Source organism: Candoia aspera, chromosome 18, assembly GCF_035149785.1.
Source record: "Candoia aspera isolate rCanAsp1 chromosome 18, rCanAsp1.hap2, whole genome shotgun sequence".
In the NCBI taxonomy this organism is placed as follows: Eukaryota; Metazoa; Chordata; class Lepidosauria; order Squamata; family Boidae; genus Candoia; species Candoia aspera.
In genome coordinates, this window is record NC_086170.1 from 4,868,316 (window position 1) to 4,920,499 (window position 52,184).

The 52,184-nt window shown below is 48.5% G+C and overlaps 5 protein-coding genes across 6 annotated transcripts in view; 3 read left to right on the plus strand and 2 right to left on the minus strand.

Moving 5' to 3' along the window:
- The window catches only part of CDC42 (cell division cycle 42), an 18,019-nt gene extending 16,523 nt beyond the window's left edge, over positions 1–1,496 (minus strand). For both annotated transcript variants that reach the window (XM_063317608.1, XM_063317609.1), the window contains exon 1: positions 1,418–1,496. The gene's annotated coding sequence lies outside the window, so the exon portion shown is untranslated. The remainder of the gene's footprint in view (positions 1–1,417) is intronic.
- Positions 1,497–5,921: 4,425 nt separating this feature from the next.
- On the minus strand, positions 5,922–10,980 carry C18H1orf50 (chromosome 18 C1orf50 homolog). The gene is made up of 4 exons (XM_063317495.1): positions 10,802–10,980; positions 10,019–10,105; positions 8,514–8,645; positions 5,922–6,191 (listed from the first exon to the last, which is right to left on the minus strand). The coding sequence occupies exons 1-4, from the start codon at positions 10,961–10,963 to the stop codon at positions 6,006–6,008; spliced, it is 567 nt and encodes a 188-aa protein (XP_063173565.1). The 5' UTR covers positions 10,964–10,980; the 3' UTR covers positions 5,922–6,005.
- Positions 10,981–12,603: 1,623 nt separating this feature from the next.
- Positions 12,604–28,723, plus strand: P3H1 (prolyl 3-hydroxylase 1). The gene is made up of 15 exons (XM_063317435.1): positions 12,604–13,059; positions 14,423–14,575; positions 16,287–16,476; positions 17,030–17,161; positions 18,834–18,977; positions 19,801–19,886; positions 20,204–20,256; positions 21,536–21,657; positions 22,577–22,704; positions 24,328–24,423; positions 24,698–24,848; positions 25,175–25,292; positions 26,364–26,439; positions 26,773–26,913; positions 27,659–28,723. Exons 1-15 carry the CDS (start codon positions 12,619–12,621, stop codon positions 27,794–27,796), a joined length of 2,169 nt encoding a protein of 722 aa, XP_063173505.1. The 5' UTR covers positions 12,604–12,618; the 3' UTR covers positions 27,797–28,723.
- A 4,322-nt stretch (positions 28,724–33,045) lies between these two features.
- Positions 33,046–38,309, plus strand: CLDN19 (claudin 19). The gene is made up of 5 exons (XM_063317354.1): positions 33,046–33,276; positions 34,801–34,965; positions 36,427–36,511; positions 37,519–37,665; positions 38,037–38,309. The coding sequence occupies exons 1-5, from the start codon at positions 33,054–33,056 to the stop codon at positions 38,074–38,076; spliced, it is 660 nt and encodes a 219-aa protein (XP_063173424.1). The 5' UTR covers positions 33,046–33,053; the 3' UTR covers positions 38,077–38,309.
- Positions 38,310–46,689: 8,380 nt separating this feature from the next.
- On the plus strand, positions 46,690–50,924 carry LOC134507177 (claudin-16-like). The gene is made up of 5 exons (XM_063317670.1): positions 46,690–46,803; positions 47,755–47,857; positions 48,694–48,858; positions 49,328–49,522; positions 50,827–50,924. The coding sequence occupies exons 1-5, from the start codon at positions 46,690–46,692 to the stop codon at positions 50,922–50,924; spliced, it is 675 nt and encodes a 224-aa protein (XP_063173740.1).
- The last annotated feature ends 1,260 nt before the right edge of the window (positions 50,925–52,184 follow it).

Consider the following 52,184-nt stretch of genomic DNA (forward strand, 5'->3'; position numbering starts at 1 on the left):
CTATGGGCTCCCCTGAATCTCTTTCTAATTTAAAGGCAGTAATTTCTAATTCTTTATCCCAGAACAAGAAAATAAATGAGTAATTGTAAAAAACCTGACCGGACTGGTAAGACGGACAAAAGTCTTCCCTAAATGCAACGTGGCTTATAGTGCTATTTAAACCAGAGACGTTCCAACCAGCTTTTATACTTCCTGTATAATATTTCCTCTGTGTAATTTATAACGCCTGTACTTCTGATCTTGGGAAACATCATCTAAGGCATATCAAGATGACATATTATAATGCTGCAGCTTTAACCTGTGAAATACAGCAACAGTAACACACCCATCCTTGAGACAGTGGGGTTCAAAAGCGGCAGAAGCCTCTGGAAGACTCCCAGAAGCAGCTCTGAGTGGGGAAGGGGAGCGAAGCGTTCCACCGGCCACTCAGGACGAAAGGGCAGCTGTGAAACCCTTCCGGCCAGGGATCTCCCGCCAATGGACGTCGTCTGGGCACGACACGCGCGCTCGCCCGGGCGGTCTCCGGCCGAAACCGCTTGCAGCTCAGCCCCGTGGCTAACGCCTCAGACGGCAGGGCAAGACGGCCCTGAACCGGATTCCCGGCACTCCGCACAGGTCGAAGCCCGTCGCCGTCGGGCCCCAAGCCTCGGGGGGACCCGGAGCCCCGCGGAGGGGCCGCCCGCGCCTGCCATCCGCCGCTGTGCCGCGGAGCCCCGACCGGCCCCGCCAGGCGGAAGGAGGCGGCGGGGGCGCCCGGGGAAGCCCCCTCTCTGCCCAGCGGCCCCGTCCACCGCGAGGAACCCTGGGAAGGCGGCCGGGAGGACCCCTCCCCTCCCCTCCCCCAGCGCCGGAAGAGGCCGCTCCCTCCCGCGGCCCGGCTCTCTATGGTCGCCGCCGGCCCTTCCGGCCCTCTCCGCTTCCTCCCCCCGCCCGAGAGACCCCCGCCTGCAGGGGTCGCCTCGCCCCGCGGCCTTCCCGGCAGAAACCCACCGCCCCCTCCCTCCCGCGCCGAACCGGACTCCGACTCCCATCCTCCCCAGCCCGCCCGGCGGCGGCTGCTTGGAGCCTGCCGCCCCCCCCGCGCGCCTCCGGCCAGGCGGCACCCGGCTCCCGGCTCCCGGCCTCCCCGCCCGCACCTGCGCTGGGTCCCCCCGGGCCGGGCCGGGCCGGGCCAGCCGGGGCGAGCCGAGCCGAGCCGAGCCGGCGCCCCCTCCCCCTTCCGGTGGCCCGCCCCTCCCCCTCAGGAAACGGCCCGCCTGCCCTCCCCCACAAAGGCTGAGGCGGCGGAGGGGGCCGCCCGGCCGCGGACCCGCGGCGCCCCCGACGCACCCGGAGAGGCCGCCCGGCTCGCCTTCGCCCTCCGCCGCGGAGCAGGCCGAGAGTCTCCCCGCCGCTGCCGCTGCCGCTGCCGCCTTACCTCACAGCGCGGCTCCGCCGGGCGTTGGCAGCTCGCTGCGGGGTCTCCTCGCCTGGGCAGCAAGGGCGGGCGGGCGTGACGTCACCGCGTCCCTGCAGAGGCGGGGCCTGAGCCAGCGCGGGGTGGGGCGGCGGCCGCTCGGAGGAACAGCCCGCTCGGAGGCTCCTCCCGCCCCGGGCGTCCCTCCCCCCGCCGCCCGCTCGGAGGCTCTGCGGCGGGTAGACTATGCGCGGCGCGGGGGCTCCATTGGCCGGTTGGCGCTTCCTCCCCGAGTCTGTGGCTTATGGACGCACATTCACTGTCTGCATCTAGCGTGTGTGTGTGTGTGTGTTTGTACATAGACAGATGGGTACTGTACACACACACACATAAGATGCAGACAGTGGATGTGTTTGTAAATGTGTATATACATACATGTGTGGGTAAATTCACACGCATGACACACTGAGCCACCAACTGCCACGTTTTTAACTGCGTTGTACAAATCCTAACACGCGATTATCGGCCTGTACTACCTGGGAGCTCAGATACACACCATACATTTTGCTTTTAAGCAGACAGACACACACACACACACTGTGCGCGTGTATAAATTCGTTCAATCGTGTCCGATTCTCGGAGACTGCCTGGATAGGTCCCTGCAGTTTTCCTGACAGTTTTTCAGAAGTGGCTTGCCATTGCCTGCATCTGAGGGCTGAGTGTGTGCGGCTGGCCCAAAGTCACCCAGCTGGCTTTGTGCCTATGGTGGGACTAGAACTCACAGCCTCCCAGTTTCTAGCCTCGTGCCTTAACCACACCACCAAACTGGCTCTAAAATATATATATTATATATATAGTGCATGTGTATATATATGTAAAAATTAGATGCAGACAGTGGTGTGGGTACATATATATACACTGTACACTCACATACACACCCACCCACATGTGCATCCATGCCTGTGTGTGTGTAGATACACAGTATGCACACACACACAGCTGCACATGGAGTGTATATACATATTTCAGTACCTATGGCGGACAGATGGCCTTGAAGTTCCACATAAAAAGGCGGGATCAGTATATACGGTGAGCCACAAAATGGGAGTGCCTGGTATTTACTTTTAAATTTAATGGAATGGAGGCAGACTCCACGGCACATATGTACATGTGTGGGTAAATTCACACGCATGACACACTGAGCCACCAACTGCCACATTTTTAACTGCGTTCTGCAAATCCTAACATGCGATTATCGGCCTGTACTACCTGGGAGCTCAGATACACACCATACATTTTGCTTTTAAGACGACAGATTTAATCTCTCTCAAGGCAGGGTCATTGACAGGCAGCATACAAGTTTTTTTTTTTTATTATTATTATTATTATTATTATTATTATTATTATTATTATTATTATTATTATATCTGGCACCAAAACAGCTTCCTCCTGTTTCCTTTCCTGGAGGACTGGAAGGAAAAAACAGAAGCCATCAACTTCAAAACTCCACAGATTTCCTATTACCAAGCAAGTTGACCCTGCTGCAAACGAATTTCCTAACAAATCCACATTTGCAGACATTGAGGCGGAGTGATCCAGGACACAGACCCGTGCACAGGTCTTGCACACCTTCGTGACTGCTAATACCCATTTTTAAAGGATCCATCAGAATCCTGTCTCTCTCTGCAAACATTTCATCGTCATTGCAAAACTATTTATTAAATTTATATGCCCTCCAACTCCCAGTGAATCTTGCTGGTTGTTATGAGCCCAGCTGGCCAAATATGCTAGTCCGGTGGCAGATCACCACCTCTGTCCACTTCATCCAAGCCGCTTTAAAATGGTCCTGTCAAATAGCAGTACCAATCAACCCCTTGCAGATGGAAATGAAGGGGTGAAACGTTTCCATTCAAGAGACACGGGGGGTTCCCTGGGAGATCACAATTTATTTAAAAATTATTTGAAATTCGTGCAACTTCACATTAAAGAGGTAAGTTCCATTTTTTATTTTTAGTTTAAGAACACGTAACGCATACAGACAGGCCTACCCATGAAACAAATATAGTAATTTTGTAACTTCTGGACTCTATTTTCCCCGAGGCCTAAGAATATTTCAAGGGTTCCTCCGGGGTGAGACAGTTGAGAAAGGCTGGCTCAGAGAGTCTTCCAGCAATCTGAGTGACCAACCAGGGCTACACCCCAGAGGAGAACCAGAAGAAAACACCCAATTTGATGTAGCTTCAAGTTCATTAAAATCACAGTCATCAAATACAATAGATACAATCATTCCTTTAATTTAAAAGCATCCACCCCTTTCTTTCGTCATCTTGAAGGCACCATTCAGCAGGAATTTTGGAGATCTTGAGGGCCAGATCCAAGTTCCTCGGCCAGGCAGGGGGGCAATATAGATTTACAGTAATGTCAGAAGCTTTCTTGGGGGACCCTGGGCTGAAACAGTCTAGAAATGTCTATAAATCCCTATTATTTCCTTAAGCATTGGAGGCCTGGACCTGGCTGTGAAAATGGCTGAGAAACACACACCGCAGGGGCCCTTGGCCTGAAAAGTCACTCCCGTATTTCTAAATTCTGTAATATTGACAGCCCTTCCTAAAACTTTTCAGGGTAAAGTTGCTGCCATTGTTCTTCCTGGAGCTGAACTATTGCAAAAGGCGTGAATTTCAACTCCCTGAATTTTCAACTACCGCTGGCCAGGGAATTCCAGAAGCCAGCAATCCTGGTTTAAACTCCATTTTGCTTGCTCTAAGAGCCACAGGATAGGGCAGAAAGGGGGAAGCCATGATGTGTTGATCAGCAGTAGCTGCAGGGTGGCATAAATGCCCATCCTGGCAACTTTCTGGCTTTTTAAAAAATGAAATACAGCTCTAATCTTTTATACGTTTGATACCTCTGGCACATCAGATTTTTATTTATTTACTAGGCTTATCGGCCACTCAGACAGCTCCAAGCAGCGTACATCCCAACATCTGTAAACAGATTAAAACATAAACATGTTCCCAAAAGGGCTTTGTATATTTTTCAGCATTCTTTCCATCAGCTGCGGACAGGAAATGTCTGACCCTCCATGTTATGAACTGCAATTTCTAGAAGCTCCATGAGGCAGTCCAGGGCCTGCTAATGTTCTTTATGATAAGGGGTCGAATCCAGCCTGTTTTCCATACACCAAAGTTTCACCAACGTTAACAGAATTTAAGAACAAAAGTGGGGGGGTCCTACTGGATCAGGCCAAAGACTATCCAAGGCCAACCACAAGGGGGTGAAACTGTATCATTCTCCATTTATTTTATTTAATTGATTTGTATGGCCACTCATCTCACCTAAGTGACTCACCTAAGATTGGTATGTTGGGCTTTGCTACCCCAAATTAAAGGACATGACATATACAGACTGGTAGCCCTCAATTAGGTCTGTCCCCATGCATTTCTCCAGCCCTCTTTTCAAACCATCCCAGTTCATCTCGTGGCCATGAATTCCAGCGGCTCAGCATGTATAACTTTTTGGGGGGGTCTGTCCTAGCCCGTTCTCATAACCCCCCAAATCGTTTTATTTGATTGGCTGTATTTTCCCAGCCTGTTAGCCTTTTTAAATTAGGCATCCAAAGCTGACCCAGTGCTGAACAGAGACTTATAAAAGGGCATTACAATTGGGGGATTTATTTTCAGTTCCAACGGGGCCCACGCTCACCTGTCTAGCTGTGCTGTCCTGTGAAATGCGACCAGGAGGAGGCCAGACTGAATTCAAGGGAAGGCCAAATTATGCTTACATTCAACTTCAGCATAAACTCCAATCCAAGGCATTATCCTACCATCGTCAAAAATGTGCAAACTGCCAGGAACAAGGTCTGTTGCCCGACACCTCGGACATTAGACATAGCCCGCGTTAACCATTCTTAATAAATCAGTCATACAGGAAGAGAATTTTGTCTTCTTAAATGCAATTCCTAGATAAATCTTGGGGGAGATGGGCGGTAATTAAATTTGAATAATAAATAAAATCCTCTTCCTGTGATTAAAGAAATAATGTTAGGTTTCTTTCAGACCAACCTAGCTCACAGGATAATTGGGAATGGGGAAAGGAACAATGTCTTCATTCTATCAATAAATAATCTTCTTGGGTGGGAAGGCGAGACATAAATATAATTAATAGTGCGTTGGACTATGGAGTCCCATCGAGTTCAGTAATGTTTACTGTGGTGGATTCTTGCACTGGGAGGGGGGTTGGACTAGATGATCTCGAAGGCCTCTCCCACCTCTTACCTTCTATGATGAAAAGTAAGGGGATTCTCAGCTTGGAAAGAGGAGAGGGGATCTTAATTCAGACTGCTTCTTGCAGGAGGTGACACGCGTTGAAGCTAAATTGTTTTCTCTGGCTGCCGTCCAGTCACTAAATGCCTAAAACCGAGTGGATGAAAAATTGGAATCGGCCTGCTCCAAAACAAGCTAAACAGAAAGAGGAGCTTCGATACGTATATCCCAGATGTGTTTGTTCCCAATCACTCCTTCATCGCTCGAAGGGCAACTAGGAGAGAACGGCTGGCAAGCAGGAGACTGAAACGCCCCTCAAATCCATGGGCACCCGTGGCCAAGCGCCATCACATTGTAAGGCCGCGAAAACTGGGTTCGCTGCAGGGGGGCAGGACGGCTTGCTGGTCCAGCAGCTTCTCCAGGACGTTGAGCTCGGCGTCGCGCTTCTCCGCCTCGTCTGAAGGGGTCCAGGAGAGGTCGTGCTGCAGCTTGTAGGCAGCCAGAAATTCGCTGGGGCAGCTGGCCCCCCACTCCTATGGGAAAGGAGAAAGGAGTGGGTTATCAAGGTCCCCAAAATCAACAATTCCTTTCTGGACAGCCCCATCACTCACCACACTCCAGTGGTGAATTTGGGTGGTACAGTGTTTTGGAAATTATTTAGTAAAATAACGGCTAGGAAATGGGACTAAAATTACATCTAGAGAAGACTTCAGGGGTTGGACTAGAAGACCTCCAAGGTCCCTTCCAACCCTGTGATTCTACGAAGACCAAAGTAGTGACAACAGGCAGAACAACCAGTCTTAGACTTGACAATGAAGACATTGAAGTGGTGTGGAGCTTCTGCTTTTTAGGATCAACCATCAAGGAACCAGCAGTCAAGAAATACCAGCACTTGGTAGAGCAGCCGTGAGGGCCATGGAGAAGATATTCAGATGTTGGGATGTGTCTCTACCTACAAAGGTCAGAGTTGAGCATGCCCTGGTCCTCCCTGTGACCCTCCATGGAAGCGAAAGTTGGACGTTGAAGGAGCAGGAGAGGAATAGCATTGGCACCTTTGAACTTGGGTGTTGGAGAAGACTCCTGAGAAGACCATGGACAGCCAAGAAAACAAACCAAAGGAACATTGGACAAATCAGCCCAGAGGTCTCACTCGAGGCCCAAATGACCAGGTCAGATTGTCCTACTTTGGACGCATGATGCGAAGACCTGGAGAAGGCTCTGATGCTGGGAAAGGTGGAAGGAAAGAGAAGAGGAGGAGGACCACCAGCAGAAGGTGGAGGGACTCAGTTACGGTGGTAATGGGGGTACCATTGGAAGACCTGAAGGACCAGGTGAGCCACCAATCGTCATGGAGAAAATCTATCTATGTGGTCGCTAGGAGTTGACACCAACTTGATGGCACATACTCAATCAACTTATCCTTCCAAAGCTTTCTCCTCGCCAGACCTACTGAGTAAGCCCTATTACTCACACAAACGATCTTCAGAAACTAAAGGAACGGAATTCTCCAGCTGCAAAAATTAGCTTCTATTCGTGAGAAGAGGCCAAGCAATCGTCATTCACCAACCAACCGGGAACCAATTTTCCTGGACAAAGCAGAGCCCATTCTTTTTCCCCACAAAATCCACAGAAGATGGGGCTCCCATAGATCGGTTGGCAGGTCACTTTCCCCAATAACTGAAAATTCAAATAACCAAGTTCCTAGTCCTCATGCCATGCCTACAGGGACAAAGTAGAGAGACAGCTGTTGCCATTATCCTGTATTCCCTTTTCTGAGAATAAGTTCCATTGAGATGGAATAGGGCATGCTTCAAAATAAACTTGCTCTTAGCTCTGTTTTTTTCTGAAAAGGACTTGGGTATGCTGCACCTTGTTTGCTCGTAAGTATCCCAACTGCTTCTCAGTTTATTCCAGGGATCAGTAAACACAGTCTAAATCTTACTGCCACCAACCCAATGTTATAAACTGGTGAGTATTTATATCAATGCTATTTATTTATTTAAGAAATGTATAAGGCCACCCAATGCTACGACTCTGCGGGGCACGCAATAAAAACAAGCCTATAATATAATGAAAAAACGCCCAAATGTAAGAAAAACAACTATTAAGAGGCAATTAATCACAGAAGACATGCCATCCACTCTAACTCGAGGCCTGGGAAAGAGAGACAAGAGATTTTTTATTTTTTTCTGGTAATATAATACTCCATCTCTCATTTATTCAGAAGACTTAGAAACTATTAAACCTTTAATGCACACTTACAATCACATGAATGGCTAATATAAAAATAGTTTCTGTACAAGGTACAGAATTCTGTTTATAGGTTGATCGTTTTGTTGACCTAAGAGGCCCTTTTTTTTCTATATACTAATTGTCCCTTTTTCCTTTCCCTTCCCATTTTTTCATTGTGACTATTTAGTTCCTGTTCTCCCAAATTTATTTAGTTTTTTGTCCTCCTTTTCTTATATGGAAGGGTCCAATTAACCTCAACTTGCATTCTCCTAAGGCAGGGTTTTTCACCCTTGGCAACTTTAAGATGTGTGGACTTCAACTCCCAGAATTCCCCAGACAGCATGGCTGGCTGAGGAATTCTGGGAGTTGAAGTCCACGCATGCTGGCTGGGGAATTCTGGGAGTTGAAGTCCACACATCTTAAAGTTGCCAGGGTTGAGAAACACCCTCCTAAGGCAAGTAAATCAGTCTTATTTTCTGACCCGCAAAATAAAAGTACAATGAATTTTATAGTTCAAAATTCAATTTTAGTGCTGCACAGCATTTTTGTTCATTGGGAAAAAAGAAAGGATATTTTCTTTTCGCCCAGGGTTTATCGCGCCGCCTTTCTCCAGCTTGCAATACCTTTGGGGAAAGCATTGAGAAATACTGTTGGCCGTTTTCTCTCCTGTACAGGTAGTAGATATTCCCAGGCTTTTTCACAAAGTTGCAGGCGACGTGGTGGAGATCAGCGTCTCTCTTAGCATCCTCCAGTACCTACAATGCAGAAAACAAGCTTATGCGTGGCGCATAAAAATGGGCAGAGCTGCAGCCACCCTGTCACAGTTCCTCTCTTGATCCTATAGATTCCCCTAGATAATCTCCAGAAATAAGCCAAACCAAATCAAACCTTTATCCTGTCACAGTCTAAGACCAGCACACATAAAAAAATATGGCTATACTAAAGCTGCTTTAAGGTTAAGACAAGCGCAGAGTGCGCTAGAAGCGTAAACGCTAAAGGTGAATAATGTACAGATAGTCCTCGCTTAACAACCATAATTGGGACGGGAATTTAGGTTGCTAAGCAATGTGGTCCTTAAGTGAATCCAGACCCCATTTTACCACCATTTTTGCAGTGCCATCAAGCAAATCACGTGGCCATTAAGCGAACCACGTGGCCATTAAGCGAATCACGCAGATCCCTATTGATTTTGCTTATCAGAAGCTGTCTGGGAGGGTCGAAAATGGCGATCCTGTGACCACAGGGACACTGCGACAGTCGTAAGTGCGAGGAACAATCCTAAGTTCGTTCCTAGCGCCATTGTAACTCCGGTACAGTTGTTAAGCAAGGACTACCTATAAAACAAAACAGCTAAAAACAACTCAGAACGTAAAATTGCCGAAATCAGCGCTAAATCTAGGCGAGGGGGTAACTAAGAAACACTAAGAGCTATCTAATTTGCAAATTAGAGATGAACATGCAGAGGTTAAAAAATAGAGTTAAAAGGAGGGGGGGATTAGAATAGCTGTTTCACATTCAACTACTTAAAATGCTGATGAGCCTGGGCACAGACACGCTTGTTGAATACCAACAGGGTGATCCAGCACGGATACATCATGCCATCCCAGGCCCTACATAGGCGCAACCCTGAAGTTGGCAGAGAAGGGCAAGTGAAATCACCAAGCATTCAGCAACCAATAAAGCTCCCGCCATTTTTAGACGGGAGAAAACCTTGTTCTAACCATGGCCACCAACCATTACAAAGTTATTGTTATTGGGTTAAGCGCTGTGCGTTGTGCCTTCCTGGAACAATGTTTGAAACAAATCGTGGCTTAGCCCAGCACGTGAAGCTGGCTATTTCAGCAAGCCATGGCTTAATATAACATGGGTGACTCTATAAATGGAATGAATGAATGAATGGCACGTGGGAGATTGTACCCCATCTGTTCTCCTAAGCATCGTTGGTCCTTCTCTTAAAATGAAATTGCCCCGACAGCACGTGGAATTTAAAGATTAGAGCAGTGCTGTTCAACCTCTGGTTGGGGGAATTCTGGGAGTTGAAGTCCGCACGGCTTATAGTTGCCGACATTGAGAAACGCTGGGTTAGAGAGACCTCAATAATACTGAGGGGAGTTGTTCCCACTGTTACCTTTCTGGCTTGTTCTTGCAAATATCGGATTTGGTCCGCAATGACGGTTAACCGGTTGCAGGCATTCGCTCGGACGAACTCATCCGCCTGGGGAAAGAACGGACGGCCTCTGAAACGGGAATGTTAAGCCCGCACAATTGTTTCTGCGACCATCTTGCAAGCTTCGATAAAGATGCGAAGTTTCCAAAACGCTTCTATGATTCAGTCACAACTAAATGACAGGGTTGGAAGGATCCTGAGAGGTCATCAAGTCCCCCCGCGCACACTGCAGGATTTACTACAGGCGGTCCTCACTTAACGACGGTCCAAAGTTACGACGGCCTCGGAAAAAGTGCTTTACGACCTGTACTTACCCTTATGACCGTCGCAAAATGTCACACGCCCCCGACAGTCACGTGATCGCAATTTGGGCACTTGGGAGCCAGCCAAGTTGCAGTGGCCTGTGGTCACATGATCGCAGTTTGTGACCTCTTTTGCTGGTTTCTGGCAAAAAAAGTCCATTGGGGAAGCTGGATTCGCTTGGCAATTAATGCCTGGGGGAACAGCCAGGTCAAAAAGAATTTCATAAAGGAGAGGTGGGGCCTGTCCTATATAATATAGTAGGATAACTACATAATAATAGTAATAATGAGCCGTTTCTGTTCATTACCCCCAAATAATAGACTCCTGCCGTTGGAATTCCCCTATCCTGAGACGCTACGTCTCCCCTGGGCTGACTCTGGACATACCCGGCGGCTGAGACCTCTCGGAACTCTGCACGCGCCCAGAGGCTCCCTCGCTCACCTTCTCCACTTGCTCGGCCAAAGCCACCAGATCTGACGGCTGCGCCTTTCGAGCGGCGGGGGCCAGGCGGAGACCCTCAGACACGCCCCGTCCGACCAGGGCCGAGTTCTCCGGCGGCGGAACCGGAGCGGCGGCGAACTCTCCGTCTTCTCTGTCCGCCATTCCGGGCCGGCATAGGCCCCGCCCACTAAGCCTCCTATTGGACGCCGGCGCTCCGCGTCTCAATTAGAGGCGTAGCTGTAGAGGCGGGACGGGATGGGCGGAGCCAGCTTTTAATTGGACGGATAAGCAAGGCAGACCTGCGTTCAGAAAGGAGGCGGAGCCTGAGGGGCATCCGCCAATCGGAAGCCGTCTCGTGAGAAAAAGGCGGGTCCAGAGGGCATGCTTCATTCCGAGCGTAGAGATAGTAAACGTGTAGAGGAAGACGAAGTATAGAGACAGTAAACAGTAGAAACAGGGAGATATTGCAACGGAAACCATCCCTTTCTATTAAATGTAATACTTCTTGTATGCAACAGGGAGATATTGCAACGGAAACCATCCCTTTCTATTAAATGTAATACTTCTTGTATGCATGGTGAGTCTAAGAATTTTATTTTCCTCGATTTAAAAGAATATCAATAAAAAGAATAAAAACGAAAAATGTTTTAAAAACCAGATAGGAAAATAAAGAGATACAGACAGCTACCCCTGTTGAACTTTTGCGTTTTGCATAATTTTTATTAAATGCAATACTTTTGCGGGAACCTTCCCTGTTGAAATCCCATCCATTGCAAGAATGGACGCTGACCATTCTACGCCGCAATGTGTCGCTTCACCTCGAAGACCCTCAAACACTCGGGGGTTGGATTGGATGACCTCGACATGCCCTATCCAGCCCTTTGGGGACAGGACTCTTGGCCGTGGCCGCAACCGTTTCCTTCTGGCTATCGCTGAGCTACAATTCCCTTCCCTCTGCGGCCGAGGGCAGCGTTTCTCCACCTCAGCCACTTTAACGTGCATGGATGCAACTCCCAGAATTCCCCAGCCAGCAAGGGGGGAGAAGAGGGAGGAAGGGAAAAGGGAGGAAGGAGGGAAGGGGAGGAAGGAAGGAATAATGTTCAATGACCAGCAATTCCTGTTTGTGCCCCATAGAGAATGTGTGTCACTGTTTTGGCCCCAAAAAGTTTTAAGGCTGCAAAGACTAATTGTCCTCCGCCTGTATAAAAAAAAGCGTTTCATAGCATTTGAGGACCTAAGGGCTGGTTGCACCGCAGAATTCAAATGAGCATTCCCAGTACCTTTCGAGCGGAAAATCACTCCAAGGTATTTAAATGCATTAAGTTTATATTCCTCCTCCTAATAAGAATGATTTGATTAGTACCATTTAGGAAGGGGAGGAAGAGAAATGGGCGGGGGAAGAGAAGAGGGAGGAAGGGAAAAGGAAAATCTCTCTTGGGGTTCCCTCTTGGGGGAGATGGGCGGTAACAAAATTTGAATGAATAAATAAATAGGTAGATAAAAATGGAAAGAAGGAAGGAAGGAGGAAAAATGAGGGAGGGGGAGGAAGTGGTGGGGAGGAAGAGGGAGAGAGGGAGGGGGAAGGAAGAGGAGAGAAGGACAGAAGAAAAGGGAAAGAGAAGGAAGAGGGAGGAAAGAGAGAGAGAGAGAAAAGCGGTGGCACGCAAGGCTGGCTGGGGAATTCTGGGAGTTAAATCTCAGTCCTAAAGCGGCTGAGCCGGAGAGTGTCGAGCGCCACGTGGTGCTCGGCGGTGGGGGGGCGGGGGCGTGGCCTCCCCGCCCGGGCATTGTGCGCCCTCCGCGAGCCGCCCGGTGGGATGGAGCGCCCGCTGCTCCCGCTGCTGCTGCTGCTCCCGCTGCTGCGCTCCAGCCCGGACAGCCCCGACGGGGCGCGCTGGGCTGGGCGGCCCGCGCCGGCCGACGAGCTGCAGGCGGCCGGGGCGGAGGCGTACGCCCGCGGGGACTGGGCCGCCGTCATCCTGCAGATGGAGCGGGCGCTGCGGGCGCGGGCGGCGCACCGGGAGCGCCTGGCCGACTGCCGCCTGCGCTGCGCCGCCAACCACTCCGCCGCCGAGCCCGCGCGGGAGCCGCGCCGCCCGCTGGCCGACCTCCGCTTCTTCCGGCGGCTGCTGCGCCGCGCCGCCTGCCTCCGCCGCTGCCTGCCCGACGGGCCGTCCCGCTACCAGCTGGGCGAGGAGGCCGAGCTGGAGTTCCGCAAGCGCAGCCCCTACAACTACCTGCAAGTGGCTTACTTCAAGGTGCGCGGGGGCAGCGCCGTGGAGGGCGCCTGGGGCTTCTTTTTCCTCTCCCCTCCCCTCCCTCTTTCCTCGGTTAGCGCGCCCCTGCGGCTCAAGGCGGCAGGAAGGCAGGGAGGGGGCAACTCTGGGGGCGTCGGAGCTGCTTGGCCCCGATCCCGGCCCGGCGGCCGCAGCCCGCCTCTCCCTCCCCGTCCCCGGCGGGGCCGGTCTCGGGGGAGGGGCCTTGCCACGTCGGCCGAGGGTCCGCGCGCTCTCCGCTCGCAGGACCGCGCGGGGCAGGCGGCCGCCTCCCGCCGCTCCGCCGGGTCTCGGCGCCGCCCGCTCCGGAAACGTCGGGGGCGGCCGGGCATCGGCCGGCTCCTCTCGTGCTCTTTTATTTTTTATTGTAAAATTCGCAGCTGGGACGGAATGAGTTGGGGTTTCCCTGATGGGGTTTTTTGCTGGTTGGCTTTCCCACCCTCTGGGCCTTGTCTGTTTCGTGGGTCGGGAATGCAACACACACGCACAAATTGTTTGCAAGTGCAAAGTGGAATGTTGCAGGGCAAATTTCATGCTTGCCACCACTGTCCTTCTTTCCTTTCTCTTTCCTCCCTCTTCACTTTCTTTCCCTTTCCTTCTCCCCTCTTCCTTCCCTGCATCTTCTCCTCCCCTCCCTCCCCACCACTTTCTCTTTCCTTCCTTCCTTCCTTCCTTCCTCTGCCCTTCCTCCCTTCTTCTCCCCTTCCCACCACTTCCCCTTTCCTTCCTCCCTGCTTTCCTTCCTTCCTCTCTCCCTCCCCACTTTTTTCTTCCTCCCTCCCTTCCTCTCCCTACCACTTTTTCTTCCCTCCCTCCCTCCCTCCCTCCCTCCCTCCCTCCCTCCCTTCTTCTCCCCTTCCCACCACTTCCCCTTTCCTTCCTCCCTGCTTTCCTTCCTTCCTCTCTCCCTCCCCACTTTTTCCTTCCTCCCTCCCTCCCTCCCTCCCTCCCTCTCCCTACCACTTTTTCTTCCCTCCCTCCCTCCCTCCCTCCCTTCCCTTCCCTTCTCCTCTGGTTAAAATCCCATTTAAATGGGCAGGAGGGGGGGACCTAAAATGAAGAATTCAGGAAGCATCAGCGCTGTTCCATAATAGGATAGGAAACCACCCGGAAGGGAGGAGCCAGTCTGGGGAATGGGAAAAAGTTTCCAGGAGGAGGGAAATCACTTCCAGGTTGCTGCCAAGAGAAGGGAGCTGAGGTCTGTCAAGTTTTAAGGAGCCTGCCCTGATGTGTGGGAATCATGGGGCTGTCGTGCATTTAAATCATTTGCTGTTGCCAAATAAAGTGGCGATCTTTGAAAGGTGCCAGGGCCAGCTTCCCCTTCTGAATTTCTGTTCTTGCTCAGATCAACAAGCTCAGCAAGGCTGTGGCAGCCGCATACACCTTCTTCTCGGCCAATCCGGACCACGTGGAGATGAAGCAAAACCTGGGTTATTACCAGATGATGGCTGGTGTCAAAGACTCTGATTTCGTCGATCTGGAGGCAAAGCCCCACCTGGTGAGGATGCGCCCGGCTCCCCTCTGCCCCATTTCAACTGACCCCTGGGTATTGTGATCAGACGCACCATGTTTTCCTTTTTTAAAAATTCATAAAATACAAAAACCAGAGAACAAGAATGCACAGAATTATAAAAGAAGGGGGAAAAAAGAAAGCTTAAAAAAAAGAAACACATTCATGGACATGCACACCTATATAGTTGTACAGTAAAGATGTCAATAAACGGAAGCCGCAATTCGATAGGGTCATCCATAGCTCATCTCTATTGATCGCTGAAGAGTGAGTATCTGTCGGTCTTTCTGATGCTTTGGGTTGTAAGTAAAATAGGGAAATCCACTTTCTTGGATAGAGAAAAGCTTCAAAAGAATGTAAAATAGTGAATTTCAAAGCGGAGCTGATGCACATAATAACTTTCTCCAATGGAACAATTGTTGGATGCTATAGAAATATATGTTTAAATAAAGCATTAATTTCGTGGCATCTCCCACAACATAGCCATTTACTTTGGTTTCTCTTTAAATCGGTATTTCTCAAACTTGGCAACTTGAAGATGGGTGGGCTTCAACTCCCAGAATTCCCCAGCCAGCATGGGAGTTGAAGTCCACCCATCTTCAAGTTGCCAAGTTTGAGACACACCGACTTAGATTGTATAACAGTTTTTCCTTTTACAAACTTTAAGACCCAGAATTCTCCAGCCAGGGTGGTCCTTGCAGAGAATTCTCGGAATTGGGAGTTTGTAAAATAGAGCCAGTTTAGTCTAATGGTGAAAATGCAGGGCTAGAAATCCAGAGTCCGTGAGTTTAGCCATGAAAGCCAGCTGGGTGATTTTGGGCCAGTCCCTCTCTCTTAGCTGAGCCTACCTCACAGGGATGTTGTGGTAGGGGAAAAAGGAGATAGTACCGTTGTCTATGCCACCTGGAGCTATACAAAAATAAAGGTGTGATATAAACTGCAAGGAAGGAAGTTCAAGTGAGACAGCGGGAGGGACTTCCTGACTGTATGAGCTGTTAACCTGCGGAACAGACTGCCAGTTGACCTGTGAGTCGTCCTTCGCTGAACGTTGTCCTCATTAGCTTGAAGGTTGCACAGGTAGTCCTTGCTTAATGGCCACAATTTGGTTGCTAAGCGAAGCACTCATTGAGTGAATCTGACCCAATTTTATGACCTTTTTTGCGGTGGGCGTTAAGTGAATCACCACGGGCGTTAAGCAAACCACATGGTTGTTAAGCAAATCACGCAGTTCCCCACTGAGTTTTGCTTGCCAGAAGCTGCCTGGGAAGGTCGAAAATGCCAATCACATGACCATGGGACGCTGGTTGGCAAGCGCCCAAATTGTGATCATGTGACCACAGGGATGCTGCGACAGTCATGAGTCGTTTTTTCCAGCACCGTCATAAGTCCGAACCGTCACTAAACGAATGGTTGTTAAGCAAGGACTACCTGTATTGCTTGTCACTGCAATGTGCCAGGGAGAGCATCCATATAGAATCATAGAGTCCTAGGATGGGAAGGGACCTTCAAGGTCATCTAGCTGTCCCATTTTTCATCGCGCTCCCTATTTCAAGTTTAGATCCCATCTGGCCATGATGGTTTGATATCTCCAAATGCCATAATAAAATTAATGGCTGGAGATGCCAAGGTTGCCCAAGTTGGCTTTCTGGATTTTAAACTATCCGCAAGCTGGGTGTGTCCTCTGTGTCCCCCTCTGCAGCAAGATTTCCACCAGGGTGTGAGTTACTACACGGAGGAGAACCCTCAGGCGGCCATTTTGTACCTGGAGAAGGCGCTGGAAAAATACTGGGCGGCCGACGCGGAGTGCCGGGCCCTCTGCGAAGAGCCGTACAATTACGAAGGTTACAACTACTTGGAATACAATGCTGATTTCTACCAAGCCTTTATCGGTGAGCTCATAACCCTCAGCACAGTCCTAGCCTGCAATGGGATTCTGATTGTCAGATATCCTGCCCCTGGATATGGAGGTTCTCTTGAGTTCACCCCAGTAAGGAGAGCCCCTGAGAAGCCTTTGCTTGTCCTCCTACGCTACTGTGGCTTAAAGAGAAGATGCTTTTCGAATGAGAAATGAAATGGGGCCTTTTTATGGAGAAGATTGTGCCTATGAGAGGTGTTTGCTGCTGGGGAATTCTGGGAGTTGAAGTCCACTTGTGCTGGCTGGGGAATTCTGGGAGTTGAAGTCCACTTGTGCTGGCTGGGGAATTCTGGGAGTTGAAGTCCACTTGTGCTGGCTGGGGAATTCTGGGAGTTGAAGTCCACTTGTGCTGGCTGGGGAATTCTGGGAGTTGAAGTCCATTTGTGCTGGCTAGGGAATTCTGGGAGTTGAAGTCCCCACCCCTTAAAGTTGGGAAACGCTGCTCTGCGCTAGAGTGATGCCTGAGAACTCGATCAAAGTGGCTTCCTGTGAATAATCCCCTTTTTCTACCGTCTTTCTTGGGGCAGATCATTACACCCAAGTGCTGAGCTGCAGGCAAGGCTGTGTGAATGAGGTTGCACTGGAGGCCGGCCAGGAGAAACCCATTGAGGATTTCCTCCCGTCTCACTTCAACTACCTTCAGTTTGCATATTACAACAGTACGTGGGGTTGGGGAGGGAGAGGCCCCATTAATTGCACACCCATTTGGCTCACAGGCGAAGTGGGGACTCCCGGGGGAGGTGGCTGCCTTTAAACTGAGTTTTGTGGCATGTTGGTTTCCGGCTGCCGCCAGCTTTGTTGAAAGAACGTATCTCTGGAGCTACTGGAGAACCGGGAGTGACGATAGGTAGTCCTCGCCTTAATGACCACATCGCTTAGTGATGGGAGATCTGGTCCCAATTGTGGCTGTAAGTCGAGGACTCCCTAGTTGTTGAGCAGGGGCTGGGGATGATGGGGTTGCAGACCCCCAGCATCTCCTGGTGCAAAGCAGTTGTTTGTCAGATGCAGCCTGACGTCAAGTGGGCCCCCTGATCCACCCACCAGAGAATGTCCACCATTTCCTCAGTGGGAGAATGTCCATCGCCACCCATTAAACAAGCATTGCTGGTTAATCAAACCAATAACATTCATGCTTGGTCCAGCTTTCAGCTTAGAGGGGTGGGGGAAGCCTTGTCTATGGACTAAGGTGGTTTAATACGCTTGGCAAAACCAGCCCTCTGGCTTAGCCCATAAAGCATAAGCAAATCATCCCTCCGTTAAATTAAAATTTGGAGTTCTACGGTGTCTATCCTGGCTTTCTGCTCCGAGGGGATGATTTGGGAGTAGAAACACTGATTTTGAATATGGCGGTGAAATTGAAAGGCAGTTGAGATCACTCTCAAAACTCAGCTTGATTTTCCTATCGCCTGTTTTAAGGAGCCTGTAAGGCAAAGTTTACCAACCTTGGTCACTTTAAGATGTGTGGACTACAACTCCCAGAATTCCGGGAGTTGAGGTCCCCACATCTTAAAGTGGCCAAGGTTGAAAAACACTGCTATAAGGATTCTTTTTAAAGTGACTTCCAAGCACTTATATATTTACCACTTTTATAATCTTGGCTTTCAAGGCAGCATAACCAGGGGAAGGGTCTCTTGTTTTCCATCAGACCCAAATGGTTTTTGCACCATGTTACTTGCACCAATGTCCACTAGGTGGCGCCCTTCCCTTCCTATTCCCAAATAATTAATAGTAATATTTAGACACCTCCCTGATTCTTTTTCTTTAGATTACAATACTAGCAAAAATGATCTAAAATCTCCATGTCTCTGTGTGGGCTTTTATTTTCTTAAGCAGGGAAAGAATTAGAGAAACATTCGAAGGAGAGGCAGGGGGGTAAGCTAGTCTTGTAAGTAGAACCTCCATGTTCAGGAGCTGTGGACCCCTGAGTATTCCCAGACGCTGGAAATAAATCTCCCCAGGATGGAATTCCTCCACCTTCTCTTCCATCATCCGGATGGAATTGCTGCCCATCTTTGGATCTGCTTGAGTCGCGTTGAATCTTTACATTCTTAATGCAGTGTTTCTCAACTGTGGCCATTGCAAGATGTGTGGACTTCAACTCCCAGAATGCCCCAGCCAGCCTTGCTGGCTGGGGCATTCTGGGAGTTGAAGTCCACAATCTTAAAGTGGCCAAAGTTGAGAAACACTGCATTAATGGATTGATTAATCAGGTTGGATTCTTGCTGGGCGGGAAGCGGAAGGAGAGAGATGAAAATTGGGGCATTATTTTGATGATGATTACTTTTGATTTTGCTCCAGTCTTCCTCCAATGTGCTCTTTCTACCCATATAGGTGGCAACTACGAAAAGGCAATTGAGTGCGCCAAAACCTATCTACTCTTTTTCCCAAACGACGAGGTGATGAAGCAGAACATGGCCTATTACACCGCCGTGCTCGGGGAGCACCTGGCCAAGCTCATTGGCCCCAGAGAGGCAAGTTTCCCCCCCGCCCCCCAGTCTTTGGGGGTCTCTTAGCAGGAGGGAAGGGAACACCCTACATTTAACAGAGCTGGCCACGTGCATCCTCCAGGTCTCCGCTGATATTGAGCTATGCAGTTTCTTTTTGTGGAATCCTGGATTGGAACAGTGGGAAGGGGTCTGGGAGATCATCTAGTCCAGCCCCCTGTCTGTGGCAGGAATCCAAATCGAAGGGTAGGATGCTAGAATGGTAAAGTTGGAGGGGGACCTTGGAGGTCATCTAGGCAACCCCCCCCCCGCCCCCGCCCAGGGCAGGAATCCAAATTAAAGCATTAGGATGCTTGAATGGTAATATCATAGGGAACCTTGGAGATCATCTAGTCCAGCCCCCTGCTCAGTGCAGGAATCCAAATTTGCTTTTCTCAAAACAGAAGTGGGCCCAATCCCTGTGCCCAGATGAGCAATGGCCAGAGTAACCCAAATCGACCTCTCTCATTCTTTTTAGCTTGTTATTTAAAAAAAAAATACAGATTGACCAATATTGTAACAAGCTTAATTCTGTTCCCTCGCAACGTTACCGCCTTTGTAACGCACAGCTGTAGTTTACATCACTGAGTTCTGAATATACCCAGCGACATGACAGTTGGGACGATGAGGACTAGAGACTTGCGAGGCCTAGCTTGAGTCAAAGGATTTCAGGTTGTTCCATGCTATTCCAAAGCTCAGCCCGGCTTCTGCGTGATATTCTGGATGTTACCTCCAGCAGGTTGGCTGGCTAGGAGAAGAATCAATCTGATTTGATTTCTCTTAATTTTAAGCATCTTTTTTTCTGCTGTAGAAAGTCCAGATTTATCACCGGCGCAGTCTGCTGGAGAAGGGGTTGCTCTTTTTTGCATATGACGTCTTTGGAATCCCTTTCATCGATCCGGTGAGCAGAATCTGTATTTTCCAAGGAATAGCGGACAGCTCAGACAGGTTCTAAGGGGTTTTCTGTGTGTTGTGTGTGTTTGTGTATTTGTGTTGTTTCCACTGGGGCCTATACAGAGCAGTGCTCCGGCCTGAGAACCTTAAAAAGCAATTTTTGACAGTGACTGAAGATCACCAAGGGTGAAATGCAAAAGGAAGGGGAGAATTTTGAGCAAACGCAAGGTTCAGATTTAGGCCATGCTTATCACTTTGTGTGTGCATTTTGGCAAAATGGATTTATTTATTGCTTTGGGGGGCTTTTGATTATTCACTGCCCAGGACACGTGGACCCCGGAGGAAGTGATTCCAAGGAGGCTTCAGGAAAAGCAAAAGTAAGGGACGCTTTGCTGCTTTCTTTTTTTGCTTCTCTTCTTTTTCCTCCACCTTCTGGCCGGCTTTGGGAGCAACCGGGATGGGGGGGCCTTCCCATGGTTAGGTCCTCCAGTTGCCTTGTGCGTCGCTGCGACCGTGAGGCTGAATCGCAGGGAATGCCTTAAGGGTGTCTTTCTACCCGTCCCCGGAATCCATCAAGCGCCCGTTTTATCAGCGGACCCGTTGGCTGGCACTGCGGGTTGCCGCTCTTCTGGGCGGTGGGTGCTCCAAAACCCGCTTGAGCATTCTCACAAAATGGGGAGCTTGCCCTGTACCCCACCTGTCTAACGTCTCCTATCAAAGCGCTCTCTCCGTTTATTTTAATCTTTTTCAGGGCCCCCCATTTTGCTTTGAGTAGATTTGGCTTTGAGACATTTCCAAAGAAACGGGACAACGTCCTGTGCTGGTTCGGGCTTTGTAGGGGACAATCGCCACCCAGAAGCCTCCCAGTAACCAGGCATCAGAAATGTGATGTAGTTGTAAATGTGGCAGGCCCTTAACTGCGCCTGCCACTGCATTCTGGGCCAGCTGAAGCTTCTGAGTGGTCTTCAAGGGCAGCCCTATGTACAGCACCTTGCAGTGGTCTATGCACCAGATGATCAAGGTCCATCAGAAGGCCTCTGAGTCCAGAAACAGATGGTGCATGAGACAAATGCTGGTGTAGATTCTGTCTAGGGAAGTGCAACCCTACAGGTGGTCCTTGACTTACGACCGCAATTGGGAGAGGAACGTCTGTCACTAAGCAATGTGGCCATTAAGCGAGTCTTGCCTAATTTTACGACCATTTTTGCTGCAGTCGTTAAGCGAATCACCATGGTCACTAAGCAAATCTGGCTCCCCCCTTTGACTTTGCTTGTCGGAAGCCCCCTTGGAAGGTCGCAAGTGGCGATCACGTGAGCCCAGGACGCTGCAACCGTGGTAAATTAATGCCAGTTGCCAAGTGCCCGAATTTTGATCATGCGGCCATGGGGACACCGACAGTTGTAAGTGTGAGGACTGGTCGTAAGTCACTTTTTCAGCATTGTCATAACTTTGAACGGTCATTAAACGGATTGTCATAAGTTGAGGACTCCCTGTTTTTGGAGCTAAAGTTGGACAGTATCCATCGGCAGGATTAACGACAGCAATAACCCAGCACAAAATGACGAGTTTTGCTGAACGAGCCTCTTGGGGAAGATGTTCGCGCCTTGCAGAAAAATCCCTGGCTTTGTTGCGATCCTGCGCTCTGTCTCTCTGCAGGGTGGAACGCGAGACGGCGGCTCGGATCTCGGAGGAGATTGGCAATCTCATGAAGGAGATCGAGACCCTGGTGGAGGAGAAGACAAAGGAGTCCTCCGACATGAACAAATTTGTACGGGAAGGCGAGTGTCCGATCTTCTGGATTTGGGGGTGTTTCCTGCCCCGGGAGACCAGAAATGCGCCAAGACAGGTGGTCGTGTGAATCCGGGAAGGGGTTTAGAGCTGATCTTGGGGAAGCTACGAACGAGGCATTAAGGAAAGGGAATACCCGGTTCAGAGACTGAAGGAAGCATCTCAAAGAAACTCAGAACAACCCCGCTTTGATTTTTTTGAGTATGAGATGGGGACAGAGAAACTTGGACAGGGTTTCAAGTTTCTGTTGTTATACCCTAGTACAATAAAGTAGGATTCTTGGATTTGCTGCAGGGCTGTTTCTTGACCTGGCCTTCCTCTATATGTAGGTATGTGGGAATGACCTTGGGAGACAGGGGGAAGAGATGCTGCCTCAGGAAGGGTCAGATAAAAGGGGTGGGAGCCCGCAGCTGCATAATGGGCGGAGAAAGAGGCTCAGGAGGGACCCTCCCTAGTTCCTTGGGCTGGAAAGGAGGTGGGAAGGGGGGAGATTTGTCCTTTCGGACTTGCAATCGTCTGTTAACGTAGCTTTACGATAAAGTAGAATTAGCTCATCGGTTCATGTTTGATCTACCTGGGAAGGCTGACACCCAGGGAAGGGTCAGATAAGGGAGGGCAAAGCCCTCAGCTGCATAATGGGTGGAGAAAGAGGCTCAGGAGGGACCCTCCCTGGTTTCTCCGGCTGGAAAGGAGACAGTGGGAGATTGGTCCTTTCAGCCTTGCAAGATTCCATCAATGTAGCCTTACAATAAAGTAGAATTAGCTCGTCTGGTCATGTTTCCTGTCTGGCCTACCTCACAAGGCTGACACTATGGGACAGAATCCTTAATGCCGGGACTCCAGGCCTTTGTTCCTCAACCAGGTGAACAGTGTCTCCAAATCCTTGATTTCTTTCCCGCAAACTTGCAGGGGGTCCTTTGGTATATGATGGGCTCAGCGTCACCATGAACTCCAAGCTGCTGAACGGGTCCCAGCGCGTGGTGGTGGACGGGGTCCTTTCTGAAGAGGAGTGCCAGGCGTTGCAGAGGCTCACCAACGTGAGTAACCCACGCTGGTCTTCGTAACACATGGTGCTGAGCCCTGCTTTGTTGGGGAAACCGAGTTGGGTTTCTTGAGCGAGCAAGCCAGATGCTGGGCGGAGAATTTGCCCAGCGAGCAGGCCCAGATGCTAATATGGCTGAAACTGTGGTTTAAGATTGGTTTGTTCGAAACAATGTCATGGGAACAAATACATGGGCCCAGATACAACAAATGGCAATTTGTTCTACAGGTAGTCTTCGCTTAACGACCACAATTGTGACTGGAATTTCAGCTGCTAAGTGAAGCGGTCATTAAACGAGTCTGACCTGATTTTGTGACCTTTTTTTGCAGCAGTCGTTCGGCAAATCACTGTGGGCGTTAAGTGCACCATGTGGTTGTTAAGCAAATCATGTGGTTCCCCGTTGATTTTGCTTGCCAGAAGCTGGCCAGGAAGGTCGAAAATGACCTTTGGGGCACTGTGACGGTCATAAATGCGAACCAGTTGCCAAGTGCCCAAATCATGATCACATGACTGCAGGGACGCTGTGATGGTTGTAAGTGTGAGGACCGGTCATAAGTCGGCTTTTTCAGCACTGTCATAAGTCTGAACCATCACTAAATGAATGGTTCTTAAGTGAGGACTACCTGTAACCAGTAGATGACAGCTGCTGCGTGTGTAAAGAGCCAAAATCCACTCCTTCGCATTATTATCTTTTGCATAAGCCTCCCAAACGCAACTAAGCAAAAATTTTGGGGTTTTCCCTCCATCACAGCTAAAGGGACTTTCTTCTCCTAACAATGCAAAGAAACTGGAAGGAACTTTATATATTTTATATATGCTTATTTTATATTTGTTTACATACATATTTAAAAATATATATAGGCAGACCTCAGAGATATTGCCGGTTCAGTTCCAGACCACCTCGATAAAAGGAATATTGCAATCAAGCGAGGCACACGAATGTTTTGGGCTTCCCAGTGCATATAAAAGTGTATGTTTGCACTATACTATAATCTATTAAGTGCGCAACAGCATTTTGTCTTTAAAAAAACAAGGTGCACACCTTAATTAAAAAATACTTTATTGCTAAACAATGCTAATCTGTTGGAAAATTGGGGCTGATAGACTTGCTTGATGCAGGGTTGCCATGCACCTTCCATTTGTAAAAAAAAAATGCAATATCTGCAAAGCGCAATAAAATGAGTATGGCTGTACAGATAGTCCTCGACTTACGACCGTTCGTTTAGCGACCGTTCAAAGTTAAAATGGCACTGAAAAGAGTGACCTACGACTGTCGCAGAGTCCCTGTGGTCATGTGATTAAAATTCAGGCATGTACTTACAACTGTTGCCACATCCCGGGGTCAAATGATTGCCATTTGCGACCTTCCCAGCCAACGTCCGACAAGCAAAGTCAATGGGGGAACATGGATTTGCTTAAGGAGCATGGTGATTTGCTTAACGACCGTGGCAAAAAAGGTTGTAAAATCGGGTATGACTCACTTAGCGCCCACCTCTCTTAGCAACAGAGGTTCCGGTTCCCATTGTGGTCGTAAGTTGAGGACTACCTGTATATCAATTTGGTGGGGGGGTGATTTTATTTATTTATTTATATGCTTACAGGCATCTTTTTCTTGCAGGCAGCTGCTTCCGCTGGGGACGGTTATCGGGGCAAAACCTCGCCCCATACGCCCAGTGAGACCTTTTACGGTGTGACCGTCTATAAAGCCCTCAAGGTAATCCTTCCAGAGAGCAAAGAGATGAGTTCCCTTGTGAGCTGGATTCAGGTTCCTCTTAAACCATGAGGACTAGAATCCCTTCGTTTTAAAACCCAAGTCCAAAGCCGAGGCTCTGGAGAGGCAAATTCTTTTGCGATTTCTCCAAAGGCGGATTTCTGAAGGGATTTCTAAAACCCGGCGGGGCTACCGCCTCCAAGCGGTGGGAGGTCCCGCTCTCAAATCTGGGGAAGGGGAACGATTCCCCACTCTTCCATGTCTGTCTTGCCCACAGCTGGGGCAGGAAGGCAGAGTCCCCGTGCAGAGCGCATACCTCTATTACAACGCCACGGAGAAAGTCCGCCGGATGATGGAGTCCTACTTTCGCCTTGAGGTGCCTCTGCATTTCTCCTATTCCCACCTGGTGTGCCGGACAGCCGTAGAAGGTAAGCGGGTGGGCGACGGGGGAAAGGCCCTCAATTCATCCCCGAAAGGCCCCAAGACAGGCAGGCCAAGGCTGAGAAAGTGGGGGGCAGAGTCTCCCTCCCCCCGGACCTTTTCCTCGCTCAGCTTTGGCAGAGCATCCGTTTCAGGCTTGCCATGAGGACTAGCAACTTGCTGCGTTTTAGCTTTTGCTTCTCAACCCAGGAGGGGATTAATCCAGCCTTCCCCCAGCCCGGTGGGGTGGATTCCTAACTCCCAGGATGCCCATAAGGAAACCAAATTGGGGGGGGAGGGCAGATCGAAAGGGTCCTTTCTCTCTCTGCCCTAGATAAGCAGGAGGACCGGACCGATCCCAGCCACCCGGTGCATGTGGACAACTGCATCCTCAACGCTGAGGCCATGGTGTGCGTCAAGGAGCCCCCTGCGTACACCTTTCGGGACTACAGGTAAGGATCGAGTTTTGTGGGGTATGCGGATGGCGTCAGAAGGTCCCATCCTGCATTCGGGCACAGAGGTGGCCTGGAGGAGGGAAGAGGCGACGGTTGGCAAACCATGGTTTAAGGCCAGGAAGAGGATGGGAAGGGAAAAACAGTCAGTTTTCAGGATTTTATCAGTAATATAGTCTTTTTCAACCTTGGCAGCTTTTGGATATGTGGGCTTCAATTCCCAGAATTCCAGCTTTCAGAATTCTGGGAGTTGAAGGCCACATGTCCTGGCTGGGGAATTCTGGGAGTTGAAATCCATATGTGCTAGCTGGGAACACTGGGAGTTGAAATCCACACATGCTGGCTGGGGAATTCTGGGCGTTGAAGTCCACACATCCCGAAGTTGCCAAGGTTGATCAACAGAGCAGAGTTCCAGTATTTCCCATGCGGTCTGTTTCCTGACCTGGCCTACCTCGAAGGGCTGTCAAATCCAGAGAGGAGGAGGAGAGAAGAGGCTACTGTAAATAAAAAAGACTACTCCAATGCACTTTACATGGGGCTGCCCTTGAGGACCACTCAGAAGCAACAGCTGGTCCAGAACGCAGGGCGCCAGCAGAGATGGGCACGCCACACTATGCCCATACGAGCTGCAGTGGTTACCAGTGAGCTTCCAGGTGCAATTAAAATTAAATTTAAATTTAAATCAATTAATATTTTATTATGGTTATGGACCAGAATTACAAATAAAATACAAATCTGTACAAATATAAATAAAAATGCATTAAAATGAAATAAAATTTAAATGCATTTGGCTGGGTTACAATCCACCTGATCTGCCCCGTTTTGCATTAAACATTGAGGACTAGCATCTTTTAAATTACTTTACATTGTTGTTATGGAACATTTTCACCACCTCAATTAAGCAGCCTGAAAGAGCTTCTACTTTGTCAAAAACTGATTTCCCCCAGAAAAGACTGGAAGCTTCCCCTTTCAGGATCCGGCAGATTGAGCCAAGGAAAAGCCAGATCCCAGGAATTTTTTGCTTGTTGGGGTTTGATCTCCCAGCAGTAAAAGCTGCTTATTGCTTTCTAGTGCCATCCTCTATTTAAACGGCGATTTTGAAGGAGGAGCATTTTATTTTACCGAGCTGGATGCCACAACAGTGACAGTAAGTGACTTCTTTCTAGCATACTCTACATTTGCTCCATTTCCGGTTGCGGGGTGCTGCCGATAACCTCCAGCCTTTTCGCTCTTTGCCCGTGCTCTTGTGTGCAAGCCTTCACAACCCTGCGAGGTGGGCCGGTGTTGTTGGGCACCGATGAGGGCTTGGCCACAGTATCACGAGCATCAAATTAGCGCAGCATGGCTTGCATGCAGACATCTAGCCTATCAGGGAGCAAGCGTCGAGACGGCCGTGTTCCCTGATGGACCAGGTGGCGACCATGAGGATTATCTACTAAGCAGCTTTGGGGGTTTCCCCCTCCCCGAATTTGGTCTTCAGGCTGAAGTGCAACCCCAGTGTGGCCGGACGGTGGGTTTCTCTGCTGGATCAGAAAATCCTCACGGCGTGAAAGCCGTAACGAAGGGCCAGCGCTGCGCCATTGCCTTGTGGTTTACTCTGGACCCCCGCCACAGCGAACGGGTGAGTTCCTTGGTTACTGCACCCCCGGGGTGGTCAAAAAAATCAAGATGGTGGCCACAGTGGTACAGTGGAAGTGCTGCCCAGTTTTTAAAACTAATTCAACAGGAAGCTTTATTCATCCCCCCGCCCCCCAGGAGATGGGAAGGGGCTTTGTTAAGAGTTTCTCATAAACAGCCACTCGGTCCAGCTCAGGAAGAAGAAAATTCACAGTGTTGAAAGAGATATTTTTTAAATCCCTAATTCATGCATTCACGTGTAGGGAAGGGTGTGTGCGCTCCTTGCTTCCTTGACCGAGCTTAACAGTGGGCTATATTGGAGCGTCACAAGTAGCTAGTCCTCAATGTCCCTGCACCTCAAAAACTTGTCCAAGGGTAACACAGTATAATGCCCTGCTCAGTTTTGCAACTTGGCCCTAGTTTTAGATGCATAAAGGAATTTAGAAGTGATCTAAATCGGGGAAGGTGCAAAAGATTTGTTAAGGGGAGATTTTGAGAAAAGATTGCCCAGTCTTGAGATGGAGGGCGCTGGGGAAAAAAACTTAAACTCGGCCTTGGTTTTATTTCGTAAAGGACGGGGTGGAGAAAAGTCAAGCTTTCCAAATTCTCTTGTCCCTTCTTGCAATAAACTGCATTTCTGGAGTCCCTTCCATGCCTGTTTCTTGGCCTGGCCTACCTCGAAGGGCTGTCAAGATGGATGCCATAATTAAAATGGGTGCTCCCTTCTCTTTCTCTCCCGTTTTCTGCAGGAGAGAATCCAGGCCGATGACCTGGTTCGGATGCTGTTCAAAACGGAAGAAACGGAATTGCCCCCCGAGATGGGGCCGAGCCCAGAACAGCCCGAACCCCCTGCAAAAGATGCGGCTGGAGACAAAGATGAACTATAGCCCTGAACATCTGGCCCGCACAGCTGGTGCAAACAGCAGGGATTTGGGTGCACCGAAAAACGGGGTGCAGATTTTGGGTCAGGAGCCAGGGAGCAGACTGGTTATAAACTGCCCAGAATATAATGTTGCCCCCCAAATGCAGGAGATATCGGGGTACAGGTAGTCCTCACTTAACGACCACAATACTGGGAAGCTGTTATTAAGTGGTGCAGTTGTTAAGCGAGTCACCTCGTGACCGGGCCCGATTTTACGACCATTTTTACAATGGTCATTAAGCAACTCCAGCTTCCCCAATGGACTTTTTTGCCAGAAATCGGCAAGAAAGGTTGCAAATTGTGTTCACGTGGCCACAGGCCGCTTCAACGGGTCGTAAATGCGAGCCGGCTGCCAAGTGCCTGAATTGCAATCACATGATTGTAGGGGTGGCGTGACAGTTTGCGACAGTCCTGTCAGTGCAGGTCATAAAGCACTTTTTCCGAGGCTGTTGTGACTTTGGACTGTCATTAAATGAACGGTTGTTAAGTGATGACTACCTGTACAGCCTTTCCCCATGCCTTGAATGATCATGCTCTCAAAAGGTGGACCGCACATGATCTCAGTCCTGTTGTTGTTACTGCTGCCTTATGGGTGGAACAGCAAAGTGGGCAGAAAATGCCAACTTTTACTTCTGGACGCCACGAGTTCGAATCCCAGTCAGCCAAATGGCTTATTTGGGAAGCCATGGGTTCGCTCACTGTCTCTTGGCCTCCCTTGCAGGGCTGTTGTGCCAACAAAGGTGGAATGCCACCCACATTCACTGCCAGCAAGATCCGGGGGGAGGGCCTGATTCAAACATACCAAATCAATTGGAGGGGAGACCACTGGGTGACTCCCGGGCGGTGCATCAAGAAGACTTTTGCTAAATAAAACCACACACCGGCATAAAGACTCAAAATCAGCCACAAACCTTTTTTCCTGGAGCCAGCATGAGAAAAGAAGGCTGAAGAGGGAAGGGAGATTCAATTAGAGAAAGACAGGCAAGGTATATTTAAGGCGGGCCTTTTTGTCCCATGGATGAAGCCGGCGGAGGATTGGAATGCCCGAGAAAATGACAGAGGGGCCTAGAAGACAGACACGCAAAGAGGGGAGGAAAAGCGAGCTGATTGTGCTTGCTTTTTTTAATTTGCTTTTTTTTTTTTTAATGGGATACTCTGAGGATTTTCTTTTGAAGGAGGGAGACGCAGCCAGCAAAGGAAATGAAAAGGGGGATGCGGCTGAAACGCAGACGCTGATCAAGGCAGGGAGGAGAACGGAGGAGATCTAAGTTTAAAGACCGAATCGCCCGCCCAGGTGGATCCTGTCCAGATCAGGCTGGAAAAGCATCTGGGAAGGAACATCCCAATCTGGGCAGTACTCCAGCTCCCATCGTTCCCCACCCAAGCAGGGATTGGAGATGAGAGTCCGATTTCCAAACTTGGAAATTTTCCTCTGAACAGGGCCTTGGAAGCAAGTTGGGTAGAGCTGGGTCTCCTCTGGAGTACAGGTAGTCCTCGCTTAACAACCATTTGTTTAGTGATGGTTCTGACTTACAACGGTGCTGGAAAAACCAACTTATGACCAGTCGTGATGTGACCATTGCAGCGTCCCCGCAGTCACATGATCACGATTTGAGCACTTTGCAACCGGTTCACATTTACGATCGTCGCAGCATCCTCTGGTCACATGATTGCCATTTTTGACCTTCCCAGCCAGCTTCTGACAAGCAAAACTAACAGGAACTGTGTGATTCACTTAACGACTGCCGCAAAAGTTGTAAAATGTCAGGTTTGCTTAATAACTGCTTAGCTTAGCAACCAAAATTCAGGTCCAATTGTGGTCGTTAAGTGAGGACTACTGTAAAAGTGAGCAGCCTGCAACTTGCTGCCTGTCCTTGGACTACCTCTCTTATCATCCCTGCCCCTTGCCCATCCTGCCTGCAAGCTGGCATTTAGCAAGCCAAATGCCCAGATCTGCCCTCTCATTTTTCAACTGGAGTCTCTCTACATCAGTGTTTCTCAACCTCAGCAGCTTTAAGATGGGAGGACTTCAACTCCCAGAATTCCCCTGGCTGGGGAATTCTGGGAATTGAAGTCCACCCACCTTAAAGTTGGGGAGGTTGAGAAACACTGCATCTTCATTTGGGGCAGGACATGGTGCATCAACCCAGCCAATGGCCAGGAAGCCAAGTTTCATAGCTCAGTGTGCCTATGGTGGCTTGTCCACAAACCAGGGTTGGCGAACCTAGCTAGCCTGTTTGCCCCAGCCGGCTCTGAGCTGGAGGAGAAAAGAGCTTAATGCACCAGGTTCTCAAAATGCAAGTTTTGGAATGACAAATCCATTCATCGCCGGGCAGGACTGTCCTCCTTGAGCTAGAAATATTTAACTGTTCTCATTAGCAATCTGCTCACGCTCAGCCCACTCGATTTTGCCTTAATTTGCTTGCAAACAGGTCAGCTGTTTCTCAGTTTCTGCCAGCTTCGGGTGGAGCTCTCCCCCTCTCTGTGGAGGTGACAGGTCCCAGAATTCCAAAGGACACTTGGGCAGGGGATTCTGGGACCTGCAGTCCCTTTATTCCTGGCCATTGCCCCACCAAAAGGGCCATAAGCTACTCAAAAGCACTTCCCATTGTCGCCTCAGGGGAGTTATACAGGTAGTCCTTGCTTAGTGACCACAATTGGGTCCAGAGTTTTGGTTGCTAAGCAAAGCAGTCATTAAGCAAATCTGACCTGATACGGTGACCTCCTTTGCAGCAGTTAAGCAAATCACTGCAGGCCGTGTGGTCGTTAAGCGAATCACGTTCCCTGTTTGTTTTGCTTGCCAGAAGCTGCCGGGAAGGTTGAAAATGGCAATCACGTGACCGTGGGATGCTGCGACGGTCATAAATGCAAAACGGCTGCCGAGCACCCAGATTGTGATCATGTGGCCACAGGGTCACTGCAAAGGTTGTAAATGTAAGAATTGTTTTTTTCAGCACTGTCATAAGTCCAAACTGTCACTAAACAAATGGTTGTTAAGCAAGGACTACCTGTAAAGCAGCTTGGGATGCCTACTAGATCAGTCTTCCACAGCCCCCTCTGGATTACTGCAATGCATCGTTGCTGGGACTGCCCTTGGAGACTGTCAATTTCTGCCCTCAAGGTCCCCCATGGCCAACTTCATACATCAGATGGAGCCATCAATGCCCTTTGCTTGAGTTCAGCATTGCTCTCCTCCTCCTCTCTGGATCTGGCAGCCCTTTGAGGTAGGCCAGGTCAGGAAACACTGTTACTGGTAGCCCCAAGCCCATATATAAAAGGTGTTTCTAAACTTCTTTTTTTCCATACGCTGACAGAATAATTCAGTCCAAGTTTGGAAGGGGCTGTTACCTAGGCTAAATGAAAATTAAATCGTCCAACCTTAGTTTAGACTCAATGGGCGCACCCGATTACGGCTGGGGTGTCTTAAGAAGCAGTAACGCCCGGCCAACCTCATTCCCTGCATTGTGTGCCAACAGACGTGGGGAACCAAAGAATTCTTCTCCCAGGCTGGCTTTGAGTATAGGCGAGGCTGATGGGACTTGTAGTCCAACAAATCTGGAGGTTGCAGTTGAACTTTGTGGCTGGAAAGCCGCACTAAGGCTTGGCTTTTCCAAACCCTTCCATTGGGGGGGGGGGCTGTTAATGTAACTCATCTTCTCACCCAGCAACCCCAGAGGCTGATGGGACTTGTAGTCCAGCAAATCTGGAGGTCGCAGTAGAACTTCGTAGCTGGAAAGCCGCACTAAGGCTTGGCTTTTCCAAACCCTTCCACTTTGGGGGGGGCAACAAAACTCAACTTCTTCCCTAGCAACCCCAGAGAGCGAATTTCCAAACTCCAGAAGCGGGGATGGACTAGGTGCGATCTGAATTCTGCCCAGTAGCCCCCAAACCGGGCACCGACGCCTGGTTTTCTTGGAGAAGCCAAAGGCATCCTTTAAAAACAATTCCCCCGAATGTCAAACTCACACACGGGCCTGCGGGACGTGCCAGCCCCGCCTGTGTCAATGCCTTTTTTGTTGACAAACGCAGCCCACTCAGATTCCAGGGAAAATGCCAAGCGGCCCCCACAGACCTGGCCACAAAGCCTGCCTTGGATGCGAAGCAAAGGTTAAGCTGATTAGCATGCAGCTCAGGTTCGCCTTCCCAGCAAAGGGCAGAAGCTGAAAAATTCGAGGGGTGTGTGTGCGCACGCACACGAGTGTTCCGGCAGGTCAGACCTTCAAAGTGCCTTTGTGCACCAGCTCTCCGTGCCAAATGCAACTGAACGCTTCACTCTGGCATTGTGTTGGAGATGATCTTTAGCACCGGATTCTGGGCTTGATTCCCACTGCGTTGAAGCCCTAACGTGGTTTGCTTTGTGGTCTGACAAACCCAGGTTTGGGGGGCTGGGGATCATGGCTGACAGCGACTGGGAGGGAGAGCTAAGAGGAATATGCTCGACTCTGATCCTTGGCGCTTTAGACGCCCCGGGCAGAATCAAGGGCACTTGGTAGACCCCGCCAATTCCTGGAAAGACGTGGATAGTGTAATGCAGAAAATCTCAGAATTCAAATTTGAAAGGAACCCCCAACTTTTCTTGCAGGAAAAAAATAACAAGGAACAAAGCGGTGCTCACAGCAGCGAGAAATTGGGAGAATGTGCGGGAATGACAAAAGGAATGGTTTATATACCCAATAAAAGTCTCAGTATATATGCACAATAGAAGTTTTAAGGTTCCTAGGCATATAAACATCACGCAGCCTGGCCAAAGAATCACGCTGGGCTTCGAGGGGGGCCTACGTGTCGACCAATGTTGTAAATTAGCAAGGTAGAAAAAGGGGGGGGCTCAGAAACTCAATAGTGTCAGAAAGGTTTTCACCACCCCCACCCCCGTCCGGATGAGGGCAGAAGGTGAAGCTCGGCCAGCTGATCGGGAAAAGGGGGTTCCTGAGCGCATCCATAGGCGCTCCTAAGCTGTACGAGTGGCCCCCGCCTTCGGGGGCACCCAGCTGTAGATCTCCCGGTGGTCTCCCGCCCTGGCTCATCTGGCGAGGCTCCAAGCCCCGTTCTCCGCTCCAGCCTGGCCTGGCTCGCCGCAGCCCGCCCCGACGGGGGCCGGAGAGGCGGCTCGGCTCGGCTCCTCCCGCGGCCAGGGAGGCGAGGCGAGCGCGCCCGGCCCGCGGCGCCGTCCAGCTGGCTCACCCGCTGCCTGCCGCCTGCCCGCGTCTGGGCGCCGCGGATCGATGGCCAGCGCGGGGCTGCAGCTGACCGGCTACTTCTTGGCGCTGGCCGGCTGGGTGGGCGCCATCTGCGCCGCGGCGCTGCCGCAGTGGAAGCACAGCTCCTACGCCGGGGACGCGATCATCACGGCCGTCGGGCTCTACGAGGGCCTCTGGATGAGCTGCGCCGCGCAGAGCACCGGGCAGGTCCAGTGCAAGTTGCACGAGTCGCTGCTGTCGCTGGACGGTGCGTCGGGAGCCTCTCCGGGCGGTGGGGCGCTCTGCACGCGCCCGGGCCCCCTCTCGCCCTTCCCTAACCACGCGCCCCCCTCCCAGCCGCGCGCCCTGCACCCGCGCCCGCGGTGGGGCGCTCTGCACGCGCTCGGGGGCCCTCTCGCCCTTCCCTAACCACGCGCCCCCCTCCCGGCCGCGCGCCCTGCACCCGCGCCCGCGGTGGGGCGCTCTGCACGCGCCCGGGCCCCCTCTCGCCCTTCCCTAACCACGCGCCCCTCTCCCGGCGGTTCCGCAGCCGCTGGGTGTTTCTAGGTGGGGGGTTCGGATTTTTGGCGTTGCGATGGTTTTAACGCTGGGATCGGGTCTCCTCCGAGTTAATTGGTTTTTGCAAGTATTTGGTTGTTTTAGTCGTGCTCGGTTGGACGATTAACATCCTGGCCCGGGGAGTGGCGAGGAGAAGGAATGCCACGGATCGGTCAAGGGAGGAGTGAACCCGCAAGCTTTTGCCAAAATAAATTTGGTGGTCTTCAAGGCGGTTGAAGGTCTTCCTCCTGGTTTTGCTGCGGGAGAAAAAGTGATCTGGCTGGTTAGCTGCCCGTTTGAATTGCTGGAATAGATATGGGGACTTTTCAAAGAACCCCAAACGTGGGTATGGGGGGACATTAACAAAACACCCCAAAGATCATCAGGATAATCGTTGACAAATTGGAGAGGGAGGGGGTGTTTTATATTTTGTGGAAATGAATGGAACACAAGCTTTCTCCATGAGCCCTTCCAGATCGGTCAGCTTACACCTCCCATCATCCCCAGCCACCTTGGGAGCTGGAATCCAACACACCTGGATGGATTGTCCCCATCGGAAAGGTTGAAATGTACAGAAGAATGTAGGAGCTCAGCTCTGGAATTATGATCTGCGGCATTCCTCTTAAAATTCCTGGCAGGGAATGCCACAGTACAGAATAAGATGGATTCATTAAAGCTGTGAAACGGCGAGCCAATAATTTGAACAGTCCCAATTTTTAATAATGAAAAAAAAATCTGGCCATTAAATAAAGCAGAGGAAGTATTTATCTGTCCAGCTAGGAGACAGCCCACAGCTGTCTTTGGCTTACTTCAAAAAGCTAAAACAGGGTCAGATCTGGTTACTTGGATGGGATGGGAGACCACTAGGTAATCAGACTGGGAGGTTTTTTTTAAAAAACATTGAAAAAAGCACTAGCAAGCCACTTTTGTATCAATGCCAAGAAACCCCCATAGGCACCTTAACCAGGTTAAGCTTCAGAGAGATTTTGTCTTTTTGTTAAGCTGATCAACAGTCTATTTTAAAAAAATGTTTTTATCTTGAGATAGGAACAAGGACTAGCTAAAAGTAGGGATTTGTGGCTGGTTCAAAATCTGCCGGAGCGTGCCAGTTTAAATATTTGGGGGGTGGGGGAGAAAGGCCTGTATGTTCTGGAGGGTGCGTCCCCGGGGTCTAGATGCCGCTTGACCGCCCCGCGAGGTCTCGCGTGTGACCTGCTGTTGCCTTGCCTTGCAGTCCACATCCAGACCTCCCGGGCCCTCATGGTGATCTCCGTCCTGCTGGGCTTCGTTGGGACGATTGTCAGCGTGATCGGCATGAAGTGTACCAAAGTGGGGGATGAGAATCCGGTGGCCAAAAGCTGGATCGCGGTTTTGGGGGGCGTCATTTTCCTCCTGGCTGGTAAGAAAGCCTTTGAAAGCACTTTTTAAAAAAAAAACTAACCTGAAAGTTACTTGCAGGGGGAAGGGAAGGGGAGGGAAGGGGAGGGGAGGGGAGGGGAGGAGAGGAGAGGAAGAAATTAAAAGAGGAGGGAGAGGGAGAAGGAAAGGAAAAGAAAAGAAAAAGGGATGGGAAAAGAGAAAAAAGAAGGAAGGAGAGAGGGGGAAGGGAAGGGAAAGTAGAAAAAGGAAGGAAAGGAAGAAAAAGAGAAAGGAAATGGGAAGGAAAAGACATTCTCCTTTCTTATTTATTTCACACTTTCTAACATTTTATATTCTCAGGGTGGTTGTTCACAATTTAAAAATTGTCCTAAAAGTTTCAGATGAAGTAGCATTTAATTTCACTCATCGGTTTTCCCTGCTCTTCTTTTAACTCTGCAATCATCATCCTTCTTAAGAGAGAGTCTGTTCATCTCGCAATGTCCATGTTTTTACCCGATGCTGGTCAAGGGCCAAAACAGAGATATTCTCGAGTTCTTTCAGGGTGGGTGGCCACATTCTGGTCAGGGGTGTGTGAGAAGCAGGGGTCGAAATTCCTCTTGTGGGAGGGTTTGCGGGAACCCTGGGGCGGGGGGGGGGGAGGAGCAGGTTTTTCATCCAGGAGGGCAGCAGGCGGGGGGGGGGGGGGGGGGAGCTGCGTGGCCGGTGCGATTCTTTCTTTTCACTGCTGCACTGGGGTCTCCTCCTTATCTCTGGAAGGCTACAGTGTGATTTTAGGATGGGAAGTCCTGGCTTTGAAGGGCAGCAGAAGAAATCCTGAAGAAGGGAGGGAGGGAGGGAGGGAAGGAAGAAAAAGAAAGGAGGGAGGGAGGAAAAGGAAGCGAGGGGAGAAAAGGAAAGATTGGGAGGGAGGGAGGGAAAGAAAATAAAAGGACGGAGGGGGGAGGGAGGAAAGGCAAGGAAAGGGATAGAAAAAAGGGAGGGAGGGAGGAAAAGAGAGGGAGGGAGGAAAGGAAGGAAGGAAGGAAGAAAAAGGGAGGGAGGGAAAGAGAAAGAGAGAGAGAGAAAGAAAAAGAGGAAGGAGGGGAAAGGAAAGGAAAGGGGACAGGGGAGGGAGGGAGGAAGGAAGAAAAAGGGAGGAAAGGAAAAGGAAAAGGAAGGCCACAAAGAGAAGCCCACTGGCAAATGGATGGATTGAGCCCAACTGGTGTTCTATGGAGTGGGGGTTTGCTTCCCCCCCCCCCCCCAGGACAAGGGGAAGCGCATCCCATTGAAACCATCTTCCTTAGCAGGCTTTCACTTTGCCATCAAATTGGGCTGTTGGGAAACGGTGGGAGGAAAGACCTTTCGTGGCACTGCTATTGTTCAGTTGACCATCTTACCCCCCAGATAAGGGGAGGCCTCCCCTACAAACTCATAACTTGGCTTCTGATTTTATTTTCTAGTCAGAACGGGATAATTTCCCCCCGTTTCTCTATCGCAGGGCTGTGCACAGCGACAGCTGTTTCATGGTACGCATCGCGAGTGACATACGAATTTTTCAATCCCAGCACCCCTATGAATGCCAAGTGAGTATGGGTTGCATCGAGGGAATCCGTCCGGGTTGGATTTTCTGCAGCTCCTAGTTTGGGAATTCCCCCCACCTTTTAAAAAATTATCACCAAGAAAAACTTACTTCCCCATCTCAAAAAACAGGTTTTCTGCAAGGTTGCTAGTGTAACACATCTGAAGAATGGCAGGTTGATGAAAGCTGATCTGAAAGGTTCAGCCAAAATACAGTATAGGTAGATTTAGATAATAGAGTTTTGGTTAGCTGAGTAGAGCTTCCATCTTCAAGAGCACGTTATCTCTGAAGGCAAGAGAATGGGAAGCAAGTAAAACAGCGGCCTCAAAAATGGCACGAGAGAGCATTGGGTTAGACCTGCATGGATGCCACAGAATTGCCCTTTGAAGACACAGAGAAGACTGGGTAGCCATCTGTTCAAAAAGCGGTAGTAATTTTGCACCAAGCTGGGGTCAGACTAGATGAACTCTGCAACCCTTCCGACTGTATGACTCTCATAGCCTGCTTATTACCAGAAGGCAAAACAGGGACAGCCATGAGAATGGAAGCAAGCACGAAATTTAAAAAGACAAAAACAAACACCCACCATTCTTTTCAAGCATTTAACTTACCCGCTGCAAGGCTTTTCAAAAATACTTTGAAAAGGCTTCTTTCACATGACTGCCAAGAAAGTTACATGGATGTGTATCCCCCTGGAGTCCCACAGAGGTAACTTTAAGATCAACTGGTCATTAACTGGCCTTGAACGATCTCACAGTTTAAAGCAGAATCAGGTTTGGCTTGATGGGAGACCACCAGGAGATCCCAGGAAGGTAAACTGAAAAAACATCCCAGAATTTAATGGGCCTATGATCCCCCCTCCAACTTCATTTCATTTCTGCTGAAGACCAGTGGATAGTCAGGTTTCTCAGAAGCCAAAAGAGCCATCAAATTCACAGTAAATTAATAACCAGCCTTGCTGTGATCATTGTTAGATATCATCCTGTTCTTAAGGAAGTTGGTTTCTTCTAGGTATGAATTTGGACCAGCTATGTTCGTTGGATGGTCAGCGGCTAGTTTGCTGCTGCTGGGTGGCAGCTTCCTGTCCTGTTCCTGCCCCAAACCGGAAGAGAGGGGTCAGCAATATTATCGCCAGTCACAGCCATCGACCACGAGAGAGTATGTCTAGGCTCCATTGCGTAGATCTCTTCTTTTTGACACAGTGGGACCTTCCTAAAGGCGGCTGGTCATGTCAAAGTATGCCCATTCTCAACGCTCTGTCTCGAGCAGGGGGGTCAGACTAGATGTCCTCTGGGGATCCTTCAAATTCCGCAATTCTCAGGGTTGCTTTTGGTACCGGGGGGTGGGGGGCTTCCCAATTCACACCTTTTCCCCAGCTTTGCAAAAAAAACAAACAAACTGCAGGGTGGGTGTCCCCAGAATAAATTTGGTCCCCCCCACCCCCCCAGCTTTATCTGCATGTCTAGTTTGGCGGCTAACAGCCCTCTTATTCTTTCTATTTTTCTGTCTTTCCCCCCTTGCTTTTTCAGGCCCACTGTAAAAAAATCAATACGCAATCAATGTGTGTAACACCTTCCGATGTCCAGTGCTGGGAAGCCCAAACAGGCTGTAGTAAGGACCTTTAAAAAAACAGTTTCCCAAGATTCAGGCTGTCTCTTTCGGGGAAAGTGAAAAGGAAGAAAAGACAAAGGCCATTTTTGTAGAATAAGCAGCTTTTTCGCTTTTCCCTTGGTCCTGCCTTTATGCCTTTGATGAGATGGTTTTCGACTTCCAAAAAAAAATAAATTCTTGTATTCGGTTGATTTGTACTAAAAGGTGTCTTCTTAAAATGTTTTTATTGCCAACTCTTGAAAGTTCACTGTGTCTTTTCTGGACTACCATTATACTGTGGAACTAAGCCAGTACTGATTACCCTGACCTGCAGCGACTCTCCATAACAGGGGCTGTTCTAAGGAGCAGCTCTTAAGTCAGAAATTTGCCTTATAATAATTCAGACACTTGGTCCATCTAACCTAGTATTGCCAACACTGACTGGCAGCCGCTCTCAGGATTTCAGATGAGAGTCCCAGCTGAGCCCAGAAGTGCCAGGAATTGATCCTGGAGCTTTCTGACTTTCCCGTAAGACATGGGAATGTAGGAAACTTCCTGAGATGAGCTGGGTCCCTCTGCCCCAATATTGCCAGCACGGACTGGCAGCCACTCTCAGGATTTCAGATGAGAGTCCCAGCTGAGCCCAGAAGTGCCAGGAATTGATCCTGGAGCTTTCTGACTTTCCCGTAAGACATGGGAATGTAGGAAACTTCCTGAGATGAGCTGCGTCCCTCTGCCCCAATATTGCCAGCACGGACTGGCAGCCGCTCTCAGGATTTCAGATGAGAGTCCCAGCTGAGCCCAGAAGTGCCAGGAATTGATCCTGGAGCTTTCTGACTTTCCCGTAAGACGTGGGAATGTAGGAAACTTCCTGAGATGAGCTGTGTCCCTCTGCCCCAATATTGCCAGCACGGACTGGCAGTGACTCTCCAAAGTTTCAGCTAAAAGTCTTCCATAGCCCAACCAAGAAGTGTCAAGAATTGAACTGGGGACTCGATATGCAAAACGGGTTTTCCCACCAACTTGCAACGGCTTCTAATATTTTGGGAAGCTGCTTGGTAACAGTTCAGAAGCTTGGTCTAGCTAAGCCAGGGTTGCAGACACTGGCGGGCAGCCTCTTGGCAAGATCTGAGGCAAAAGGCTTTCCAGCCCTACCTGAAAAGGATGCTGACTGGGGAATTCTGGGCGTTGAGGTCCACACATATCTGAAAGTTCCCATGGTTGAGAAACACTGCTCTGGTGATTAAAAGACTAAATCTGGGGCTCTCTATGTGCGAAGCTACTACAGCTACTCCAACCAGGTTCCTTTTTGTCACACACATACTGTGAAGGTCTGTCTAACAGCCTGGGAAAGTGAGAAAGAGACTCCAAGCAATTCCAACTGAATTATGCTAGGTATAAGTCGATCTGGAGAACTGCTTTGACGGTTCTCCAGATTGACTTATACCTAGCATAATTCAGATGGAATTGCTCAGTCTTTCTCACATTTGCCCCCTCCCCAGGCAAGGGAACCTTTTCCCTAATGCTTGAAATTGACCTCAGCGGAAGCCATTGGCTGAAGATAAAGCCAATCAAACAGGCAATTAGAGCATCTTTTTCTACAATTTTCCAGTTTTTATTCTTGCTTCGGGGCCTTAGGGGTATTGAAAAGTAAATGCCCTGTTTCATGCTTTCAGCTTCTTCTGAGGCTGAAAGGAGGCAATGCTTAGCTGAGATGGGCTGAGGTGGGAAAACTAGGTGGGACCAGACCTGAGTTAATATTGGATGGGGCACCACTTGGAAATCCTGGAGTGGGAGACTAGCCTGGGAAGTTGAAAACAGCATCCAGAAGGGAGACTAGCAAAACACTGCACTCCATGATGTCACCAGGAGTCCGAGGTGACTCAGAGATTTCTTTCAAGGCTTAAAAACTGAAAATCATTCTCAAATGATGAAGAACCAGGCTGCCCATTCTCAGGGATGGAAGAGTGGCTGGTTTTTGTTGGCACAGTTCAAGAGGACTTAGGAGACCTTGAAGATGCTGAACCCACAGCTTGCATAAGTAAAGATAAAGGTAAAGGTTTCGCATGACATTAAGTCCAGCCGTGTCCGACTCTAGGGGGCAGTGCTCATCTCCATTTCAAAGCCGAAGAGCCGGCGTTTGTCCGAAGACACTTCCGTGGCTGTGTGGCCAGCATGACTAAACGGAACGCCGTTACCGCATAGCCCAGTTAAAAGTTTGCAAATCAAAAAAAGTGGGCAGAAGTGCGAGAAGACGTTCTAGACAATCAGGGACCCAAGTCTTGATCCATTATGAGCCAAGAAGTGTGATGGTTACATAGCCTGCTTTCAGTGATGCCATCAAAAGAGGGGGTCAGGCCCATCTCACCTGGAGTATGGGATGTATTATGACCCACGGAATGAAATCTCCCCCTCTCTCCACCCCTAAGACTTCTTAAAATAAATGAAGAGTTTTTTATTAGCATCTGAAATGGCGCAGAGGTACCAAACTTAGAGATTGGAAAGGGAGTATAAACAATCAAGCAGCAATCAAAGTGGACAATGCCAGCCTGGGGCACGTAACATTGCCTCTGATTTCCATCCCACCCTGCGTGCACATAAAGCTGGTGTCGAAGTTGGAACTGACCCTGGGATTGTGTATCAGGGGTGGTCAAAGAAGTCAAGATGGCTGTCGCAAGGATGCTCATTCTGGCAGCCATCTTGACTTTTTTGACCACACCTGCACACAGTCCTGAAGCAACCACGCTGCTGTTGGGCTCTTCAAACTTGGTGGCTCAACCCAACCTCCTTTTTAAAAACTTTTGGGAGACGGGGAGGGAGCTGGGCTATGCAGGAAACGCTCATTAATCTAATCTGTCTGCACAATTTGATGCCACGAAAAAACAGCTGGAGTGGGAAGGGCTGCAAAGTTCCCCTGTGGTTTTCAGCCTCCAGTTGGGGCTTTATTTAGCTAATTGGGACTTTTTCTCTAAAAGAACAATTTTCTGCAAGAAAAACACTGCAGAGCATTATTGTAGACACACATCTGTTGTACACCATATGCAACTGCTCTGAGATTTTTAATGGGAAGATGTATTGAAATATTTTCCATCAGCAAATGAATAACATCTGAAAATCCCTTCTGTCCTCTTGCAGGATATTTCTGAAGTGTTAGGAGCCAATCAGCCCTTCTTTCTGTGAGAATCCGGCTGCCACACCCTGAGCGTCAACACAAAGTGTCCGCACTTTGCTGGCAATTGGGATTATTTTTTTAAAATTGTCTGCATGTGTGGAAACTGCCTCGTAGACTTTTTTTCCCAAACAAACTTCTCAAAGGCCCTCTAGCGTGATGCAGCGGCAAACGAGGCCGATACCATTGAGGTGTTTTGAAAAAGGCAGCATTCCCCATTGCATAATCCATTTCTTTTTCTTACTGTTTGGGGAACCATATGAAATGTCCTCCTAGAAAGCTGTTGTTTTTTTTCCAGAATTGACACTGAATCACCAGCAAACTAACTGTTTTCTCTTCCTGGCCTGGAAATTAGATTGTCAATGTTGCAATTGCTTGTAAGAATATTCAACAACATTCCCATTTCAGAAGTGTGAGGGAAAGGCCTGGTGGTTGCCGGTGATTAAACTAAGATTCTGCAAGCCAGTTGAGATATTTGCAGCCAGAAAAGAAATCAAGTTTTAGGACCTTATTTGTAGGGATTCAAGATCAAGATTTTTAAAAGTAAAAGGAAAGAACATAAAGTTGGTTTATTGGAGCAAGGTTAAAATAGATAGGTTGTTATCTCTGGTAACCCTTAATGGACTTTTGCTGAATGACAAGGCTTTAATGAATTTACAGATAAAATAGGAGACGGGATATGTAGATAAGAGATGGGATTTGGGAGGAAGAGATCATTTGTTGTATTTTAAGAAAAGGTGATAAATTACTAAATTATTCATACTTGTGACGAAGGGGGGAGTCAATTCTTTATATATTTCTGTTCTTTTTTCTTAACTATATTTGTATTTCCGTTTCCTTTTCTCTTCCTCTTTTTTCTTTTCTGCATTTTCTCTGTTCTCTTTTTATTCTTTCCTTTTGGTATTGGTTCTTATCTTTTTAATTGCAATGTTTAATACAATTATTATTTTAAAAAAAGAGGCGTTCGCAGCCGGCAACACATTTGCTCTTCAAAATTCTCCATTTCCCCCCCCGCGCAGACATCTTTTCCAACAGTTTTACTGGAAGAAGGATGGATTGAACCACCACTGGGCTGGCATCTCGTGCCAAGTTTCTGAAGATGTCAAACTCCACCTTGGACGTCTTGGCGCTTTCTGACCCATAACCATTTTAATTGCGAAGAAGCCCATCACATGTTAAACCCCACAGCAGGACCAACATAAGAAGAAAAACTTAACCCAAATTTGGATCCTTTAAATCATGGGAGCGGGGAGTGTTAAATGCCGCCTTCTGGGATGCCAGCTGATTTTTCAGCCTGTTTTCCTGGCCTTAACCCCAAAATAATAAAATACTGGATTTGTTTACCCCAATTTTTGGCATTCCCTCCAGACAGCCTTTCGATTCCCTTTCACAAATAGGAGCAGCTCCTTGGTTCATTCATCGTCAAGGTAAATTTCTACTGTTTTTCAGCAAGAATGGGAGACAGAGAGGGCCTCGTTCTGCAGAATGCAGATTTTTGCACACATGCACACATTTTTTTTTTCCAGCCAGCAATTGAGACAGAGGGAGAGATGGGTGCAAAGGTGACGCACACTAGCTGTAGAAACATAAAAAAGCTGGGTTTTGGAAAAAGTTGGGGAAGCTTCCTAGAGGGTTTTGAGCTGTTCACCAGTGGAACTGACCACCATGAGAATATCTTCATTTATCGGAATATTTCCAGTTAAAGTCCAATGCAACTGCATGGCTCCAGTTTAAGAAAGAAAGACACCAAATTCAGGGCATTCTGAAAATAAGGTTCTAATTAAAACCACAAATATTTTTCTTAGGTAGGACACAAATGAAAGGTACCGTAATTTATTAAGATGATGTACTATAATAAATTAGGATTCATTAAGTTAGGGTACGTTTTGGCTGGCGGTAGCAAGAATCAGTCTGGCACAGTGTTGGAAAAGAGGAATTGTGCCATTAATACAGGATTGGGAGATTAGAACTGAAGAATACGCAGCTGTGGAAAAATTCACAACAAAAGTCTAAGCAAATTCAAGCAGGAATTATGTACAGATTGCGTATATATAACACATATATACTTAGCTAGCAAGGCAAGCTAAGACACTTCGAATGTGGTTTTTTAAGAAAAAGAGAAACTGTTTCAATAATAATAATAATAAAACTGATCCAAACAGAAATGAGTAATGCTCTCCAAACTACAGTATAAAAATATTCAAGTAACAATTTAGTGGCTCAGGAAAAATAAAAGGGAGGAAGGGGGGAAGAAAGGGAAGGGGCTACCAGAATGCCCTTTTTATTTTTATTTATTGATGGTTTTGGCTTTTTAATTTTTTTTTCAAAATCCCTTAAGCATCTATATGTTTCCTCTCCTTTCCTTTCCCTTTCCTCCCTTCCTGCCTCCTTCCTCCCTTCCTTCCTCCCTTCCTTCCTTCCTTCTTTCTTTCTTTCTTTCTTTCTTTCTTTCTTTCTTTCTTTCTTTCTTTCTTTCTTCCTCTTTCCTTCCTTCCTTCCTTCCTTCCTTCCTTCCTTCTTTTTTGCTGGCATGTTTTACCTAGCCATTAAAAAAAGAAATGTTTTAAAAAGCCACCCAAAATTTCAATTGTTTTTTTTTAGATTACATCCCTTTCAACCAGGAATAATATTTGAGAGACGACCTCATTGCATTCATGCGGTTGGAGATACATTGAAATTAATGCTTTATTTAAAGACATTGTTCCATTTTGGTAAGAAGCAATGACATGCATTAACTCGACTGAGAGATTTAATATTTTCAGTTCTGGACAAAGAAAAGGGATGCATAGGCAAAAGACTTAATGTTTAGCATCGGAAGCACAAAAATATGGTTCCAAACTATTCTGTGGTTTGCAGAATTGATTAATCGATTAATTGAATTGATTTGCAGATCAGCTATGAATCACTGTAATATATTGATGTCTTTAAATATACATCTTGTAAGCTTTTATATTTTTTTCAGCTTTTTTCCACTTCTTTTATAACTTTGTGGTGCTTTTCCTCTTTGTTTTTTGCCCTTGGTTAATCTTTTCAAAAATCTCTTCTAAAAAAAGAAAAGAAAAGTAAGCTTTGAAGCTGCTGACTATATCGCGATAGTGATTTAAGTACGAGGGGCAGCCCCATCCATGCTCAAATAAATAAATAAATATACTCTTAACCGGAGAGTGGGTTAGACTAAATGACCTCTAAGACCTCATCCAGCTTTTTAAATTGATTGTCCTGCAATATTGGCTTGAAGTTTGGGCTTCAACTGTCCTTTAAACACCAACATTTGCATGCCATAAAAATATCTACAAAATTGCAGTTTGTCTTCCCTTGTGAAGTATGACCATGATGGCCTTTTCCTTCATTTGCTATGCCAATCCCATCTGTTCGGATTCAAAAATAATTTTTGCAACATGCTTTAACAACCTCATCCGGTAGATCAACCTTAGATCCCTGCCTGGGAAATGAAATATACCAAACGATGTGGTTGCTATGAAATTTGGTTCAACTGGGGCTAGCCTACAAGCTGCTTTCATCCCTGGCCAGGCGGTGTGGATGATGGGAATTGGAGTCCATCTTAAAAATCGTGCAGCTTACCCTTGGCTCTACCAGTGACAGCTGCGATTAGTCCAGCAGCCAATCCACAGGTCTATGTTATCTAAAAACCAAAATTTGCAAATTCATTATAGCAAAAGTGTCATTTTTATGCTCCAGATTGTAGGATTTTTTTTTTTTTTGCAACTATAAAACCCATGGTGGGGGCAGCCAGGTAGCTTTATCCACTCGTCATCCTTCACAACTAGATGGAGATTTTTCTTCTTCTATTCTCTTTTCAACATTTTCTTAGATTTTCTTAAATTTTAATTTAATTTAAAGTTTGAATGTTCCTAAATTTCCAACCTTTCTTAGATGGAAACCTGACTTTTGCCCCTTGATATGACTTGCTCAATTTCTGTTGGCACATTTTTATTGTTTTAAGCTTTATAGTGGAGCAATGGAACCCAACTCTCCAGAATGGATCTCCCAGTTTTTGTGAAATATGCCCCAAAACTGGAGATTATATTCTCTGATACTGTTGGAGCCGGCTGGTTTGGAGAAAGCAGATCTAATAATTAAACTTTAAAAACAAAAACAAATTATGCACAGAATGGAAGGGACTTTCGAGATCTGGTCTGGTGCGCAAAGGCAAAATCAGCATTGTAAAGGTAGATTTCTATCTGAGCAGCTTTGCATTTTCATGCCTGCGTAATTTAGATTTCCTGAATTTTGTGGCTTGAAGGGACGGTCTTGCACGGGGAGAACAAAACAACGCCAAGCTTTGCTCCCTCTGAGCAAAGGATTGTGTTTTTTCATCCTGCCAGACAGACTGAATTTTTAAACCAAAGTTGTTTTCCTACGCTTTTCCCCCCCGAAGACAATGTTAGATTGCAAATTCCCTGCAGAACCATGATTGCTGCCCTAGATCCAGTTAGGGGAGAATGCACTGAATTTAGTGAGATTTCTTTCTTGACTTCTACAGACCAACTACAAGTCTATCTTCCCCACCACCCAACAGAGGGGGATGCGTGTGTCATGCGGTCAGCCAGTAGCCACCAGCCATCAACGAGGATAGAAGGCACATTCTGGCACATTGGGAAAATACCTTTGACTATACAGGTAGACCTTGATTTGAATGGTTGTAAGTCTTTAGTGACTGCTCGAAGTTATGACAGCGCTGAAAAAAATGACTTACGACCGGTCCTTGAACTTACGACAGTCACAGTGTCCCTGCAGTCATGTGATCAAAATTCAGGCCCTTGGCAACTGGCTCGCATTTACGATGGTTGCGGACTCCAAGTGTCCTAACAGTCAGGAACCACGCTGAGACGAGGAGCAGGTCTCTAGTGTTTATTGCTGCTACATAAGACAGAAAATCCTAACAAACTGAAGAAGCGTGGGAAAACCCAGACAGATAAACCCCAAAAGCTAAGGCGGGTCTGATCTGTGTCTCTTTGAATGGCTGCTTAATTCCTCAGTGCTACGCATGCGTTTTCCCCCCTGGATAGAGGCCCCCTCCTGCTCGCCATCAGTACTCATGACACCAAGGGTCCCATGATAACTATTTGCAACCTTCCCAGCTGGCTTCCGACAAGCAAAGTCAGTGGAGGAGCTGGGTTCACTTAATGACCGCAGTGATTCACTTAACGACTGTGGCAAAAAAACGTCATAAAATCAGGCATGACTCACAACTGTCTCGCTTAGCAACAGAAGTTCCAGTCCTAATTGTGGTCATAAGTCGAGGACTGCCTGTAAAATAAAGGAGGAAGGAGGAAAGTATCAGTGGTTGCATATTGGCTTTTGGGGGAGAAATCCCCAGCAATTTACAACTGGAATTAGTTGGTGGGGTAGAGTTGTCCTGAAAAAAAAAGGCATTATTTTGGCTTCCTGCAGCTCTGGAAATGGCAGCCACTTTGCAGCTGGTGTGTTTCTCCGTCGCTCTGCTTTCCACTGTGTTTCTGGGGGCAGCTACGTGGTCGGACTGCTGGGTAGTGAATGCTGATGATAGCTTAGAGGTAAGTGCAGTGACAATGCCCCGAGTGGGAAGCTGAAATCTCTCTCCCTTAGCTGTTGCATTTTTCTCTTCCATGTCTTCCCACCACTCTGCAGCCTCCCTGGCTACTTTTCCTTCCTCCTTGGAAAAAGTCCTATCGAAGAAGTTCCTGTGGATTAAATGGAAAGGGGGGAAGTCAGAGAGGCTGCAGATGGTGGGAGAGAGGATGATCATTGTGTGTTTCTGCCCCACATCTTCCCATTCCTCTGCAGCCTCCCTGGCTGCCCTTCCCTCCTGATCAGAAAAAGACCCATAGGAGAAATTCCCTTGGATTGAATGGAAGGGAGAGAAGCCAGGGGGGCTGCAGATGGCTGGAGAGAGGATGATCATTGTGTGTTTCTGCCCCACATCTTCCCATCCCTCTGCAGCCTCCTTGGCTGCCCTTCCCTGAAAAAGTCCCATAGAAGAAATTCCCCTGGATTGAGTGGAAGGAAGAGAAGCCAGGGAGGCTGCAGATGGCTGGAGAGACGATGGTGCAATTAAAGACAGAACATCCATACACACATTTTAGTAACTTCACCCCTTAATCAGGGCACACTCACCTGATTCTCTTTTCCATTTCAGAAGCCGTCGCTTTTTCAGCACAGTGCCGAACGGTTTAACACAATGCTAAACTAGCATCTAGCAAAGTTGATTGACAGTTGATTGTCAACACAGCCTGCTTTCTTCTTGTTCTGGTTTAATTTTCTCTTTGTCTGGTGTGAGCTGCCTTGAGAATATGGCGTAGGACTAACTGGCATCACCATCATCCATACGTATACAACGCCGATACATTACAACTTCCAAGGTTCTTGGGAAGAACTCGATGCAGATGAAGGCCCCCACCAGCTAAAGAATTGGCAGCTGTGATTTCATGTTGTTGTGCATAATAATAATAATAATAATAATAAGCCACATCACCTTTCATCCTTAGGTCAGCCACAAATGCCAGGGACTTTGGAGAAAGTGTGTCACTAACATGCAAGATGGCATTAAGACCTGTGACCAGTACGATTCCATTTTAGCAGAACACCCCAGTAAGTTGTTTAACTCAGCAAAAGATACTTGATCCATTCGGAACAACATTGCCAACACGGACTGGCAGCACCTCTTCAGAGATTCAGCTAAATGTCTTTCTTGATGCTCCCAGAAGTACTGGGATTGAGCCCTAAACCATTAGTGCACCCCCAAATGGCTCCTAATAGATTAAGAAGGCTGCTGTTTCATATGGAAGCTCTATCATTTACTTTAGCACTGCCAGCCCTGACTGGCAGCAGTTGTCCAGTTTTTTAGGCAGGAGTCTTCCCTGCCTGGAGGATCAGGGCTTGAACAGGGGAAATGTGAGAAGCCAGGGAGGCTGCAGACCACTGGAATGTGCTGACACAGGCCGGCAGTAGCTGTCTGGGGTTTCAGAAGAGTCCATCTCGGTGTTAACCTAGAGATCCTGGAAATCCAAACAGGAACTCTGTACCCCAAGTAGAGGCTGTACTTCTGAGCTACAGCATTTATGTTAAAACATATGAATTTATAGTGCGTTATTCCTTGGTCCATCTAGCCCAATATTGCCAACGCTGACTGGCAGCCGCTTTTCAAGATTTTAGGCAGGAATTTTTCCAGCCTTCTCCCATGGATGGAGATTTCCAGGAGTGAAATCAGGAGATCCTCTTGCAGGATCTATCAGCTCGACAGCTACCCCCTTTCCTGCCTTGGGATCTTACCCCGATTTGCAAATAACCCTGGTTTGGAATGTGTGGGTTGGTCACACCAAAGGATGACCAGATGTGAGAAACTGACTGGCCAGCGAGAGATGTGGGCTAGGCCGGGTGAGCAAATGTCCCTCTGTATTTTAACTTCACCGTTGGTTCTTCTGCAGTGAAAATTGTGGTGACGAGGGCTTTGTTGATCACTGCCGACATGCTTTCGGGATGCGCCCTGGTTCTGCTGGTGGCGGGACTTGACTGCATCAAGTTCTTCCAGGATGAGCCACAAATTAAGCAGAAGATGCATTACGCCTCCGGATTGGCCCTCGGGATTGGAAGTAAGCATTTTCTATGGCTTTGCATACCTAATGCTTAGTGGTAGAACCGGGTAGGCGCCGAGGCAGCGCGACTGCGACAATGCCGTGTCTCACGATGGAGCCCACTCTATGCATCCTTTCTGAACAATGCCTGGCAGAAGAAGATCTTTTTTGCTTTCTGCTCTGTTTATCCATTTCTTGCAAAGGGAATCACCGTGAATGTCAAGAAAACCCTCTAGGGGGGACGCAGAAGTCTGCACTCATACTATGATGAGTTGATCAAGGTGTGTGGATGAATTACTGTTTCCCATCAATTACTGTTCTCTCCAGGCTTCCAGGCTTCCATCAAACCCCAGGAGATGGCCCCAGGAAGGAATCTGGGGTTTCCACATTTTGAGATCTGGAAGAGGTTAATTCCTTTGCTCGATTTCTGGATGGCGTTTTGCCTGAAATGACAACGGTCCTCTTTCTTGACCCCACCCCACCACAGGTGTGCTCGGGCTGGTGGGCTCCCTCTGGTACGCCGTCAGCGTCTACATGGAGAGAGCCACCCTTGTGCCGCACAGCGTCTTCTTGGATGCCCACCAGGACTTTGGCTGGTCTTGCTGGCTAGGACTGATCGGCTCGGCAGGAAACTTTGCGGCGTGCATTATCCTCTTGTGCTGCCTTCATTGTTCCTACACAGGTCAGTGAAATGGGCGCAGAGACATCCTTCCTGCATTGGTAGGGCTTTTCCCAAATCATCCCACACTTCTCCAAGACCAATTTTGGACTATCTACCTACCTACCTTCCTACCTACCTACCTACTTATCTATCTTCTATTTATCTATCAGATTTATACGGCCACCCATCTCACAAACAAGTGAGTTTTTATATCTACCCAGCCGCTGGATTTCTGAAGCAGTGTAGCTTCAAAACAGAGCAATGAGCATTAATCCATTAATCCATTAATCCATTAATCCATTAATCCATTAATCCATTCATTCTAGCTACCCCACTCTAAAAGACGAGAGGAACCAGTGAAATCTCACCTCTGTTAACAGCTCAGTAGGTACTCCAGGGAAAGATGTATTCTTTTCTCTCAGCCTCAGTCAGTACCCACCATGTCTGCAACCCTGGCCTACTTTACAAGGTTGTTGTCAGTTTTGCAAAGCAACACCTGAAAAACACTTCATGGGCTTGATTCGTTCATTGCCCTATACCAGGGCATGTTTAGGAGCTGTGAGCTGTAGCGCTCCATTTCCTGACATTTTAGTATTAGGTATGTTTGCCCCCTTGAGAATTAAAAAGGGTGGGATCATGATGATGGTGATTTTGGACGGTCGCAGGAAACTGCTGATAATAGGGGAACAGCATTGGGAGGTCCATGGCTGACACTTTTTGACACTTGTGGGGCGTGTGTGTGTTAACAGTGGGAAAACTACTATTGCTTCTACATTTAACACCCCTATATGCCGACAGGAATTCTGGGAGTTGAAGTCCTCACATGCCGGCTGGGGAATTCTGGGAGTTGAAGTCCACCCGTGCTGGCTGGGGAATTCTGGGAGCTGAAGTCCACGTATCTTAAAGTTGCAAAGGTTGAGAAACACGGCCCTAAAATTCTTGGCCTTGGGGTTGGTGAGCCACGGAGGCCCCTGTATTTCTGGGGTGTGTTTTTTTCCAAACGCATGCAATCTTTGTGTTCTTATTTTCTATCTTTTTCAATGGAAGCCCTGCAGAATCGTCCTAGACTTGTGCAGCTAATGATAATGATAATCATAATCTCTCAGTGCTTTTGATGCTTTGAGGTTGAGAGTGCAATGCAAACAGACTGCAGTGGATTGGCCAAAATCCCTGCAAAGCAGACCCCGCCTTTGTGGGGTGCCAACTCAGCTGCTGCGCTGGCAGCCCATCGCAAACTGACATTTGCTTCCTCGTTGCTAAACAGGAGCTGCCCCAGGCAGGAAGCCTCGAGGTGCCCCCCCACCTTCACAGAGGGCCTCCTGCAGGATGTATGCGGTTGCTTCCCGAGTGTGACCTGCGGATCGCGGATCGGTGCTTGGAGATCCTGTCTCCCACATCCCGGCGTTGGAGGGAGATGCTTTGAAAGAGACAAATGCCAGGCTTTCTCTGTCTCCCCTCGCCCTAAGCTTGGAACACAACCCCAGCCTGTCCAAACAGGCATTTCGAGCCCCTGCATTGGCACCTGCCTGCAATTTTCTTTTGCATCGCTTGCCTAGATGGCCTTCAACGTCTGCAGATCCCCTGGGATCTAAACCTTGCCAGCTTTTGCATTTTGCAACTTGGCGGGGCCTGATGTTGGCAAGCCAGACAGCTTGTTTTGGGAGAGAGGGAGATACAAGGAGGCATCCCCGGGCATTAAAGTGAGCCCAAGTCCTAGAAATTAGCCTTTTCCCGAAATTGGAAGAAAGGCCTGACCCCAGAAGCTTTAAAGCTAAGGTGATATAAATATAAATGCAGAATGAGGGATCTGAAATGCTTATCCATCTTGAGGATGGGAATAGGAACTCCCCATGCAGCTATTTTGATGGGAACGTAGAATTATTAGGTCAGAAGGGAGCTTGGAGGTCATCTAGTCCAACCCTCTATCTGGGGCATGAAGCCTTAGACCATCCCAGACAAACGGCTCTCCAATCTTGGCCAGTTTCTTCTCCCCTCCATCAGCCCTTCGAGGTAGGCCAGGTCAATAAGTAGCCCTGCAGGGATTCTAGAAACACTACGGAATCTTGGAAACCTATCCTAACCCTTCACTATCCTCTCTGAGGGAAAACAAGGCCTGGTCTGAGTGTCTTTCTCAAGTTTGCGACCTTCCCAGGACTAAGGAATGGTTTTCCCTCTTCTCCCTACTTCTCTTTAGGCCAGACTAAATTTTTCCCACCCCTGTGGAGTGAGATGCACGCATGGTATTGCAATAAATGCCATTTTTCTGCAAGGTGCCTGAGTTAGCTTTTGCAAAACGGCTTCTGGGGGGAGTCTTTAGGTCTGCTTCCTAAACTCGGTCTGCCGTGAAGGATGGAAGAAGCTGACATTGCTGGCTAAAGCTGGAATCTGTCCTAGATTTCTAGAATATCCATGGCTTGAAAGGAAAAGTAAACATGAATTGGAAATACATGCCTCAGTTGAATAAGGAGATTTTCTGCTTGGTCCACCAAGTTGGAAATGGGTTGGAGAGCAGAAGAAGAGGTTCATTTTCTGCCTTCCTTGCCTGGATATTCACTGAGATAAGGAACTGGGATGTCGCAGATGTGGTCTATGTGGTCGAAGATGCATTCGCTGTACAACCTGGACGCTCAAACCCGCGGAAGACAAGGGCATCTTTGGCATCTTGCTAAAAAGGGAAACCATC

Bases quoted from the DNA above. Each gene is read 5' to 3' on its own strand.
- C18H1orf50 (XM_063317495.1), bottom strand. From the start codon at position 10,963: ATGGCGGACAGAGAAGACGGAGAGTTCGCCGCCGCTCCGGTTCCGCCG. The intron at 10,106-10,801 runs GTGAGCGAGGGA...TTCTTTCCCCAG, and splicing joins TGGCCGAGCAAGTGGAGAAG to GCGGATGAGTTCGTCCGAGC. The intron at 6,192-8,513 runs GTATTGCAAGCT...CCTTTCCCATAG, and splicing joins TCTCAATGCTTTCCCCAAAG to GAGTGGGGGGCCAGCTGCCC.
- P3H1 (XM_063317435.1), top strand. From the start codon at position 12,619: ATGGAGCGCCCGCTGCTCCCGCTGCTGCTGCTGCTCCCGCTGCTGCGC. The intron at 24,849-25,174 runs GTAAGCGGGTGG...TCTCTGCCCTAG, and splicing joins GTGCCGGACAGCCGTAGAAG to ATAAGCAGGAGGACCGGACC. The intron at 26,440-26,772 runs GTAAGTGACTTC...TTTGGTCTTCAG, and splicing joins TGGATGCCACAACAGTGACA to GCTGAAGTGCAACCCCAGTG.
- CLDN19 (XM_063317354.1), top strand. From the start codon at position 33,054: ATGGCCAGCGCGGGGCTGCAGCTGACCGGCTACTTCTTGGCGCTGGCC. The intron at 33,277-34,800 runs GTGCGTCGGGAG...CTTGCCTTGCAG, and splicing joins GTCGCTGCTGTCGCTGGACG to TCCACATCCAGACCTCCCGG. The intron at 36,512-37,518 runs GTGAGTATGGGT...GGTTTCTTCTAG, and splicing joins AGCACCCCTATGAATGCCAA to GTATGAATTTGGACCAGCTA.
- LOC134507177 (XM_063317670.1), top strand. From the start codon at position 46,690: ATGGCAGCCACTTTGCAGCTGGTGTGTTTCTCCGTCGCTCTGCTTTCC. The intron at 47,858-48,693 runs GTAAGTTGTTTA...GTTCTTCTGCAG, and splicing joins CATTTTAGCAGAACACCCCA to TGAAAATTGTGGTGACGAGG. The intron at 49,523-50,826 runs GTCAGTGAAATG...GGCCTCCTGCAG, and splicing joins CCTTCATTGTTCCTACACAG to GATGTATGCGGTTGCTTCCC.